The sequence below is a fragment of the Trifolium pratense genome, linkage group LG1 (genome assembly GCF_020283565.1).
Source record: "Trifolium pratense cultivar HEN17-A07 linkage group LG1, ARS_RC_1.1, whole genome shotgun sequence".
Classification (NCBI taxonomy): domain Eukaryota; kingdom Viridiplantae; phylum Streptophyta; class Magnoliopsida; order Fabales; family Fabaceae; genus Trifolium; species Trifolium pratense.
In genome coordinates, this window is record NC_060059.1 from 41,269,092 (window position 1) to 41,330,039 (window position 60,948).

At 34.2% G+C, this 60,948-nt stretch overlaps 7 protein-coding genes and 1 pseudogene across 14 annotated transcripts; 7 read left to right on the forward strand and 1 right to left on the reverse strand.

Moving 5' to 3' along the window:
- Positions 1 to 5,645: 5,645 nt before the first annotated feature.
- On the reverse strand, positions 5,646 to 8,622 carry LOC123885930. The gene is made up of 3 exons (XM_045935267.1): positions 8,369 to 8,622; positions 7,973 to 8,290; positions 5,646 to 6,583 (listed from the first exon to the last, which is right to left on the reverse strand). Exons 1-3 carry the CDS (start codon positions 8,471 to 8,473, stop codon positions 5,837 to 5,839), a joined length of 1,170 nt encoding a protein of 389 aa, XP_045791223.1. The 5' UTR covers positions 8,474 to 8,622; the 3' UTR covers positions 5,646 to 5,836.
- Positions 8,623 to 9,537: 915 nt separating this feature from the next.
- Positions 9,538 to 13,959, forward strand: LOC123885963 (B3 domain-containing protein Os03g0619600-like). Of its 4 annotated transcripts, none has more exons than XM_045935309.1 (7): positions 9,538 to 9,631; positions 9,745 to 9,977; positions 10,748 to 11,249; positions 11,428 to 11,546; positions 12,239 to 12,752; positions 13,081 to 13,250; positions 13,347 to 13,959. In XM_045935309.1, exons 2-7 carry the CDS (start codon positions 9,891 to 9,893, stop codon positions 13,638 to 13,640), a joined length of 1,686 nt encoding a protein of 561 aa, XP_045791265.1. In that variant the 5' UTR covers positions 9,538 to 9,631; positions 9,745 to 9,890; the 3' UTR covers positions 13,641 to 13,959. The 4 variants fall into 4 exon arrangements, with proteins under 4 accessions (XP_045791265.1, XP_045791271.1, XP_045791259.1 ...); XM_045935315.1 differs by having other exon boundaries at positions 9,555 to 9,631; positions 13,081 to 13,254; XM_045935303.1 differs by having other exon boundaries at positions 9,607 to 9,977.
- A 1,098-nt stretch (positions 13,960 to 15,057) lies between these two features.
- On the forward strand, positions 15,058 to 26,376 carry LOC123894208. Its single transcript, XM_045944143.1, has 9 exons — positions 15,058 to 15,304; positions 16,207 to 16,879; positions 19,351 to 19,529; positions 20,233 to 20,741; positions 21,231 to 21,441; positions 21,968 to 22,153; positions 22,920 to 23,601; positions 25,391 to 25,569; positions 25,702 to 26,376. The coding sequence occupies exons 1-9, from the start codon at positions 15,179 to 15,181 to the stop codon at positions 25,987 to 25,989; spliced, it is 3,033 nt and encodes a 1,010-aa protein (XP_045800099.1). The 5' UTR covers positions 15,058 to 15,178; the 3' UTR covers positions 25,990 to 26,376.
- Positions 26,010 to 28,774, forward strand: LOC123894218 (annotated as a pseudogene).
- Positions 28,775 to 30,630: 1,856 nt separating this feature from the next.
- Positions 30,631 to 37,745, forward strand: LOC123894226 (B3 domain-containing protein Os01g0723500-like). Its single transcript, XM_045944167.1, is given in 6 exon segments — positions 30,631 to 30,639; positions 31,596 to 32,168; positions 36,252 to 36,414; positions 36,867 to 37,045; positions 37,405 to 37,437; positions 37,440 to 37,745. Coding segments are annotated over 6 exon segments (1,263 nt in total).
- An 897-nt stretch (positions 37,746 to 38,642) lies between these two features.
- Positions 38,643 to 43,135, forward strand: LOC123885939 (B3 domain-containing protein Os11g0197600-like). Of its 4 annotated transcripts, none has more exons than XM_045935282.1 (6): positions 38,649 to 38,987; positions 39,564 to 40,365; positions 41,423 to 41,592; positions 41,714 to 42,233; positions 42,426 to 42,595; positions 42,689 to 43,135. In XM_045935282.1, the coding sequence occupies exons 1-6, from the start codon at positions 38,868 to 38,870 to the stop codon at positions 42,935 to 42,937; spliced, it is 2,031 nt and encodes a 676-aa protein (XP_045791238.1). In that variant the 5' UTR covers positions 38,649 to 38,867; the 3' UTR covers positions 42,938 to 43,135. The 4 variants fall into 4 exon arrangements, with proteins under 4 accessions (XP_045791251.1, XP_045791238.1, XP_045791233.1 ...); XM_045935277.1 differs by having other exon boundaries at positions 38,651 to 38,987; positions 41,417 to 41,592; XM_045935288.1 differs by lacking the exon at positions 38,649 to 38,987 and adding an exon at positions 38,994 to 39,410 and having other exon boundaries at positions 41,417 to 41,592.
- Positions 43,136 to 46,014: 2,879 nt separating this feature from the next.
- On the forward strand, positions 46,015 to 49,420 carry LOC123885982 (B3 domain-containing protein REM16-like). 2 transcript variants are annotated; one of them, XM_045935324.1, is made up of 4 exons: positions 46,015 to 46,178; positions 46,587 to 47,223; positions 47,965 to 48,092; positions 48,866 to 49,420. In XM_045935324.1, the coding sequence occupies exons 1-4, from the start codon at positions 46,053 to 46,055 to the stop codon at positions 49,157 to 49,159; spliced, it is 1,185 nt and encodes a 394-aa protein (XP_045791280.1). In that variant the 5' UTR covers positions 46,015 to 46,052; the 3' UTR covers positions 49,160 to 49,420. The 2 variants fall into 2 exon arrangements, with proteins under 2 accessions (XP_045791280.1, XP_045791282.1); XM_045935326.1 differs by having other exon boundaries at positions 47,968 to 48,092.
- A 2,708-nt stretch (positions 49,421 to 52,128) lies between these two features.
- Positions 52,129 to 60,672, forward strand: LOC123885991 (B3 domain-containing protein Os11g0197600-like). The gene is made up of 7 exons (XM_045935335.1): positions 52,129 to 52,358; positions 52,981 to 53,341; positions 56,978 to 57,075; positions 57,943 to 58,642; positions 59,545 to 59,744; positions 59,908 to 60,259; positions 60,365 to 60,672. Exons 1-7 carry the CDS (start codon positions 52,236 to 52,238, stop codon positions 60,436 to 60,438), a joined length of 1,908 nt encoding a protein of 635 aa, XP_045791291.1. The 5' UTR covers positions 52,129 to 52,235; the 3' UTR covers positions 60,439 to 60,672.
- Positions 60,673 to 60,948: the final 276 nt, after the last annotated feature.

Consider the following 60,948-nt stretch of genomic DNA (forward strand, 5'->3'; position numbering starts at 1 on the left):
ATCTATATGATATAATCTTTCAATCCAATGGTCGATTTTGTAAAATTCGTATTCATTATAATGTTATTCGAAACTTGTGCACATGCACCACATGAGTTGCTTGTGCATGTTAGAAAAAGCCACCGAATAAGTCCAAGAGTCATTAGCGTGAGCAACTACCACCAAATAATAATTAACTTTATTAATATGATCGTTCGATTAATAATTAACTGTTGAAGTTAAAAACTGTATAAAATTGTTTATTTATTTACCGAACAAAACTGTCATTAGTACACCCTACTGTTAACTTTACTTTTTCAAAAGTTTTTATCTTAAAGTTTTGAAAATAAGTTTAGTAAAAAAACAAAAACACCGTACCAATCAATTCGAGCATTATCTGATGTTTACTTTCAATTCTCCCTCAAAACGACACTTGAGTGTTTCTCTTATCTTCTTCTCTCACTTGTACATCCAAACAGGATATTAACCCCACACACTAACCCCACAAAAAACAAAGAAAATAAAATAGTACTTTGAGCTTATTGATTGATAATAATAAATAAAGAAGTACTATGCACATAAATCATAATCATCATGCAGTAGGTACTATTAGATATTATTAATCAGTTGAAAATTGCATTAATGTACTTTTATTTTTCTGCTATTTCAGCTTTAAATCAAATCTTACTCTATTTTTTTTTCTGATATAAAAAATAATCTTACTATTTTTTTCTTAACAAGAACAAGAATAAGTTGCCGACAAGCTGAGTATATGCTTGTGAAAAAAAAAAAAAGTATTAGTGAACGAAATTTTTTGGTTCCTAGTCAGTTTTTTTTTTGTTAAAAGAGTGCGGGGTTCATTAAGAAACTAACCGGACATTTATAAGCACACAAATTTCAGAAATAGTAGGAAAAGGAGCTCACGAAGCTTACTACGATGAGTATCCATTTTAGTACAAATTAAATAAAAGAATTCAAGAAAAGATTATTGTTAGCAAGCTAATAAACACAACGATTGTCATTCCTCCAAGTATGACAAAATTGGACACGCCAATCCAACGCTAAAATGTTTTGAATACGCTGAACCAAATGGGAGTTGCACCACTAAACTTGCAGTTATTCCTAACCATATTAATCAGAAATTTGGATTCACTTTCCATAATGAGCTGTGCAACGCTCCCTGCAAGCTATATCTAAGCTTAGGTACATGCCCCACAATTTAGCACGTCACACACACACACCAACCTTCTTACTATAGCCTCATTTGCAAGCATCATCATTCTTGAGTTTTATCCAACCTTCAGGGGGAGGTTTTCCAGTCTACGTAGATCATCTTGATGAAGCAATTAGGTTGAACACAAATCCACCCCTCTAGGGTTGTTTGGATGTTGAAAATCATCTTTAAAAATAGATTTGTTTCTCCATGTCAACCAACAAGTGGCCATGGAAGTTGTCTTCCAATCCCGATCTTGTTTATGTTATTGAAAATCCAATTCCTGCAATCAACAATAAAAAAACAAGTGGTTCCACGTCATTTTTTTTTCTTTCACCGTTAGTTTAATCTGGTTCGTGAGCCAGTTCTGGCATCAAATAGTTTCAGCCTCCTCCCGATTGCAGTTGCGAGGATCGAACCGCGGTTCTTCCTACCAAATTCAGCGTCAATCACCACTGAATCAACTAACGATTAGTCTTCCTCCTCACGTTTTAATTTGATTATTTTAATCTTACATATATTTTGAGTGGCTATATATGATTTCAAATTCTCGTTTTTAATTATATTTTATAAATTTTCTTCAATGTTTAGTTCTCATAATATTTTTCACGCGTAATTTTAGTCCTAATAAAAATAAAAGACAAACTGAAGTCGCATGAAAATGCTACCAAACTTTGTAAATGCAAGATATGTGTGCAGATAGAAGTTTCGAGTTTAAAATTTTATTTCTAAGTGTAAATTTTAATGTTTAAAAAAAATCATATTTATAATGTTTAAGTCTAGATTTCCATGATTAAAAAAAAAAAGAGTCTAGATTTCTATTGTTAACAAATTCTAAAATTTTGGGTAAGAACTTTATAATGTTTAGTCAAAAAAATATTATAATGTTCTCGTACATAGTAAGTCTATGAGATTCGAACACCAACTCCTACATATATAAATATTCTTATACTTACATGAATATTTGATATCTTGAAACTCGAATTTGTACTTCTCCATACTTTACACTTAGCCCCTAATGAAAAACCATTATTGATTATTTAACCATAATATAATGCAGTGAAACATGTAACTAAGGAAATGGGAAATAGTCGTACTGTACTACTAAGCCAGACGACGGTTAGGACACAACTGTAACTGTAAGATATAAAATCTGGCGCCAACACATGTAGGCACGTGACTTTGGAGTATAATACAGAAAAATCATGTGTACTGTATTTTATAAATATCTATTATAAATATTGATTAAAGAATCTTAATTACTAGTATGTGTAAATAGAAGATCTGGTTTGGTAAACAGAACTTTATTTTTACCCAAAAAATATATACATATTAATAACACCATCAATGCCTTATTACTTTAGTGGGCCAATACTTGCCATAATTTGCAGGGACTCTTTCGTTTATCATTAACTTCATTTTTTAAATTAAAGTATCTTTCGTGTATAGTTATATAGATTAATCTTTTAAAGTCACTTGAATTTATTTAAAGAGTAAGCTTCGTTCAATATATTTTATCATATGCATTAACCAATAATTAAATATTAAATCAAATAATTATGAGATTTAAATATTTATATCTTGTGTTATGAATTTAAACTTTCTACTGTCAGATTTTTTTACATTAGATAAAATTCTAGATTACTTTTTATAACATGCATAAATGTATTTACACATGCAATATTTTTTCTTTCTTGATCACCTTTTAGCTGAATGTAGAAGAATTTTAAAAACTCAAAATTTATGTTGTGTCATTCAGTATATATTATTGGTGTTTATTATTATTTTTTTGAAGGAGCCAAATAATGACATTAAAAAAGGTACAAAATATACTTATATACCTTAAGAGAAAATAAACAGTTTTAATCCAAACCGGATCACAATTTAAAAAAAAAAAAACCCCAGATATTAGCATCTATGAAGAATCTCTAATTGTACCACAAAACATCTTGTTGGTGTTTATCATTAATTTCTAGTATGAATGAATTCACAAACCATGAAATCAAGCAAACCCCACAAAGTCACCGTCCTATATAGATTGATGTCGATAGTCTCAAAAAGAATTTCAACTACTTAAATTGGAAATTTTCTCATTCCATCACTCACTTTAATTCTCGCCTACTCCCCTAGCGCGCAAAAATATTTGGAAAATACGTTTCGAACTATTTTTCTAGTGTAAAATTTACACTATAAAAAATTCGAAAAACGTTTTCCGAATTGCTAAAGGGTAGGAGAGAAAGTGAGTTGATGTGACGAGAAAATTTCCTTAAATTGCCAAACAATGTGACTCGGATGTTGGTCATAGCCATGAATGCATGGACCATAGTACATGTATACATGCTTCCTAAGAATCTTCATAGGAGTACTAATTAGGTTCTATACATATAGCAAAAGCAAATATATTTATCCTCTCATGTTACAAATAATTATTATACTTGATTCGAAATATTGAGTACAACTCATGGTAAAAGGCAAATGAGATATTTGATATCACGTGATAGTATTTTTTGTTATGTGTTTGAGGTTAACCTTAAGCTCTGAAGGAAAAAAATTGAGCTAATTGTCTAACACTCCATTCAGTCATAAATACATAAGAAATAAATTACTTTTTAAATTTATTGTATTTTTTTCTTATTTACACAACTAATGTACTTTTAAGTTTTAACTTATAACATATAAGACCAGATATATTAATTATTTTTTTGGTAAACCAAAGATATCCTCCGCGCGCAACTGCAGAGACTAATTCTCTCGAGGTTTTTTGGTAAATCAAAGATATCCTCCGCGCGCAACTGCGGAGACTAATTCCCTCGAGGTAACTGAGATCCATTTAAGAGGTTCACCAGATATATTAATTGTTCAATCAACCTAAAAATGACTTATTTCTTGCATGGAGTAACTAATAACACAAGATTTCAAACCATAACCAAGTCATAAGATCTTAATTATTTTTGTTAACTGATCTATCTTTTATTGAGAGCAACTTTATCAATTCCATATTTCTAAAAAGAATTATAAATGGCTTCAAAAATATACTTTCATACCACACAATTTTCCCCCGCTTTAAAGTGAAAAGAGTTGTCTCAGTTTTTGACAAAAGGCGATTCAATTGAGAAAAATTCTCTCCCCCTCCACCCTTTCAATTTTTACACTTGTAAAAAAAAACTCCGGAACGTGTTTTCCAAAGTTTTTAACTACAAAAAAAAAATTCGAAAAATACATTTCAAAGTTTTTTACACAAGGGCAAAAATGAAATATGAAATATGGGGGGCCGGGGAGAGATGGGAAGGGGAGAAGAGAGTCTTGGAGTGGGAAGAGATTTTTTCTTCAATTGACATACAAAGCCCAAAGGGCAGTATATCAAAGACCCAAGAACAATGATCAATGGTTAGAAACATAGTCAATTTTACAAAATTGACTTGTAATGCAATTGTCTTCGCTTATAAACATATCTCTAATAGAGAAATAATCATGACCAAATTGGACCAAATTGGCAATAATTAGTTGCAACTTCCAGTAGTACAGAACTAGGACCTTTTACATTTGGCCACTGTTTATTACAGTATGTACTTACTGTGCATATGTATATTGGATTTTATCAAGATTCACACAGCCAACACGGAAAACTAGTCTAGAATTCTTAAATACAAAATACAGAGAGCCCAAAACCAAGGTGGGAGTGATGAAATATCTTGAAGATCATTTCTCTCCCGACCTCCTCATTTCTTTTATACCCCCCAAAAATCCAATTTTGCCCCTTGCGATTTAAAACATTTTTGCCAAAAAACTTCGGTTTATATTCACCGAAGCCATATTAGACCATTTCGGTAACTGCGAACCGAACATTAGCGTTTTCGGTACACAGAAAACGAACGTCAGCTTGTTCGGTACTTGCGAACCGAAATGTCATAGATTTTGGTACGTTGGTCGCTGAAATTAGGCCATTTTTGGTAGCAGTTTACCGAAATAATTGTTTCGGTACCTACGAACCGAAATGTCCCAGATTTCGGTAAGTGGTTACCGAAATTTATCAACATGTCATATTATTTCGGTTCGTATAAACCGCAGTACCCCAAGGACAAAAACGGAAATTCAGGGGTAGAAAAGAATTGAGGGGGGTTGGGAGAGAAACCATCTATCTTGAAAGATAAATCTTCAATACACTGGGCTAACAAGTATCAATGCAAGTTTTCCTCAAAAGTTCAGTTACTTCAGCATCTCAACAATGTCATATTACATTAATGATGACTAATTAAGTTCTTGCAGGTTGCATTTTTCATAGTTGATCATGAAGTGCACATTCAATATCTCAGTCCACCGATATTTTTTTCTTTTTCATAAACACTCAACCATTTAGCTATGTAAAAAAAAAATACACATTATAAATTATCACACCAGCTCAGTTCAGACTACTTCATCAGAAGTGCCCTTTACTAAAAGAATTAAGCTCAACTTGAAGCAAGTAAAAAGCAAATTATCTTTCACTTCTTTCTTCTGTTTTGGTATTTACAAGACCAACCGTGAGTGTGCGAGTGGTATTTTACAAGATTTAGTGAATGCTTGTACATAACAAAAACAAATCTACAAACATAGCCTATAAAAGTGTCAAAAAAGGAAGTATCATAACTTACACAGGAGTATCTCCTACCATTTCACGTCAAGTGTAAGAGCCTCTGGAGGAAGAAGAACAGGTCGCAACTTTGTATAGGACATATTAGACATCAAATTAGCCCAGGAAACTGAATCAGATTCAATGAAAGGTTTAACTCTCTTGATTGAAAGAGGCTTGAGCCTGCTATCCTCAACTCGAGCCATTATTTCAAACCAGACCCTTTCGACACTTGGCCTTGTTCTCCAATCAGGCAATTTATTAAGGGTGGCATTATTTCCTATTTCTCTTTCCAATTCTAGAGGGAACTTTACAGCAACAGATGCTTTGATATTTGCTTTGATGAGGCCAGAAAATCTATCTTGAAGGATCTTGTGACCAAGAAGACTTCTCAAAATTTTCTCCAACAAACTTAATCTCAAATTTATGGAAGCAACAGGACATGCTCGCTTTCTAAACACACAGCCATGATAACATTTTTCTGGAAGCAGCTCAACAGTATCCTCAGAAATCAACGCAGTCCCTATTTGTGCATAGGGATTCCGAGCTCCATACGCAATCAATGATGCAGAACCTATTACGCGTATGGGAATTAGAGGCACACACGTAGATTGCAAAAACGGCCAGAACTCACTCTTCCCCTTTCTACACACAACACTTCCATTCATTTGCGGATCTAGATCCGAACGATAATAAAAAGATATTTCTTTTGCTCTTCTTACTTCAACCGTAATACCTTCACCAACAATGATGTGTTTCAAACCAGAATATGTAACATTCATCTGAAAACAGAACTCAGATTAATGAATATCAAAACTGCTACCTGGACATGTTATAGATTGCCATCGATATCATAGAAAAATAATCTTATCAATAAATGGGCAAAAATTTCAACTTTTTCAAACTATTGAGCAGCAGAACAAAACAAAATGACAGTAAAAACTTTTTTTTTTTTGCAAAGGCACAAATGGCAGGGATTTTTTGTTTTTGCAAAGGCGCCAATGGCAGTAAAATATCTTTGACTTTGGCGACATCATTTGTTACTAAAAGAAGATGTCAATGCTAATAGCAGCAATATACTGAGAGCCAATATGGATAAACTTCTCAGCAAATTCAGAAGCCTTTATGGGGGACAAAATATCAAAGGAGTCGTATAAAGTTATAACAACAATGAACAGGATTACTTCCCATGGTACATGTGAGAAACCAAAAAAATCTAAGTAGTTTAAACAACAGCTTCTAGTATAATTTGAATATAGCATCAACATTTAAACTTTTTTGGAAGCTTTCTCACTTAACATCTCCATAAACATGTTTAAACTTATAAAGAATTTTCATAATTAGAAAAACCATAAACCCATTTTAACTTAAAAGCTCTTATAAATCATAAACTAATCCAAACAAAGCCTACAGTATCTAAGGCTATATCCTACAGGAACAATAGTAAATACATAAGAGATAACAACACATCATGAACAACAACAATCTATGACGCACAAACACAGACATAACATGGGCACCGGCATAATAATTTGAGTGAGAAATAGTATCTGCATTTTAATTTAATTTTTTTTTGGAAGCTCTCTAATTTAAACATCTCAACATATTTAGGGCCTATTTGGATTGACTTATTTAGCTTATCTAATGACATAAACACTTGTGAGATTGTCTGAGAGAGCTTATGGAGACAGGTTATTGTATGTCCATAAGTTGTTTCCAGCTTATTTTCACAAGGTCACTGGGAAAGCTTATAAAAACAACTTAAATGAAAAAAAAACCTCCACTTTACTTTATGTTTTGTTATAGAAATAGCTCATCATAAGCACTCAGTTTATCAAAACATGGCCTAAGCTTATAAGGACTTTCTGTAAATAGAAAATCATAAACTTGTTTTAATGGAGAAGCTCTTATAAACCAGAAGCTAATCCAAACTAAACTTACAATCTCTAAGGCTATATCCTATAGTAGCAACTAGCAACAAATAAACAACCATAACAATTTAACAATTGATCCCTTGAATTTCCGGATTCAAATTCAAATCTGGACATAAAAAAGTGAGCAATTATTTACTGCAAAATTCAAATGACCCTAATCCATTATCCAACCCAATAAAATAAATAAAATAAATTGAAATCAATTTGTAGAAAGTAGAGATCTGAATTATGGCTTACAGGCAAATTGAGCGAAAGGTGGTGAAATTGATCAACCCTTAATTGAAAGGGACCTTCCAATTTGATATCATGAAGGAAAATAATGGAACTGAGTTGATTAAGAAGAGAAGCTAAATCGGGTTTAGGTGTTGTAAGCTTGTTATTATTCCAAGAAGAAACTTGATCGGAGAATTTAACAGTAAAGTTATTCTTACCAGACCCAATTCGAAATTGATAGGTTTGAGAAGTTCCAAACCTAATTTTACCAACATCGAAGTTGAATACTGTTACATCGTTTAAATCCCACTTTTGTTTGGCTGATATTGCTTTCAAAATATCCTGATTTAGATAAAAAGATAAATTTTTGAGAGAAATGTTTATGAATAAGGAAAAGGAATAGTAATAATAATGAGATACCTGGAAAATGTGGGTGAGATTGGAGTGAGTGGAAGAAGAAGAAGAAGAAGCGTTTGTTGTGAAAGCAGTGAATTGAAGGAGAAAGATGAGGAATGGAGTTATCATCGTCCTAATTAAGGTAAGGTGGTGAGATGAATCAATGGAGTACTTCTACATACATTACATACTTGTCTGTCTGATACTACACCGGTCGGTTATTATACAATAGAGACAAGACAGTCAAATCTAGAAAATAAAAAATGTTAAGAGTGCCATAAATTTATTAAGAGACAAATAAATCAAAGAAATTGCTTATAATTTTACTAGACTGCCCAAATCTTTAACTAAATTTTCATATATTTTCTTCACTTTTAAAAAAATAAATAAATTATGTAACCAAAAAAAAAAAAATTACACATTCCCCTCATCTTAGCCAATTGGTAGGATATAATATATATATCATGTGGAAGTTGAAGTTGGAACTCCAAACACCCCACTTATATGAAATTTTTAACAACTAAACAAAAAAAAATACACAAATTTTTATTTTTTTTTAATTAATGCTCTAGAAACATTACTAACATTTTTCATATTTTGGTGTCGATTTTTTTTTCTTCATATTTTATTTTCCGTGCCCAAATTATTCAGATTTGTTTGTTATAGCTTATTTTAGAAAAAAATCATTTTTTTTTATAAAAATAATCACTTGTTTTGCATCTGTTTGTTATAGATTTTTAAAATAATCAGAAAACAGCTAAAAATAAGAAGCTACTAAGAGTAGCTTATAAAATAATAGATTTTTTTTAGAGAAGAGAGAAAAAAATTGTTAAAATAAGAAAGTTATTTGTAATTAAAAAAATCACTTTTATAAGTTGTATTCAAACAAATTAAAGATTATTTTATTTAAAAAATGTGATTTTTATTGTAATAAACAAACAAAAAGTAAATTCAATTTTTCTAAAAATCTCTAAAAACTAATATCTAAATTATTTTACATTAAAATCATTATTTTTTTAATAAGTAACAAACGGACCCTTGGTGTCGACCGTGTTGTGCTTATGTAAATCTTTCTCCAAGATAGTGTAGCTCAAATAATAGCTACCAGAAATATTATTGGAGTGGTCGGGGTTCGAACTCCAAATTCCACGATTCTTCGCATTTAAATGTGTGAGACTACCATTACCATGTGCAAAAAAAAAAAAAAAAAAAAAAGAAATCGCCATCACTAACAAAACGACACACTCTTGCTGCGCATCCCTCTTCCAAACTACTCTAATTTCAAAGGTCTCTCTCTCTCTCTCTCTCTCTCTCTTGCTCGCTCGCTCTCCGTCACCCTCTCTCTCTCTCCTTTTTTATTTTTTTGTAATTTTTCATCAATTATTCTCGTTTTATATTAGGTGTTGTGATGAGGCAAAGGATCAAGATGCAGCAGTAACTAATTTGGGGAAAACAATTTTCATATTCTTCTGTGTTCTGTGTTGTTGATTCTTGATTTTGATGTTAACAAGTTAGAACGAACACATTGGTTGAATTTGATTGATTTATGGCTTGTGAGTGTAAGGGAAAGCTAAATGTGAGAAAACCTCAGTTCTATCAGGTCTTTTCCCCTTCTTCTACCTCTCAATCTCTGGTAATTTCTCTACTTTTTCTTCTCCACTGTTTTCTTCTTCTTTACCTAATTACCATGTTTTAATACATATAGCTTCCATAATTAAATTAAACGAATAATTATTATAATGATGATCTTTATGAATGACTGATATAATGTGTATGATATGAATAACTTATTTATAGAATTAACCAAGACATATTTAACTCAAGTGGTTAATAAGCTCCTCTAGGATGAATCGTTCGGGAGAACCAGGTTCCATTCCTAGCGGAAATAATTATTGGTTAGACTTTACTTACCTCGCGACCCGAACTCTGGATTATCGGCGCAGTTCCCCTGAGATTTGCTCCCATGGTTGGAAGCAAATGGGAAAAAAAGGCCTTGTTTTTACAAAAAGGTGTTTATTGTTTGACTGATCGAAAAATAAAACAAACCAGTTGGTTCATTTGTATGCAACAATAACAAGATGAAATGTGTTTTTATTGCAAAAGTATATTCTTTTAAGCAAGATGAAGGATTATCCTCAGTTTTCCTATACTTGCTTCCTAACTTCCGATCATACCCTAAAGTCCTACCTTCCCAAAACGTATTGATTTGGTTGGTATCAACTATCAAGTGTCCCTTAAAAATGCATAACTGAAACCATTATCTAGTTTGCAGTCTTAAAGTAAGATTGTCCTCCTCAAATTCCAGTCTCATGCATCTTAACGAATACATGATGTTAGTTGTTATTTTGGACATCATAAAATGCTTTTGGAGTTTCTGATTGAAATTATATTCTTTTAACGCAGAGAATTCCAGATGGCTTTGTCCATCAAATGGAGGGCACCACTTGCGGATTAGTTTCATTAACTGGTCCTAGTGGAAATAATTGGCAAGTTCGATTAGTTGAGCAGGACAATTATCTATTCTTCCATCATGGATGGTCAACATTTGTGGGAGATCATCATTTAGAATATGGCGACCTTTTGGTTTTCCGATACGAGGGTCACCTACATTTCACTGTGCAAGTATTTGGTGAGAATGCATGTGAGAAAGAAGCAGCATTTCATACTGAATGCAATCTAAATTCAATCAACTTCGATAATATTGAAGGACAGAAAAGTGACGCTAAGGAGACTTCTTCTTTGGATGTTGTTAGTGATCAGCAGGGTATTGCCGGTAGAGATCTATCTAAGTATGAGGTAGTTAAGCCAATTAGTATGATCAGAGAAAGAGAAGAAACCTACAAAGAATGTTCAACTAGTGCTGTTCCTGTTCCTTTTCACACAGTGAACAGTAATGAAGATCAAGGTATAACAAATTTGATTTCATTCCGGGTCTCAAACAAATATGTATTAAAAATAATCTAATCTTCCCTAGCAAACTGATACTTATCTAGGAAAGAGTATTTCGCATTCAAATCTTTATATTTATGTCAGAGCATATCCTTTTATTAAAACTCATTATTGATTTGTTCAATTTCACACAGCTTCGCTGTCAATGCTATCAGCACATGATGAGAAAAAGATAGCCCAGTCATTTACCTCCTCTTTTCCATATTTTGTTAAAATAATGAAAACCTTCAATGTCAGTGGTTCATATACTCTGGTGAGTTGTTTCCTTTTGTGATTCTTAATTTATCTACTGAATAATGTTGTATCTCTCCGCTCTTATCTTTTAAGTAACTTGTGTAGTCATCTGCTTGAGAAACTGATCTGGTTGGAGTATATTAATTTTTACCGTAACAGTATTTCTCCTTTTATGTATGGAGGATGGTAAACATGGATTAAAGCATTTCAGATGTATAGATTATAAGTATAAGATGATATCAATGAAAATTCTATCGTAATTAATGAGTCAATTTTGGTAGATTGGAACTATTTTCTTGTACTTGCACTTCATTGCATGTTGGAGTGATATTTCAATACTTAGTAAAGATGCTGCTTGACAAACTTCACAACTTCTGCCTAAGCAAGCTTCGACAACACACTAAGTTTGAGAAATTGTCTACTGCTAGTGCTATGACATTTACAAATTAACTTCTGTGCATTACAATGTTGTATTTCTCCAAGAAGTACCAATTGTTATATTATTATCATAGTTTTGTACCCTTAAAGTTTGCAATTAGTTTTCCTTCTCAAATATTTCCTACTTTAAGTTTATTGGTCGTGTTATTTGTTGCGTAAATTTTTCTTCCTATTCACCATGCTTGGCATTAACACTGAAGCTCTTGCTAACACTGGTTTATAATGATAATTGATACTGATCAAAAGAAATAATTGATAATTGATATAATGCAGAATATACCATATCAATTTTCGACATCACATCTTCCAAACTGCAAGATAAAGATTATTCTTCATAATTTGAAGGGAGAACACTGGACTGTTAATTCTGTTCCAACAACTAGAGTGCACACAAGTCACACTCTATGTGGAGGATGGATGGCTTTTGTTCGTGGCAATAGCATAAAGGTTGGAGATGTCTGTATTTTCGAACTTATACATGAGTATGAATTACGTGTTCGCATCGCTGAGGTTGGAAAAGATGGGCTAGACTCCCAGGTTGGAAAACTAGCTTATAGTATGCTTACTGCAAGACATGATGTCGCTTGCCACAAGACTTCTAGATATATGTCAAAGAGTCCTAAAGTCAGCTCAAAGTGCAGAAGCAAAGTTGATCAATCAGATAAGTTGTCAAAGATTGGTCAAGACGCTGTTTTATCCATTGACTTAAAGAAGTCCGGTAGAGCTTCAAATACTTCAAAGAAAATGGGGCTTAGCCCCAAGTCGAAAGCTGTCCATAAAAAGCTGGGTAAGATTTTTCCTCTATTGCTACTAGATGGCCCACTCAAATTATTTGCAATGTAGATCTATATCTTAAGTTTTTGAAACAAATTTCTATTAAGTATTTTATTTTCACAAATAAAAATAGAAGAATATAATTCAATTCCTTGACAATTGCAACAATTGTGTTACTTTTTTTTTTTTGGTATTCAACGGAGCCTAAACCCAATACAATTGTGTTACTTTGCTAGTGAAAGAAAGAACAAAAAGGATTGATATTGAATACTTTCATTTTATAAACGTTTCTACCTTCCAAATTATGACTTCTGTCACATTTGAACTGTAAACAAAGACAGCTGTACCGAGGAAACATCGTGTTGAAGATGAACTAAGCTCCCAGGCTAAAGCTGGTTTGAGAATGTTGTTCGCACTCGACGAGCAAAGAGTAGCTGAAGCTTTTAGTTCCCCATTTCCTAATTTTGTGAAAATCATGAAGAAGTTCAATGTCAGTGGATCATACACTTTGGTGGGTAATACACATTTCACAACTAATTAGTGTTAGCATGTGTGTTGTTTAGAATTAATATCTTCGCTAAACTATTGAATACTTGTTATACTGTAGAAAATCCCATATCAGTTCTCTGCTGCACATCTCCCCGCCTACAAAACAGAAGTTACACTTCGCAATTCAAGAGGCGAATGTTGGACTGTGAACTCTGTCCCAGACGCTAAAGGGAGAACAATTCACACCTTTTGTGGGGGATGGATGGCCTTTGTTCGTGATAATGACATCAATTTTGGCGACACATGCATTTTTGAGATGGTTTCTCATTATGTGATGCATGTTTATATATCCGGGGTTGGAAAGGAAGGTCTTGACAATCAAAATGGGCATGTGAAAGTTATAGCTAACTAGTGTTCCATCTACATGCTAACGTTATTGTTTGTGAGACAGATAAATCAATCTTCAATGAAGATTTTTTGTGGTAGGAGTTGCGAAAGACTTATGCATTTTATGCATGTTAGCAAATTCATGCTGTCTCGTATATGTTTTACATGACTCCATGTATCATCAGTAATCAAGATCATAGAATGTATTAATCATCTATTTAGCCACTGCTTTTTAGGTCGTACTATATGATATATCACTGTGAATTTGTGATTTTCTATACATTCAGTAGGCTCGTAAAATGTTCGTCTGGTAGAGGTAAAACTACACTTTGATTTTTGGTTCATATGATTTGTTTTTCTGCTTCTTTTAAGTAATGTTGCTTAATTTTTTGTTTTCCCTCTGGTTCAATAGTAGACTTAGATTTGACCTTCATTATCGACCATTCACATGATTGCAAAATCTTGGTTATGTTCCTTCATCGCCATGCTCATAGTCTAGTATAACACAATTGCTAGAAACAAAATGAAAGAGGTAAACTTCAAGACTGTAATGTGTGTGGTGTTCAGTATCCTACACTAGAAGAGTGAAGAGAAAACTCATGAACAAAAGGCATGAAATGATTCAATGAAATTGTACCACAAATGTCAATGTGTCATACAAAACGACACTGTTATTTGTCATGAGAGTGTGCGTCGTGAAAACTCAAGAAATTATAAAGAGTGGAAAATAGAGTTAATAACAAAGAGTGGAAAATAGAGTTAATAACAAAGATGTAAAATCCATTTGCATATTTATAAAAAGTCATGTTAACCCTTAAATATGTCACATATTATCATTATGATTTTTTAATGTAACTACCAACATTACGTTTCTTAAAGATCTACCAACATTACTTAAACATCTCTAAATATGCATCTTTTACTACTACGTCTACCGGTTATTTTTTGTTAATAATTTTAATTTTTTACCAATTCTTAATTGTCTTTTGTTAATACTACGTTTTATCCCACCAATCGTTAGTTGATTCAGTGGTGATTGACACTGAACTTAGTAGGGAGGACCACGGTTCAATCCCTACAACTGCGATTGGGAGGAGGCTGAAACCACTTGATGCAATAACTGATCACCGAATCAGATTAAACTGATGATGAATAAAAAAACTATATTTTATCCCAAAAATTGCTAACCCTAAAAGTAGAAGATAATTTTGTAATTTAACACACATTCAAATTCTTTTTTTTTACGCACGCACATTCAAATGGTAAGATGACAAGGACATGTACTAAAATGAACATTTCTTCACATTTTCTTACCTTACTTAAAATAGTTTACCGTTGTAAAAACTAAAAAAAAAACTATTGTTCTTTTTTACAAATACTTATTTTTCATGTTCCTAGTTCCTCGTGAACTGTTGATGTTTTAAAGCTTGTACTTTTTTTTTGAAGAGGTTAAAGCTTGTACTTTACTTTCATATATTCTTCCAAACCGCTTTAACTTTTATCTTCAATAAAGCAAAAAACTTGAACTTGTTTGAACCAGTTCATTCTCTCACTGTGTTTGAAATGGTTGGAGTTGGAGGAACACAAATCTTTGGTGGAAGCAAATCATGGCAGGAAGATATTTACTGGACCCATTTCCAATTCATCCATTTCACTCAATTTCTCAGAACTGACTTTGAACAACATCTTGTTAGTAACCTCTTCATTCTTTTCTCCTTTTCATCTTTTTATTTCCTTTCATGTTCAAAAAATGGAAGAAAAATTGAATCTTTATGAAGTTTTCATATCTGGGTCTTGACTGTTTCTTGAGTATATGCACTTAATTTCATGTTCATATTTTTTTTCATTATTTTAACTTGCCCATTTTTAAAATTTTGTATTTTTTCACAGTTCCTTCATCTGCAGTTAATTTTTTTGAAGGAAGTTTTTAGCTTTTGATTATTGAAGTTTTTTTTTTTGCCATGGTTATTATATTTTATTAGGTATAGATATGCTGTTTTTGACATTAGTTGCAGATCTATTTTTGTCCAACCCCTTTCTAGTGCTTTGCTAAGAATCATGTTTTTGTGGCTTAATTGAAAAGAAAAGGAAGTGAATAAGGAGATTGTAGTGTAGTTTTTTCTTGGTTTATTAGGGCTTGTTTGGATAAACAGCTTATTTGTAGCTTATAGCTCGAGGCTTATGTATAAGCTTACATAAGCTATTTTTAATAGCAAAAGATAAACCAATGATAAATTGTTTTTATATATACTACGAGCTATTTTCATAAGCTATATTGGAGAACATATGAAAATAAGTTGAAAAAAACTAATGAAAATTGTCGTAAGCTGTTTTCATAAGTTCTCCCAACCAATCTCACAATACTTATGTCAGTAGATAAACTCAAGAAAGCCAATCCAAATAGGCCCTAACGTTTCCGTTTTCTGCAAACATTATCTATGTAAATAATGTACTTTAGATGATTAATGGTTGTTTCTCAAGCAAATAATTAGGTTTAGCTCTTAGGTAGATATATAAATCTACTAAGATCTCTTAGATTCTTCAGCTCAGTGTTTCTTAATCTCAAATGGAAATTTATTCTTTTATTGCAGGCACTTCCGAAAACATTTTCAAACAATGTAAAGAAGAAGTTGCCTGAAAATGCGACCCTTAAAGGTCCTAGTGGAGTGGTGTGGAATATAGGGCTGAAAACTAAAGATGATACTGTTTACTTCACTAATGGTTGGCAACAATTCTTGAAAGATCACTCTTTGGAAGAGAATGATTTCCTTGTCTTTAAGTACAATGGTGAATCACACTTTGAAGTCTTAATCTTTGATGGAGAAAGCTTATGTGAGAAGGCATCTTCTTATTTTGTTGGAAAATGTGGACATCCTCAAACTGAACAAGGGGATAACAAGGCAAAGGAAACAAACAATTCTCTTGGAGAAATCAATACTGCTTCTAATGGTGGTGTTGAATGTGGTTCACCTGAGAAATTTCGGCGTGTTAACAGTATACGAACACCATTACCTGTACCTTTTGAAACTACCAATGGAGAGACTTTTAATGCTGGTGTTGAATCTGCTTCCCCTGAGAAATTGATGGCTGATGCACTCACTAAGACCACAACTATACAGTTTCCCTTCCAACCAACTGGCAAAAGGACCAAGAAGCCTGTTAATGAAGTTACGCCTACGCCTGTCCAGACTAAGAAGCGAGGGAGGAGACCATTCAAAGCAGCTCATTCTTGTGATTTGGTGGCTTGTAACAAGGAACACTCAGGTTAAAATATTTTGTTCTTTTCCATTAACTTTTACTATACTAATTCTAAATTATTTAGTAGCTATAACTTTCTGATGTCATGGTTTTTTTGTGGTGCACATGCTTTGCTATGACTTTCTAAAAGCTTAAGAAGATAACTCCATGTTCATTGTGCACATGCTTTGCTATGACTTTTTTATAATGGTCCTAAGCATGGTTTATTAGTATCTTACGATACATGCAAGTGTATCTCATTTCGATACTAAACTGCACTCAATCCATATGAATCTCTAGTGTGTATCTATTTTGAAATGAATCACATCTTGAATCCTGCTGATTCACTATGATAAATTTTGATTAATTCTAATTGTTAGAATATTATAAAATATCTTTTATATTAATCTAAGAGTATCATAGGATTGGATTTTATATTTATTATTTTGATTTGTTCTTGATTAGTATTGAGTCTTTGTATCCCTTTAAATAGGGATTTGTATTGAGTCTTTTCTATTGGATTTGTATCTAAGTCTTTTCTATTACACTACTATTTTTGATTGGGCCTTAACCTTAGGAAATGACATGGGGCTGAGTGACAAAGGGAATAAGCCCAAAGTATGGAGAGTTTATGTGAAGAGAAATAAGAAAAGAGAGAATGATGAGGTGGCGAGGAGGGATGTTGGGGATTCAGTTATATGAGGTGGGAGTTGTGGGGAGAGAAAGAGAATTCTGTGTTTTCTCTGTGTAGAGAATTTCTCTTTAGGTAATAGTGATTTATCATCAATAAACATTCATTCCATTTGCAATTCTCGGTTTATCTTTAATTTCTCGCTTCTGTTATTTATGGTTTCGAAAAAATTAGTTCAACCTTCCGGATTAGGGGAAAGGAATTGCAAAGGTTCAGACCTTTAAACTGTGACTCTGAGGGAGAGCACAAGGAGTTCCTATTATCTTGTTGGTGGATAGAGATGCAACCCACAACTTTATTTGTAAGAAACTTGTCACTGCAACAGGTGTGGGCTGTGCAAGAGACAGCACCACTGCAGATTGAATTCGCAAATGGGTATAAAACAAGATCAAAGGGGGAATGCAAGCAGGTTAAGGTGGAGGTAGGCAAGCTGAAAATGGAGATTGACGCTATTTTGTTCGATTTGGATGAAGTGGATATAGTGTTGGGTATGGCCTCACCAGATCATGCATTTCCAGTTTAACACTGAGCTGGTAGAGTTAAAAGGAGAAAACAGTAGTGAGATGGGGCAGATGGCTTTGAACTGCATGCTAGGGGGGGCAAAAAAGTGGGATAAGGGCTGGTTCCTAAGTTTCATAGGGATGCTTTTGCAGAAATCACAGGTAAACAAGAGCAGGAGTTGCAAAAAGAGTGCTTGATGAATTTCATAGAAAACAGTTTTTATATATTTCAAAGTTGTGAATAGGATACAAGAACTAATTTGTTTAAATAGACTCTTGTAAACCAAATGGGCCGGATTAATTGACTGAATACGATTACTAGAAATAATTACAAATATACATATATACAACACTCCCTTCAAGCTGGTGAATGAATAACTTATCATTCCCAGCTTGCAATTCATTCACCAGCTTGCAAGTAAGTTGTTAGAATCGTTTTTTTATTTGTTGGTAGGCCCTTTGTCAACACATTTGCTAATTGATGCCCAGAAAGAATGTAAGTTGTAGTTATCAAACCATTGTCCAAATTTTCTTTAATGACGTGCCGATCAACTTTTGTATGTTTTGCCTTTTCATGTTGATCACAATTATGAGTTATGTTGATAATTGATTTACTGTTACAAAATAACTTCATAGGTGCTTCACACCATATCTTCAAATCACTCAGTACCATCTTCATATATAGGAGCTTACCGATTCCTTGTACCATAGCTCTAAAATTAACCTCAACAGTTGATCGGGCCACTACAAGATACCCCACAGAATTGTATAGAGTGAGTATATTATTTACTAAAAGAAAGAAAATGATTACAAGATTTTCCTCTGATAGTCCACAGAGCAAAGCTCCTTCAGAGGATGAATACCTCAGCCCAGTAGAAACTGTAAAACAGTAAATCCGAACATATACCTCTCTCTCTCTATATATATTCCCCTCCCCCCCCCTCTCTAACTATCTTTCCAACTACACACTCTCCTCTCCAGTTTGGCCTTTCCCTTAGTAGATCCTATTAAACTGTCTCTCAGTCATGCAATCTCCGGCAACCGTAATAGTATCAACACAAACAAGAAGTATAGTTATTTTCCTCCATGTGAATGTTTCAAGAAAAAATTGTGATTTCCTTGACTTTGCTTATAGCTCAAGCACACCGTTGCCTTTGAGTTCATTATGGGTCTTAAAACTTATTTGATCTTCCCTAGCAAACTGATACTTCTCTAGGAAAGAGTATTTTGTATTCTAATCCTTATATTTATGCCAGAGCTTATCCTTTTATTTAAAACTCATGATTGAATTGTTCAATTTCACACAGAAACATCTAACCTGAATAGAAGTGGCAAGGAAGATGACCATTATATTCCTAGCGGCGGAGCTTCACTTTCAAGGTCATCAATATGTCATGAGAAAAAGATAGCTCAGTCATTTACCTCCACTTTTCCATATTTTGTTAAAATAATGAAATCATTCAATGTCGGCGGTTCACGTATTCTGGTGAGTTATTCCATTTTGTGATTCTTAATTTACTTCCTGAATAGTGTTATTTTATCTCTCCATCCTTATCTTTAAGTAACTTGTGCAGCGTTTCATTTTCTTGAGAAACTGATTTTGTTGGAGTATATTAATTTTTACCGAAACAATATTTCTCCTTTTACATATGGAGGATAAATTGTAAGACCCTAAATTTTAGTTACATAAATTGTCTTGGATCAAAATCCGGGACGTTACATAAATCATTTAAGAAGTATGCATTACCAGTAAAAGATTATCTCAATGAAAATTTCCCACAATTCCATAGTGATACACTGATACGAGTCCTAATTAATGAGTCAATCTTGGTAGATTAGAACTATTCTTGTACTTGCACTTCAATGCATGTTGGAGCGATATTTCACTACTTAGTGAAGACGCTGCTTGACAAACTTCTCAACTACTGCTATGACATTTACACTTTGAATTGTGTGCAATTATTATGTTGTATTTCTCTAAGAAGTTCCAATTGTAATTGTTAATTTTCTTTCCTTAAGAAGTTTGTATCGAACGATATTGCAATTTTTTAACTTTCCTTCTCAAATATTTCCTATTTTAAGTTTTATTGGTCGCATTATTTATGATGTAAAGTTTTGTCCCTATTCACTGTGCTTGGCATTAACACTGAAGCTCTTGCTGGTACTGATTTATAATTGATATATTTCAGAATGTACCGTCAAAATTTTCGAAAGTACATCTTCCAAACACCAAGATACAGATTATTCTTCATAATTTGAAGGGAGGACAGTGGATTGTTAATGCTGTTCCAACAACTAAATTGCATACAAGTCACACTATGTGTGGAGGATGGTTGGATTTTGTTCGTGGCAACGACATAAAGCTTGGAGATGTCTGCATTTTCGAACTGATAGGTAAGTGTGAGTTACGTGTTCGTATCGCTGAGGTCGGAAAAGATGGGCTAGAAGACTCCCAGATTGGAAAACAAGCTTCTAGTACGCTTGGTGCAAGACATGATGTCGTTCGCAATAAGACTTCGAGTTCGAGATATAAGCCAAAGAGTTCTAAATTCAGCTCAAAGTACAGAAAGAAAGTTGTTGCATCAGATAAAAAGTTGTCAAAGATTGGTCAAGAAGCTGTTTTGTCCATTGAGTTGAAAAAATCTGATGTTGGAAAGGAAGGTCTTGACAATCAAAATGGGCATATGAATGAGCCTTAGTACCTAGCTACTGTTCCATCCACCTGCTAACTTTCTTGTTTGTGAGACAGATAAATCAATTTGCAATTAGTTGTATTGTATCATCAGTAATCTTAGATCATAGAATGTATTAAGTATCAAGATCATGGAATGTTTTCCATGTCACCATTCACATCCCAATTAGTTGTATCATCACTAACCAAGATCATAGAATGTAGTAATTATCTATTATGACACTGCTTTTTAGTTCATATCATTGTGAATTTGTGATTGCTATAACATTCAGTAGGCTTGTGATGTTGTTGGTCTCTAATTTTTGTGATAAAATGAATTTTATTTACTAAAGTACTCTTATTTTTTTTGTTTTACGATGGAGCTGATGATCGAACCTACGACCTCTAGCATACTACCCAAATCCCTCACCATTATTAGACCACTAAAGTACTCTTATAAATAGTAGTAGTTAAATATTTAGACGAGTTAAAATACAATAAATAATAATATATTAGTTGGCAAAGGAAACAGACAATTCTGTTGAAGAAATCAATACTGCTTCTAATGGCGGTGTTGAATGTGGTTCGCCTGAGAAATATCGGCGTTAGTATACGAACACCATTAGTTGTATCTTTTGAAACTACCAATGAGACGACTTTTAATACTGGTGTTGAATCTGCGTCGCCAAAGCATTTCATGGCTGATGCAGTTGCTAAGACCACACCTGTAGTGGTTCCCTCTCAAACAACAGGCTAAATAATAATATCAAACTCGGTGTTGTTTCTAGACTTCTTATTTATTGCTCGTACCAATAAGTGTGAATCTTATAAATTAAAAATAAAATTATTTTAATATGGGATAAAATTTACGAATTTAGGATTTAAATTTACGCTTTGATTTCACTTAGCCAAAACGAGTCGAGATAAATTGACACCTTAGTTTCAAGAAAAAATTGTGAGTTCCTTGACTTTCCTTATAGCTCAATCACACACCGCTGCCTTTGATTTCCTTGTGATTTCGTAATGCTGAGGTTGGAAAACAAGCTTCCAGAGTATGCTTGGTGCAAGACATGATGTCGCTCCATTCTTGTTTTACATGACACTGTTTTTTAGTTCATTTGTGATTGCCTATAACATTCACTTTAATTGCACATTTAACCTCCTAAACTTTTTCAATAGTGCAGTTATGGCCCCCACAAATTCATTTTAGCAATTTCAACCCCTCAATTTTTCTCCTTTTATCTTCCTCGTGAACTGTTCAAGGCTTAAAGCTTCCACTGTTTTTTTTTTTACTAGAGCTTAAACCTCAACCATTTCAATCTCAGACTGTGTTCCAAATGGGAGGAGGAAGCAAATCTTGGCAGGAAGACATTTACTGGACCCATTTCCAGTTCATCCATTTCACACAATTTCTCACCACAGATTTTGAACAACAACTTGTTAGTATTCCTTTCATTCCTTTTCATGTTCTAAATTAAAGAAAAATGAAATCTTTCTAAAGTTTTCTTATCTGGGTGGTTGAGCACTTGCACTTCATTTCTTGTTCATACCTTTTAAATTTTCTATTTTTTTCACAATTCCTTTAATTGAAGTTAGTTCTTTTCAAGAAAGTTTAGAGCTTTTGATTATTGGATAAGCAGTTAAAGTTTCCTTTTTTATGCATATAGATATGCTTGTTTTTAAATAATGGCGCCTTAGTATTTTTGACATTAGTTGTTTGTAGATCTGTTTTTGTTCTTTTTCCTTTCTAGTGTTTTTGCTAGGAACCATACTTTTGTGGCTTAATTCTAAAGAAAAGGAAGTGAATAAGGAGATTGTAGTTTAGTTTTTTCTTGGTTTATTATTCTTTTTCCTTTTTCTGCAAAAATTATTGTATGTAGTAAATAATGGCTTACTTGAGATGATTAATGGCTGTTTCTCAAGCAAATAATTATGTTTAGCTCTTAGGTAGATATATTCTAGCAACATCTTTCTAGTGTTTGCTTTTCAGACACTTTGTTCATGCACTTATTACCCTGATAAAATCTTGCTTTGTGGCTTAAAGGAAAATAAAAGGAACTGAATAAGGAGATTGTAGTTGAGATGATTTATAGTTGTTTCTCAAGCAAATAATTAGTTTTAGCTCCTAAGTAGATTCATTTTAGTGTTTGATTTTTCAGTTCGATGTTTCTTAATTTCAAATGGAAATTTATACTTTTATTGCAGGCACTTCCTAAAACATTTTCAGCCAATGTAAAGAATAAATTGCAAGAAAATGTGACCCTTAAAGGTCCTAGTGGAGTTCTGTGGAATGTAGGGCTGACAACTAGAGACGACACCTTGTACTTCGCGAACGGTTGGCAAGAATTCATGAAAGACCACTCTTTGAAAGAGAATGATTTCCTTGTCTTTAAGTACAATGGTGAATCACACTTTGAGGTTTTAATCTTTGATGGAGAAAGTTTATGTGAGAAAGCAGCTTCTTATTTTGTCGGAAAATGTAGTAATGTTAAAGCTGAACAAGGGGGTAGCAAGGCAAAGGGCACAAACACTGCTACTGAAGAAGTCATTAATACTGCTTCTAACGGTGGTGTTGAATGTGGTTCACCTGTGAAATTTCAGCGTCTTAATAGTATAGGAACACCATTGGATGTACCTTTTGTAACTACCAACGAGACTGGTGTTGAATCTGCGTCCCCAGAGGAGTTCATAGCTGATTTCGTCACTAAGACCACACCTGTAGTGATTCCCTCCCAAAAAACCGGCAAAAGGACCAAGAGGCCTGTTAATGAAGTTATTCCTGAGCAGACTAAGAAGCGAGGAACAACACCGAAAGCAGCTAAGAAGCGAGGAACAACACCGAAAGCAGCTAATTCTAGTGAGAGAGTACTTGAGAAGGAACACTCAGGTTAAAATATTTCTTTCTTTTCCATTACTGTTTACTATATTAATTCTAAATTATTTAGTAACTATAAATTTCTGATGTAATGTTTTTTTTTTCTTTTCGTTCTGCTACACATGCTTTGCCATGAAGTTTCAAAAAGCTAAAGAAGATAAATCCTTGATCATTGTGCAAACTACTTTTTTCCCCTTTCCTATAGAGGTCATATCTCGATTTAATACTGAACTGAACCCTATCAATATGAATCTCTAGTGCTTATCTATTTGGACATGAATCTCATCTTGAATTCACTTGTTATTTCTAATGAATCAGTACCTTTTTTGTCAAATTTGTATAACCGACCGCTTTGCTTTTGTCAATTTTCTATTGAATCATTTTGAAATTATAATTTTGTTATGTTACTCGTTTTTACTTAAAAAGGACATACTTTTTGACAGTCTTGTCAAATATCGGCCATGGAGGCACCATACATGTTGGCCGGTATGGCGGGTTTTTGGCTCTCTGCCATAGTCTTCCATCCTCCATGGACATCACATCACTGCTTTCTGATAGGGCCTTAACTTTAGCAGATGACATGGGCCGGAATGACAAAGGGAATAAGCCGAAAGTATGGAGAATTTATGTGAGGAGAAACAAAAAAAGAGAGAATGATGAGGTTTCAAGGAGGGAAAGTGAGAATTAGTGTGTTAGTTGGGGACTCGATTACAGGGCCGGCCCAGGCCCAGTACAGTCAGTGCTGCAGAGCCGGGCTCTTATATTTGGGGGTCTCAAAGTTTATTATATTGTAGTGACCCAGTCCAGTTTTACTCTATTTATGTGCAAAATAAATGGAAAGGCCCAAACCATTACACTATCTGTTAAAAAAAAAATGGTCCAAGCAAAAAGTGGAAAAAAGTCCATCACGTGTGACCAGTCATACGCATGAACAGTGTTTCTACTTTTAGAAATTATAGAAATATAATATAGAATACAAAATTTGTTCTTCTTCTATACGATGATACCCATGAACAGTGAAAAGATATTTTATAATAGTTATAATGATGACTATTTTTTGTATTATTGAAGTTTTTTTTTTTGACAAATTTGTATTAATGAAGTTATTTACAATTTAAATGAGTTTTTTTTTTTATTAAATTTTTACATTTTTCTAATTAAGGGTCTATTTTTATTATTTAAGCCGGGCCTCCAAATAGTCAGGACCAACACTGCTCGATTATATGAGGAGGGAGTTGTGGAGAGAGAGGGTAACATGGAAGAATCATTTTTTTTGTTCGGCTAGAGAATTATGTGTTTTCTGTGTAGGGAATCACTCTTTTGGTAGTAGGGATTTATTATCAATAAACACTCACATTCCATTTGTAATTCTCGGTTTCTCTTAAATTTCTTGCTTCTGTTATTTCTGGTTGGCAACAAATTAGTCCAACCAACCAGCTGGATTAGTGGAAAGGAATTGCAAGGTTCAGACCTTTAAATTGAGAGGGATAGTGGGTTACCCTCAACAAGCAACAATTAAGGTTTCCACACGAGAAAACACAATATCCTGAAGTAGATCTTCTATCACTCATTGAACCAACATAATTAGCATGAGTATTAGCATGAGTATATATAGAGAGAGAGGTAGTGTCATAGGGAGGTCATGATAAGTGCTTTTAGCACAAGCACACCATTGCCTTTGATTTCATTCTGAGTCTAAAAAATATGTAGGAAAGAGTATTTTGCATTCCAATCCTTATTTTTATGCCAGAGCTTATATTTTTTTTTAAAACTCATGATTGAATTGTTCAATTGCACACAGAGGCAACCATTCCGTGTAGAAGTGGGAAGGAAGATGACCGTTATACTGTCCGCGGAGTTAAACTGTCAACGTTATCAACAGAACCTAACGAGAAAGAGATAGCCCAATCATATACCTCCTCTTTTCCATATTTTGTTAAAATAATGAAATCGTTCAATGTTGGTGGTTCATGTTTGCTGGTGAGTTGTTCCCTTTTGTGATTCTTAATATAGCTCCCAAATAATGTCATGTAAAGTTTTGTTCTTATTCACTGTGCTTGGCATTAAGACTGGAGCTCTTGCTAATACTGGTTTATAATGTATATAATGCAGAATATACCATCTCAATTTTCGAAAGCACATTTTCCAAACAAAGTAATAAAGATTATCCTACATAATTCGAAGGGAGAACAGTGGACTGTTAATTGTGTTAATAAATCTAGTGTGCATTATACACATCACATTTTCTGTGGAGGATGGATAGATTTTGTTCGTGGCAATGGCATAAAGGTTGGAGATGTCTGCATTTTCGAACTTATACGTGAGTATGAATTACGTGTTCGTATTGCTGAGGTTGGAAAAGATGGACTAGACTTCAAGGATGAAAAACTAGATTCTTAGCGTGCCTAGTGCAAGATAAGATGTCGCTTGTCTTAAACAAAGGCGACGGGTAGGATAAAAGTCATCAAAGATTGGTCAAGAAGCTGTTCCATCCTGCTAACGTTCTTGTTTGTGAGACAGATAAATCAATTTCCAATTAGTTGTATTGTATCATCAGTAATCTAGATCATAGAATGTTTTACATTTCACCATTCAAATCCCAATTAGTTGTATCATCATTAATCAAGATCATAAAATGTAGTAATTATCTATTATGACACTGTTTTTTTAGTTCATATCATTGTGAATTTGTGATTGCTATAACATTCAGTAGGCTTGTGATGTTGATCTCTAATTTTTTATGATAAAATGAATTTTATTTACTAAAGTACTATTATTATTTAATAATTGGAGTTTGTTGAATACTTATGAGTCAAACTACAATAAATATTTATCTATTAGCTGAAAAAAAATTGATGTTTCTTTGTGGAAAGGATTCTCTAATGCTGTTTTAGATTTCAAAATTTTGGACTAAATAAAGACCTCGAAAAATTTAATAAATATTTCTCTAGTTGAGTTTCTAAGGCAAAGCCAATTATTTTCTTTGATTTGTGTTCTATCCTTAGAGTGGGTAATGAATGTGTTGATTGGCTTCCTCTGATTATACTTTGAAGATTTGGAATAATATTATCCTCTCTAACTCAGTCTTGTGTTGTAGGCGTTGCTCGTCCACAAACTTAGTTTTTTCTTCTTCTTTCTGTTGTTACAAAAATTCCAAATTTCATTCTTTCTCCTGCATTTCTGAGCAAAAGTGGAGAGGAAAAAAAAAGGCATAAGACCTACCATTTTTTTTTTTTGAAAACTTGGTATCCGGCCGACTAATCCAAGGAGACCAATCTCACCTACCAATTATTCTTCTCTCTTCTCAATTTCTCTCGTTGTCAAACAACTCTTTTTTTTTCTCTCTTTTTTTTAGGTATGTTGTGTAATGGCTTTTCAGCTGAATGTGTCTAATCTCAAATGGAAATTTTATATTTTAATTGCAGGCACTTCCCAAAACATTTTCGAACAATGTAAAGAAGAAGTTTGCAGAAAATGTGACCCTTAGAGGTCCTAGTGGAGTTGTGTGGAAGGTAGGGCTGACTACTAGAGATGATACCTTGTACTTCACGTAACGGTTGGCAACAATTCGTGAAAGACCACTCTTTGAAAGAGAATGATTTCCTTGTCTTTAAATACAAGGGTGGATCACACTTTGAGGTCTTAATCTTTGATGGAGAAAGTTTATGTGAGAAAACAGCTTCTTATTTTGTCGGAAAATGTGGACATGCTCAAACTGAACAAGGGGGTAGCAAGGCAAAGGATACAAACACTTGTGCTGAAGAAGCCATTAATACTGCTTCGAATGGTAAGACTTGTAATGCTGGTGTTGAATTTGCTTCCCCCGAGAAATTAACGGCTGATGCACTCACTAAGACCACAACTATACAGTTTCCATTCCAACCAACCGGCAAAAGGGCCGAGAAACCTGTTAATGAAGTTACGCCTGTCCAGACTAAGAAACGAGGTAGACCACCAAAAGCAGGTAATTCTTATGAGAGAGCACATGATTTGGTGGCTTGTAACAAGGAACACTCAGGTATGGCGGGTTTTTAGCAGATGACATGGGATTAAGCCCAACGCATGGAGAGTTTAGAAACAATAAAACAGAGAATGATGAGGTGGCAAGGAGCGAAAGTCCTCTCTTAAACAAAAGTCCTCTCCTTGGAGTAGATTTGAGATAATGCAAAATACGGTCTATAGTCTGCAAATGTCTCACCCACAGACCATGCATTAACTGACTCACCACTAACTGTATAAGCCGAATCCGCCCTAGTGTAAATAAATCAATTTTCCCACTATTCTTTGATATTGGAACCTGTCAACTTTGGCACATTTCTTCCCAAAGCTTATCTTATGATTTTGCTCAATGGGAAAACTCGTATGTTTGCATCCAAGCTTGTCTGTTTCCAGCAAAAGATCATGGTAATTGCTTATAGCACAAGCACATCATTGCCTTTGATTTCATTTTGGGTCTCAAAAATATGTATTAAAACTCATATGATCTTTCCTAGCAGATTGATACTTGTCTAGGAAAGATTATTTTCATTTTGTTCCTATTCACTGTGCTTGGCATTAACACCGAAGCTCTTGCTAATTCTGGTTTATAATTGATATAATGCAGAATATACCATCTCAATTTTCGAAAGCACATTTTCCAAACCGCATAATAAAGATTATTCTACATAATTTGAAGGGAGAACAGTGGACTGTTAATTGTGTTAATAGAAATTTTAATGTGTTTACATTCCACTTGTTAAGATTTCCATGGTTTGGAGAAAATGGAGAAAACTTTAGAAAGTCTTCAAGATAGTAAAAATCATAAGGATTCATATTTGATAAAAGATGGTGAAAATGATACAATGGTGGCTCTTATATAGAGCAATTTAGGGGTTAACTAACTAACCACCTAATAACAAACTCTAACAAACTAATATAAACTCTAACTAACTAATGGAAGATACTAGCTAATCACCATTATTCTTAACACCACTCTATATGTGGAGGGTGGATGGATTTTGTTCGTGGCAATGGCATAAAGATTGGAAATGTCTGCATTTTCGAACTTATACGTGAGAATGAATTACGTGTTCGTATCGCTGACGTTGGAAAAGATGGGCTAGACTTCCAGGATGAAAAACTAGATTTTAGTGTGCCTGGTGCAGCAAGACAAGATGTTCGTAAACGAAGGCAGTGGCGAGGATAAAAAGTCGTCAAAGATTAGTCAAGAAGCTGTTTCATCTACTTGCTAACGTTCTTGTTTGTGAGTCAGATAAATCAATCTTCAGTGAAGATTTTTTGTGGTAAGAGATGCAAAAGACTTGATATATTTTGTGCATGTCAGTAAATTCATGCTGTGTCTTGTGTATAATCACTTATGTCATTTTGTGCATGGTATTAAGCAAGTATAAATTAGCTTCAATTTTCAGCTTATGTCAATAAATTTATTTTGAGCTCATACTTTTTATGAAATATTCGGCTTATAATTTTTATGAAAAATATTTAGCCACATTTCTGCTTGATCATAAAAAGTACTGTACACACAAAATTTATAAAGTATAATTGTTGACATGTCTCGAAAGTACATAAGCTTTTTGAATGAAATTCACAAAATATATTCCTACAAGGGTTAATTTTTGTTTGAGGTCGATAGAATAACTAGGGCATGCTTCCACAAGACCAACTTGATTTGATTTCAAAAGTAGATATTTTTCTTGACAACAAAAGTACTCTATGAATTAAGTGCCTAGTGCAAGATTGGTCAAGAAACTGTTTCATCTATCTGCTAACGTTTTTGTTTGTGAGACAGATAAATCAGTTTCCAGTTAGCTGTATTGTACTAATCATCAGGAATCTAAGATCATAGAATGTAGTAATTATTATGACCTGCTTTTTAGTGTCATTGTGAATTTATGATTGCTATAGCATTCAGTAGGCTTGTGATGTTGTTGGTCTCTAATTTTTTATGATAAAATGAATTTTATTTACTAAAGTACTAGTATTATTATTTAATAGTTGTAGTTTGTTGAATATTTAGATGAGTCAAAATACAATAAATATTTATCTTTAGCTGAAAAATAAATAATTGATGTTTCTTTGTGGAAAGGATTCTCTACTGTTAGAGTTTTAGATTTCAAAATGTTGGACTAAATAAAGACCTCAAAAATTTTAATAAATATTTCTCTAGTTGAGTTTGTAAGGCAAAGCCATATATTTTCTTTGATTTGTGTTCTATCCTTAGTCTCGGCAAAACTTATTTATTTATTTTTATAAAGCCATATGTCATTAATATTTATAGAGTTAGTTTTCGCGTCCCAAAAACGCCTCACACGCCTCTTGAAATTATCAAATTAACCCCCTCGCTTTTTAGGATACAAGCACTTTTTGCACTCTAAGTAGTGAGTGGAAATATTTTGAACTCAAATCCAATGTTTGCGTCCCATAGATGAAAAAAATTATGAAAAAAAGAGTTTGCATTCTAGAATGCTAATTGAGTTCGTAGTTTGAATCATAGAAAGCGAACTTAGTTTGTAGTTTACATTTTAACATTATAAAAAGATCGGAGATAGTATAAGAGAAAGAAGAGAGATATATGCGAGAGAGAAATTTGTTTAATATTTAAAAAGACAATAATATCCTTGCATTTTTATTTATTATTTTAATGTAATTTAATTATTTTGATGAAAAACTTTTTCATTAATAAATATAGGATAATTACATAAATGAAAGACAAACAAGCAACTAGCTGCGCTGCTAACCCTTTTTGATGTAGTATATGATATAATCACTATGTGCGTTAATCTTTTCAACATACTCTTAGAAAAGGGTAATAAATGTACCGATTGGCTTGCGAAGACTGGAGCTGATCTCTTCAACTTAGTCTTGTGTTGTTGGCTGATGTTGTGGGTGTTGCTCGTATCCTCAAACTTGATTGAAAGCCAATGCATTTTCCGACCAAAAGAAAGGGGGTCTTGAAAAAAAAGGCCTACCCCTTCCTTGGCTTGGCAGGAGATGTTGAAGTAGCGCATGAAGTAGTCTCTATCTCCCGGTCGGAGATAAGAGATGGATGTCGTTAGGCTAGGTCAACTCTATCATTGGTTTCATTATCCCTATAACGATCACTAGAAAAAGATATGTGCTACTATTATTATGGATTCTATTATCTTGTATATTTTGAAAATAAGGTTAAACTGTGTTTATTTCCATCTTATATATATATATATATATATAAAAAAAAATCACTTTGCATTAATGACTTTTTGTTACAAAAATTCCAATTTTCATTCTTTCTCCTGCAAAAGTGGGAAGAAAAAAAAGTATAAGACTTATTCTTCTCTCTTCTCAATTTCTCTTCTCTGATGGTGAATGCAAAACCCTGGTACAAATTTTTTAACTAAAATTAATAATTGAATAAAATTTTAATTTACTCACCATCTCTCTCCAATTTAGCTCTAAACCATAGAAATATAATAAATGGTCCTTAAATTTGAGGGGCTGAATAAATTGATGATTTATTCATTAATAATTATTCTCAATTGTTACTAATAAAAGTCAGGGGGTGTGCATAGCACTCTCTCATGCATATGTAGCACCGCCCCTGCTCTTCTCTTGCAGTGCGATGCGGTTGCGGATGCTACCGCATCAGCAATACTGCGACCGCAATTGCGGATGCAGACCGCAATTTAAAACCTTGTTTTGTATTTTAAATTTTAAATTTTTTTTCTACCTTTTAAATTGTATGTTTTTTACAATTCCTTTAACTCAAGTTAGTTCTTTTCAAGAAAGCTTGGAGCTTTTGGTTATGGATACTCTGTTAAAGTTTTCATTGTTTTCCCATGTTTTTTAGATTTTTTTCTTTTTTTGGAAAGAGAAATCGTGACATATTTAAATGCATTTATGTGTGTTGTAAAGACCAAAATACCCTAAAATATTGCTTAAATGTGTGTTTAACTTTTAGGTATGTTGTGTAATGGCTTTTCAGCTGAATGTGTCTAATCTCAAATGGAAAATTTATATTTTAATTGCAGGCACTTCCCAAAACATTTTCAAACAATGTAAAGAAGAAGTTGCCAGAAAATGTGACTCTTAGAGGTCCTAGTCGAGTTGTGTGGAAGGTAGGGCTGACTACTAGAGACGATACCTTGTACTTCACGAACGGTTGGCAACAATTCGTGAAAGATCACTCTTTGAAAGAGAATGATTTCCTTGTCTTTAAATACAAGGGTGAATCACACTTTGAGGATTTAATCTTTGATGGAGAAAGTTTATGTGAGAAAACAGCTTATTTTGTCGGAAAATGTAGACCTGCTCAAACTGAACAAGGGGGTAGCAAGGCAAAGGATACTGCTTCGAATGGTGGTGTAGAAACGCCATTAGTTGTACCTATTGGAACTAACAATGGAAAGACTTGTAATGCTGGTGTTGAATCTGCTTCCCCTGAGAAATTAACGGTTGATGCACTCACTAAGACCACAACTATACAGTTTCCGTTCCAACCAACCGGCAAAAGGGCCGAGAAACCTGTTAATGAAGTTACGCCTGTCCAGACTAAGAAGCGAGGAAGACCACCAACAGCAGGTAATTCTTGTGAGAGAGCACATGTGTTGTGAATTCTTTAAAAATCACACCAATAATCTTGATGTGTGGAGCAAATCGAATAAGCAATCAAAACGTGGAAATAGCAATAATAATCACGAACAAAAGATAAGTAATAAAACTGTAAAGAACACGAAGCAATTGTTTACCCAGTTCAGTCAAAACCGACCTACTCTGGGGGAGAGAGCCACCCTCCGTTTCACTATCAATGAAAAGCTTGATTACAACGAGATTCAATACAAAAGAGTTGCAAGAATTAGACTTCAACCCTAATTCTACCCTTTTCCCAAATCTCTTCCCGTGACCAAGAGATTTCAATGATAAGTGATTACAAGATGAAAGAATCAACACCCAAAACCTAGAGATGAACCAAGAGTAACCCTCTTAACCCTAGCCGCCGTTTTGGTGAAAGAAACCCTCTTAAACTTCCTCTCAAAAAACAGAAAACGTGACCCTTTAAATACCCTGCAGTGATTTCCGCCCGAGGCGCAGCTTTTTCCGCCTGGGGCGGAAATTTCCGCCTGAAACACCAAGATTTCCGCCTGGGGCGGCAAAACAGAGAGCCCCCCTTATTCTGCTTCAAATTTCCGCCTGGAACACAGGTTTTTCCGCCCGGGGCGGAAAACAGCAAACTAGTGTTGTTTTTTCACGTTTTCAAGGCAAATTTGCAACAATCTCCACCTTGCCTTTAAAACGATGGTGATGCCAACTTCCCATCAACCACCGTGCTGCTCTCTCCACTTGTTTACACCATACCCTCTTCGGCCCCCGGAGTCTACCTCTCCGTACTCCCGAAAAATGCTTGCCTCCAATTGCCCTTGGATTTTTAGGACAATACACAAGGTAAACCATACCCTCTTCAAACCCCGGATTGTAGCTTTCCGTACTCTTGAAGATATGCTTGCCTCCAACCAACCTTGGAATTTTTAGGTGGTTTCACAAGCTGCAACCTCAAACTCTCCTTGTGTCCAACTACCTCCAGCAGTCTAACAAGTTACCAAGCTTGATCACCGTTGCTTCCACACAAGGTCTTCATAGCCATACCACTTTGGTGTACCTCCACCTCAAACCGAGATTCCTCCACCAAAGCCTTAAACCGGTATATCCACCATGTCTTCCACCTTGTAACGTAAAACTTTTCAACTACTCCGAAACACACATCAAGTCATTGTTAGTCTCCAACACTTCCCGGTTTAGTTCCACCACCTAGTAAACTTCATTTCACTAGTACAACTAAAACCAACCAATGTCACTAACAACCAACCGAAGTTTCACAACTTATCCACACCATGAGAATCACAACTAGTAACAAAGCTCAAGAACAATACCTCGCATTGTGTGAAAGAAATTCAACCATACCTTGAACCTTATAAGCTTTCCCGTCGCCAAGATGAACAAACTCCACCTTCAACTAGCTCTAGGGCTTCAAAGTACTCCTTCCTCAAAACACATGTGATCGGAGCATCCAAAGTCCATGACTTCAACTCCATTGATTCCCAACTTCACCACACTAGCACATCCGCATTCTCACAGTAATAAAGTTGTTGTTTCGAACGTAATCCTGAGTATTATTACCACCGCCTCTCCAGGCTGATGTTGAGTATTATTACCACCGCCTCTCCAGGCTGATGTTGAGTATTATTCCACCGCCTCTCCAGGCTGATGTTGAGTATTATTCCACCGCCTCTCCAGGCTGATGTTGAGTATTATTACCACCGCCTCTCCAGGCTGATGTTGAGTATTATTCCACCGCCTCTCCAGGCTGATGTTGAGTATTATTCCACCGCCTCTCCAGGCTGATCAGCAAGCTATGAGTGTCAACTGGTGACTATGAGTGCTCCCGCACTCTCATAGCCTTCCTCCTCATCAACGGCAACATGAGCTGACGAACTACCGCTGCCCCTTCTCTGAGGACAGTCCTTCTTGAAGTGACCCGGATCCTGACAATAGAAGCATCTGAACCTGCCACCATTATCACCTTTTGGCCTAGACTTTGACCCATATTTCTTCCCCTTTCCTCTACCGTCGTTCTCACTTCTATCCCTCATCACATTTAACCCTTCCGCACTATCATCAACCCTCAAGTCTCTCAACTTTGTCAACTCCTTGGTCCTCAAAGCTGATTGAACTTCATCCAATGTGATAGTACCTTCTTTGCCATAAAGCAACGCATCCTTGAGATTTTCAAGTGATTTGGGCAAAGCACACAACAAATGAAAGGCCTTGTCCTCGTCTTCCAAATTCACGTCAATGTTCGCCAAGTCGTCAATGATCTTGTTGAACTCTGAAAGTTGCTCCACCACAGGCTTGTTCTCCACCATTCGAAAGAAAAACAACCGTTCTTTCAAACACTGCTTATGTGCCAAAGACTTCGTCATATACAACGCATCCAGCTTGGTCCACATAGCCGCCGCAGTTTTTTCTTTAGCTACTTCCCTCAACACATTATCCGCGAGGCACAAGATAATGACACTCAAAGCCTTATCATTCATCTCGCTCTTTTCTGCGTTCGAGAGAGTATTTGGCATATTCGATATGCCCAACAATGCTTCAACACACTTTTGTTGTGTTAATATTGCCCGTACCTTCACCTTCCACAAACCGAAGTCATTTTTACCGGTGAACTTCTCAATCTCCCACTTAGAACCCATGATACTTAATTCGTTTGATCCTTGGCCCCACGGTGGGCGCCAATTGTTGTGAATTCTTTAAAAATCACACCAATAATCTTGATGTGTGGAGCAAATCGAATAAGCAATCAAAACGTGGAAATAGCAATAATAATCACGAACAAAAGATAAGTAATAAAACTATAAAGAACACGAAGCAATTGTTTACCCAGTTCAGTCAAAACCGACCTACTCTGGGGAGAGAGTCACCCTCCGTTTCACTATCAATGAAAAGCTTGATTACAACGAGATTCAATACAAAAGAGTTGCAAGAATTAGACTTCAACCCTAATTCTACCCTTTTCCCAAATCTCTTCCCGTGACCAAGAGATTTCAATGATAAGTGATTACAAGATGAAAGAATCAACACCCAAAACCTAGAGATGAACCAAGAGTAACCCTCTTAACCCTAGCCGCCGTTTTGGTGAAAGAAACCCTCTTAAACTTCCTCTCAAAAAACAGAAAACGTGACCCTTTAAATACCCTGCAGTGATTTCCGCCCGAGGCGCAGCTTTTTCCGCCTGGGGCGGAAATTTCCGCCTGAAACACCAAGATTTCCGCCTGGGGCGGCAAAACAGAGAGCCCCCCTTATTCTGCTTCAAATTTCCGCCTGGAACACAGGTTTTTCCGCCCGGGGCGGAAAACAGCAAACTAGTGTTGTTTTTTCACGTTTTCAAGACAAATTTGCAACAACATGGTTTGGTGGCTTGTAACAAGGAACACTCAGGTAAAAATATGTTGCTCTTTTCCATTAACTTTTACTATTTTAAGTCTAAATTATTTTTTTAGTAACTATAACTTTCTGATGTAATTTTTTGTTGTTGCTGCACATGCTTTGCTATGACGTTTCTAAAAGTTTAAGAAAATAAATCCATGTTCATTGTTTACTCATTGTTTGCAAACTACTTTTTTTCCCCTTTTTATAAAGGTCCTACTCATGGTTTATCAGTATCTTACAATACATGTGAGTGGTATCTCAATTCGATACTGAACTGATCCCAGTCAATACGAATTTCTAGTGCGTATCTATTTGGACATGTATCATGAATTTGTTAGGTAACTCGTAGAACGTAGGTCTAATATATAGCCTTGCTCTCCCTCTTGCTTCACCACACTAAGCGATGTGGCATTTCTCCAACAGCTAATTGTTTTAACCTCCTTTATTTAAAAGATTGGGCGATGTGGGACTTGACAATCAACCCCAACAGAATTGACAATGTTATTTCTAATGGATCTCAGTACCTAAACTTAGAGTACCCAATCAGTTTTTTTGTCAAACTTGTATTACCTTCCACTTTTCTTTTGTCATTTAATTTATGACTTCAGTCATGAATCATTTTGAAGTTCATATGTAATGTATCAGCTTATAATTTTGTTACGTCACTTGTTTTTTCTTAACAATGACATACTTTCTAGCAGTCTTGTCAAATATCGATCACGGCGGTGCCATACTTGGATATGACGGTGCCAGCTGTCGACCAGTATGGCGGGTTTTTAGCAGATGACATGGGATTAAGCCCAAAGTATGGAGAGTTTAGAAACAATAAAAGAGAGAATGATGAGGTGGCAAGGAGCGAAAGTCGTCTCCTTGGAGTGGATTTGAGATAATGCAAACTACGGTCTATAGTCTGCAAATGTCTCACCCTCTGACAATGCATGAATTGACTCACCACACTAACTGTAGAAGCCGAATCCGGCCTAGTGTAAATAAATCGATTTTCCAACTATTCTTTGATATTGGAACCTGTCAACTTTGGCACATTCCTCCCCAAAGCTTATCTTATGATTTTGCTCAATGGGAACACTCGCATGTTTGCATCCAAGCTTGTCTGTTTCCAGCAAAAGGTCATGGTAATTGCTTATAGCACAAGCACATCATTGCCTTTGATTTCCTTTTGGGTCTCAAAAATATGATCTTCCCTAGCAGATTGATACTTGTCTAGGAAAGATTATTTTACATTCAAATCCTTATTTTTATGCCAGAGCTTATCCTTTTATTTAAAACTCATGATTGAATTGTTCATTTTCACACAGAGGTATCTATCTTGAATAGAAGTGGCAAGGATGATGACCATTATATTCCTAGCAGCGGAGCTTCACTTTCAAGGTCATCAATATGTCATGAGAAAAAGATAGCCCAGTCATATACCTCCACTTTTCCATATTTTGTTAAAATAATCCAAAAGTTCAATGTTGGAGGTTCATGTTTGCTGGTGAGTTGTTCCCTTTTGTGATACTAGTTCTAATTAATGAGTCAATCTTGGTAAATTTGAACTATTCTTGTACTTGCACTTCTCAACTACTGCTATGACATTTACAAATTGAAATTTGTGCAATCACTATGTTGTATACTGTATTTCTCCAAGAAGTACCAATTGTTATTGTTAGTTTTCTTTTCTTAAAAGTTTGAATTGAACGATATTGCAATTTTAACTTTCCTTCACTTCAAATATTTCCTATTTTAAGTTTAGTGGTCGTATTATTTGTTATGTGAAGTTTTCTTCCTATTCACTGTGCTTGGAATTAACACTGAAGCTCTTGCTAATACTGGTTTATATTTGATATAATGCAGAATATACCATCTCAATTTTCGAAAGCACACATTTTCCAAACCGCATAATAAAGATTATTCTACATAATTTGAAGGGAGAACAGTGGACTGTTAATGCTGTTAATATAGATTCTAATGTGTATAGATATCACTCTATACGTGGAGGGTGGATCGATTTCGTTCGTGGCAATGGCATAAAGGTTGGAAATGTCTGCATTTTCGAACTTATGTGTGAGAATGAATTAAGTGTTCGTATCGCTGAGGTTGGAAAAGATGGGCTAGACATCCAGGATGAAAAACTAGATTTTAGTGTGCCTAGTGCAAGACAAGATGTTCGTAAACGAAGGCAGTGGCAAGGATAAAAATTCGTCAAAGATTAGTCAAGAAGCTGTTTCATCTACCTGTTTCATCCCAATTAGCTGTATAATCACTGATCAACATCATAGAATGTAATTAAGTATCTACTATGTCACTGATTTTTAGTTTATATTTTTGTGAATCGGTGAACACTCCGATATCCTGAAGTTTGATTGGGTATGTTCCCGCTATAACATTTAGTAGGCTCATGAAATGTTGGTTTCAGGTTAGTTAAGCACACATCTTAGTAAAATTGTTACGAGTATTAATTTTTACGAGTTTAATGGACACACCCGGCGATGTAGTAAAACATTTTACATTGTCATCCAATTATAAACCATCAATTTTATTGAGCATGTTTGTTTAGGATTATTTAATGAAAGACAATTTTCTTAAAAATATTAGCCTTTTTTTTAATCTTCTGTTTAAGTTTGTTAGGAAAACCAAAATCTACAAAATTTTCATTATAATGAAAAAAATTATAGTAGCTTCTGAGAAGTAATGAGTTTTGTTGCAAATAAACATACATTTTCTTTTACTTTATCATTTAAGTCTCGAAAATATCGTCTAAAAAAAAACTCTAAAAAAATACACCCATTAATTAGTTTTTTTTATTTTTCAGATTGTAGACAAAGTGGAAAACGGCATTGAAATTTACACACACAACCGGAAAGTCTCTAGTCCGAGTTCAGCCGAAAGTGTTTAATCTAGTAATATTCACATTGCCATTTAAGCCGGACAAATTTTAGTTTATATAAAAATCTTTAAAAAGCAATTATTGATAATAGTAAGCAAGTATAAATTGGCTTTGATTTTCAGCTCATGTCAATAACAAACATACTCTTATGAAAATTAACTTTGAAACCGGTTAAAAGTTTAAAAATCAACAAATTCATCTTAATTGACCTTAATTACTCTCCACCTTACTAATCGATAAGTTTGTAACTCTCAAATCTATTATGTACTTCTCTCATTTGATAAAATAGATTTTGCTCTTAAAAAAAAAAGATTTTTCTCTAACATTTTAACATTTGGTACCATTTTATTCTTCTTCCTAGTGAAAGTGAACTATTCAAGGCTTAAAAGCTTGCATCTCTGAACCATTTCATTCTCCAACACTGTTCGAAATGGAAACAAGAAGACAAAACAGTGGCGGTAGCAAATCTTGGCAGGAAGACATTTACTGGACCCATTTCCAGTTCATCCATTTCACACAATTTCTCACCACAGATTTTGAACAACAACTTGTTAGTATTTCTTTCATTCCCTTTTCCTTCTTCTCTTTAATTCTTTCCTTTTATGTTCTAAATTGAAGAAAAATGAAATCTTCCTAAAGTTTTCTTATCTGGGTGGTTGAGCACATGCACTTCATTTCATGTTCATACTGTTTTTCAACTTGCCCACCTTTTAAATTTTGTATTTTTTCATAATTCCTTTAATTGAAGTTAGTTTTTTCAAGAAAGTTTTGAGATTTTGATTATTGGATAAGCAGTTAAAGTTTCCTTTTTTATGCATATAGATATGCTTGTTTTTAAATAATGGCGCCTTAGTATTTTTGACATTAGTTGTTTGTAGATCTGTTTTTGTTCTTTTTCTTTCTAGTGTTTTCTAGGAACCATGCTTTTGTGGCTTAATTGAAAAGAAAAAGGAAGTGAATAAGGAGATTGTAGGTTAGTTTTTTCTTTGTTTATTATTCTTTTCCTTTTTCTGCAAACATTGTCTATGTAGTAAATTATGGCTTACTTGAGATGATTAATTGCTGTTTCTCAAGCAAATAATTATGTTTAGCAACATTTTTTAGGAAATTTTATGTTTTGTTTCAGGCACTTCCTAAAATGTTTTCAGACAATTTAAAAAAGTTGCCTGAATATGTGACCCTTAAAGGTCCTAGCGGAGTTATGTGGAATGTAGGGCTGACAACTAGAGATGATACCTTGTACTTCACGAACGGTTGGCAAGAATTCATGAAAGACCACTCTTTGAAAGAGAATGATTTCCTTGTCTTTAAGTACAATGGTGAATCACTTTTTGAGGTTTTCATCTTTGATGGAGAAAGTAATTGTGAGAAGGCAGCTTCTTATTTTGTTGGAAAATGTGGAGATGCTCAAACTGAACAAGGGGGTAACGAGGCAAAGGACACAAAAAACTCTGTTGAAGAATTTAATACTGCTTCGGATGGTGGTGTTGAATGTGGTTCACCTGAGAAATTTCAGCATCTTAATAGTGGGAATGTTCATACCGAACAAGGGGGTTGCGAGGGAAAGGACACAAACAATTGTGTTGAAGAAGTCGACGCTGCTTCTAATGGTGGTGTCGAATGTTGTACACCTCTGAAATTTCGGTCTGTTAACAGTATAAGAACGCCATTAGTTGCACCTTCTAAAACTAGCAATGAGAAGACTCTTAATGCTGGTGTTGAATCTGCTTCCCCTGAACAGTTCATGGCTGATGCAGTAACTAAGACCGCACCTGTAGTGTTTCACTTCCATCGAACCGGAAAAAGGACCAAGAGGCCTTTTAATGAAGTTATGTCTACCCCGAGTAAGAGGAGAAAAGGATCACCAAAAGCAGCTAATTCTTGGCAGAGAGGACTAGATTGGCTGGCTTGTAACAAGGAACACTCAGGTTAAAAGATTTCCTTCTTTTCCATTAACTTTTACTATATTAATTCTAAATTATTTGGTAACTATAGCTTTTCTGATGTAATTTTTTTTGGTGCTGCACATGCTTTGCTATGAAGTTTCTAAAAACGTACAATGACAATTCCATGTTCAAGGTGCAAACTAGTTTCCCCCCCTTTTTATAATGGTCCTAACTCCTAAGCATGGCTTATCAATATCTTAAGATATATGTGAGTTATATCTCAATTCGATACTAAACCCGTGTTGTTAATCCTAGATAGCATCGCATAGCCACAACAACCACTATTGCTGATGGCGGCTCACAGGCCAAAAGTTTCTTGCTGAACCCTACCACCACCACTACGCTATTCCGCTATAGCGGGCTATTGACAACGTAGTACTAAACTGAACCTAGTTGATACGAATCTTTAGTGTGTATCTAATTAACATGAATCTCATCTTGAATCCTAATTCACTATGATAAATTGTGATAAATTCTATTTCTAATGAATCAATACCTAAACTTAGAGCAGCCAACCACTTTTGTCAAATAACCAACCATGTTTCTTTTGTCATTTGATTTATGACTTCAGTCATGGATCATTTTGAAGTTCATATATAATGTATCGGCTTATAATTCTTTTATGTCACTTGTTTTTACTTAAAAAGGATATACTTTCTGATAGGGCCTTAACTTTAGCATATGACATGTCCCTGAGAGACAGAGAGTAAGACCAAAGTATGGAGATTGGAGAGTGTATGTGAGGAGAAATAAGACGAGAGAATAATGAAGCGGCAGGAGGGAGGGAGGGTATCGGCCTTAGTTTTCTTCCTTATAAATGTTTAAAGAAAAGATTGTGATTTCCTTGACTTTGCACACCATTGCCTTTGATTTCACTCTCAGTCTCAAAAATATGTACTAAAACTCATCTGATCTTCCCTAGAAAACTGATACTTGTCTAGGAAAGTGTATTTTGCATTCAAATCCTTATTTTTATGCCAGAGCTTATCCTTTTTTAAAAAAATTCATAATTGAACTCTTCAATTCCACGCAGAAGCAGACATCCTGTATAGAAATGGGAAGGAAGATGACCATTATATTCTCAGTGGAGCTTCACTCTCAACGCTATCGGCACGTGAGGAGAAAAAGATAGCCCAATCATTTACCTCCTCTTTTCCATATTTTGTCAAAATAATCAAAACGTTCAATGTCAGTGGGTCACAAATTCTGGTGAGTCGTTCCCTTTTGTAATTCTTAATTTACCTCCTAAACATTGTTATTTTATCTCTCCGCCCTTATCTTTTATGTAACAAATCCTTGCTAATATTGGTTTATAAATGATATAATGCAGAATATACCTTATGAATTTTCGATGGCACATCTTCCAAACTGCAACATAAAGATTATTCTTCATAATTTGAAGGGAGAACATTGGACTGTTAATTCTGTTACTAGAACTAGAGTACATACAAATCACACTCTATGTGGAGGATGGTTGGATTTTGTTCGGGATAATGGCATAAAGGTTGGAGATGTCTGCATTTTCGAACTTATACGTGAGTGTGAATTACGTGTTCATATCGCTGAGGTTGGAAAAGATGGGCTCTCCCAGATTGAAAAACTAGCTTCTAGCATGCTTAGTGCTAGATGTGACGTCGCTTGCCGTAAGACTTCCAGATATATGCCAAAGAATCCTAAAACCAACTCAATGTGCAGAAACAAAGTTGATAAAGTTGATCTATCAAATAAAAAGTTGTCAAAGATTGGTCAAGGAGCTGCTTTATCCATCTTAAAGAAATACGGTAGAGCTTCAAATACTTCGAAGAAGATGGGGATTTGCCCCAAGTCGAAAGCAGTTCATAAAAAGTTGGGTAAGTTTTTTCCTCTCTTTCCCTACTAGATGCATAGAAATTTGTATAGAATTATGTAGCAAATTTCTATGAAGTATTTTATTTTCACAAATAAAAAGAGAAGAATCTAATTCAATTCCTTGACAATTGCAATTAAAGTTTCTACCTTGCAAATTATGACTTCAATCACATTTGAACTGTAAACAAAGACAGCTTTACGGAGGAAACATCGTGTTGAAAAAGATCAAAGCTCGCAGGCTAATGCTGGTGTGAGAAAGTTGTGTGCACTCAACGAACAAAGGGTAGCTGAAGCTTTTGGTTCTCCATTTCCTAATTTTGTGAAAGTCATGAAGAACTTCAATATCAGTGGATCATACACTTTGGTGGGTAACACACATTATGCAACTAATTAGTGTTAGCATGTGTGATTATAATTAATATCAATGCTAAATTATTGAATACTTGTTACATTGTAGAAAATACCAAATTGGTTCTCTGTTGCACATCTTCCTGGCTGCAAAACAGAAGTTACGCTCCGCAATTCAAGAGGCGAATGTTGGACTGTGAACTCTGTCCCAGATGCTAAATTGAGAAAAAATTACACCCTTTGTGGGGGTTGGAACACTTTTGTTCGTGATAATGACATAAATATTGGCGACACGTGCATATTTGAGCTCGTTTCTCATTATGTGATGCAGGTTCATAAATGGGAATGTGAAACTTAATAGCTAGCTACTGTTCTATCTACCTGTTAACATTCATGTTTGTGAGACAGATAAATCAATCTTCAATGAAGATTTTTTGTGGTAATAGTTGCAAAGGACTTTATGTCATTAAATTCATGTTGTCTCTTCGTATATGTTTTACACATCCCCATTCAAGATCATAAAATGTATTAATTATCTATTATGCTTTTTAGTTCATATCATTGTGAATTTGTGATTTTCTATAGCATTCACTATGAACTAGTCATGTTAACGGGTGTTCTAAGGGCACCGGTAAAGAAGCCTAATATAGAAGTTTTGTATTGCAAATATCAAGAGTGAATAGGTTACTTCGTCCTTGAATTTGTAACCATCGGTCAATCATCAAGTCTATCAAGTCTCAATCGTCAATCAAATGAGCCCGTCTATCAAGTCTTGACGTTGACACACGCTCATGTGTCCGTTCACATCATCTCCCATGTATGTAGAGACCATTTTGATAGCAAAATCATGAAAGTATAAATTTCTTCAAACCCAGAAAGACATCAATATTCACTTTTGCAGATTTTCCGATCTGCTTTCTTTGACTCAGTAACCATTATTATCATGTCTTAACATTAAATAAGCACTTTGAATGAAATTGGCAAATACGCTCCTACAATGAATGGGAAGCTATTAATAATTGTTATCAACATTTTTTTTTTTTTTTGGTGATAATTGTTATCAACATCTGCTCATAAATAAAATTAATTTTGCTCACAATTTATGCTTGTTTTTTTGGTTATAAGGGAGCTGAGAATCGAACCCAAAATCTTTAACATACTACCCAAACCATTATTTTATGGGTATGCTCCCCCTCGAACGGAAGTTTTTTCATCCAATTGTACAACCGTTGCTTGGTCTCAACGGGACACGCCGCCTGAACACCTTGTTGTTAGGAAGAATTTCGACACAAGGAGTCAGATCAACAACCATCGGCTCTGATACCACTGTTGGGTCACGAGGGGCAGCCGGATGGATCATCCACATTGGACTTAAGAACAACTGTACAAATGAGTTGTACATCACACTTTAACCAAAAACCTTAGGTGTTAGATTTATGGGTCCTCTCACTTATAAAGTGTTCAACTTCCATTTTTCTAAGCAATGTGATACTTAACTCACACTTGTCACATTTTTGTTCTATGAATTTTTTTTCAATAGAAAGTCAGTTTTGCTATATTGGTTTCTACTACTATTTGCTGATGTACTTTGAATTGATGTAACTTAGAGGTTTTTTGCTACTTTAAGCAATTACTTTCATTTGCAATAACAAGATCAAGCAAATTAAGAATAATGCAACACCTGTTCAACTTAGTTAGTAGCAATTGTATTTTCACTTTTTTTCTTTTTCTTTTTCATCTCAGTGGCCATACTTGTATTTTCACATCTTTAGCTCATCTTCTGCATTTGTGGGATGATTCTTTAGCCAATTAACAAGATATGAGGGCTTCACGCTGTTCATGTTGATCTCTCTTTTTTGCGCCAATATATCATCAATTATTTTGTTGGACTTTTCATAAACTTTGGACAAAAATGTGTATATTTCATGATCTCCCGAAGATTTGTTGATCAAGTTAATCATTTGAGAACATAATTCATTGCATCACTTCACGAAATGGACTTTTAGACCTAATTCAACATGTTTCTTTGCCAATCTTGATTACTTGTCAACCTTGCATCTCTTGTCAATCTCTTTAGTATACAGTATTCCGGAATTAACTTAGAATATTCACGACTTTTAAAACTTTCAGAGCATGACTGAATAAGATTCCATGAGTGACCATCACAATAATTTGTAACAACAAACCTTCTTTCAACTCTTTTATGCAAATGTCTTGATATTCCTCTTGGAATTCCTCAAATTTTTTTGGAGTGTAAACATTTCCAACTTGTAGGAACATATACAAGCCTTCTTCATTTTTAATCTAGGCATTTGACTCATATTCCGTTTCTGACTCATTATTCCGTTTACCATTGACAACACTTTTAAAGTGTGTAAAAAATTGTATCAAATTTAAATCTAACTTCAAATAGTTTTTCAAATCAGCATTAAAACTTTCAATTAACTAAGTAGACCTCATACCTCAATAAATGTTTTGAGAAATAGCATTAGCCATTGCGGCATCTTGATAGAATTGTTTTAGGCTTTTCTCCACCCATTGTTTTAAGAATAGTTTCAAATAACCGTTGAAAAGAAGAAATTGTTTATATAACAATGTTGCCTAAAAAAAATGATTGTTTGCTTGTGATTATTAAGTCCTATAGATACTCCCAACAATAATCCTTATTTGTTTTGTATGTGGTATCAAAAATGATGACACCACCAAAATATTCATGTTTGTGCATCCGTCCAAAATATATTTGTTATTTGATCTATAACATGCATTTGAAAGTCATAAAAGAATGAGGGGTTTAAAACAACAATTTAAAACAACCTGAGCGTTTTAACACTTGAGTGGAGTTAAAGCTGGTAATACCATGACATTTTTTTTTTAATTATCTGGTTAGAGGAATTAAGTATAGATTAATAGTTTATTTTAAGTATTATTTTTAAAATATAATTTTTTGAAAAAAATTGCGATTTTAACTATTTTGATCTTTAATAATGTATATTTATGTTATATGATGTCAAAATTCGTGTTTCAATTTAGAAAAAGTAAATATAAAATAACTTGTAATATTTTGAAAAATGGTTTTATAAAATCTATTTTAAAAAATACAAAGAAAAAAAATCCATTTTTTATCTATCGTTAGTTGGGTCAATGGTGATTGACGCTAAAATTAATATGGGGTGTCACGGTTCCATCCACCGCAACTGCGATCGGGAGCAGACTGAAACCACTTGATGCAAGAACTGATCTCAAAACAGATTAAACCGGTAATGAGGAAAAAAAAAATCTATTTTTTTTTTTTAAACTTAACATACTCATAGTTACATTATTAAAAAAATATAGTATTTAATTTCTAGTTTTTACAAATATTAACAAATAAAATTTCAGTCATTTAAATGTTGGAGTTGTACCACCTCTCTTTACCTTTTTCTTGCTAAAACAAAAAGCTTGCACCTTTCAACTTCACTGCTTCATTGCTTCAAATGGTAGGGGTTCGAGGACAACCGACCTATGGTGGAAGCAAATCATGGGAGGAAGACATTTACTGGACCCATTTCCAGTTCATCCATTTCACACAATTTCTCCGCAATGATTTTCATCAACAACTTGTTAGTATTCTTCGTCATTCTTTTTCTTTTCTTTCACGTTCAAAAATGGAAGAAAAATTCAACCTTTATAAACTTATCATATTTGGGTGTTCAGTACATTTTCATGTTCATACTGTTTTTCAGTTCTTTTCAAGAAAGTTTTGAGCTTTTGGTTATGAATACTCTGTTAAAGTTTTCCTTTTTTTGCCATGCTTTTTAGATTATTTTTTAAAATTCATTTTATATAGCTTAGGAACTGTGACATTAGCTATTAATCATATAAATCATGTACTTGAGATGATTAATGGTTGTTTCTCAAGAAAATAATTATGTTTAGTTTTTAGGTATATGTATGTTGTGTGAACATTTCTTTGGCTTTTCAGCTGAATGTGTATAATCACAAATAGAAAATTTATATTTTAATTTCAGGCACTTCCCAAAGCATTTTCAAACAATGTAAAGAAGAAGTTGCCAGAAAATGTAACCCTTAGAGGTCCTAGTGGAGTTGTGTGGAATGTAGGGCTGACTACTAGAGACGATACCTTGTACTTCACGAACGGTTGGCAACAATTCGTGAAAGATCACTCTTTGAAAGAGAATGATTTCCTTGTCTTTAAATACAAGGGTGAATCACATTTTGAGGTTTTAATCTTTGATGGAGAAAGCTTATGTGAGAAAACAGCTTCTTATTTTGTCGGAAAATGTGGACATGCTCAAACTGAACAAGGGGGTAGCAAGGCAAAGGACACAAACACATGTGCTGAAGAAGTCATTAATACTGCTTCGAATGGTGGTGTAGAAACGTTATCAGGTGTACTTTTTGGAACTACCAATGGAAAGACTGGTAATGCTGGTGTCGAACCTGTTTCCCCTGAGAAATTAACGGCTGATGCACTCACTAAGACCACACCTATACAGGTTCCATTCCAACCAACTGGTAAAAGGACTGAGAAGCCTGTTAATGAAGTTATGCCTGTCCAGACTAAGAAGCGAGGAAGACCACCAAAAGCGGGTAATTCTTTTGAGAGAGCACATGATTTGGTGGCTTGTAACAAGCAACACTCAGGTAAAAATATGTTGCTCTTTTCCATTAACTTTTACTATATTAATTCTACATTATTTTGGAACTAAAACTTTCTGCTGTCATATTTTTTTTTTGTGCTGCACATGCTTTGTTATGACGTTAAAAGCTTAAGAATATAACTCCATGTCCGTTGTGCAAACTAGTTTTTCCCCCGTTTATAATGGTCCTAACCATGATTATCAGCAGGTTACAATACATGTGAGTCGTATCTTCATTCGAAATGAAACTGAACGCAATTGTTATGGATCTCTAGTGTGTATCTATTTGGACATGAATCCCGTCTTGAATTCTGATTAACTATGATTGATTATGTTTAATTCTAATGAATCAGTAGCTAAACTTAGGGTAGCCCACCACTTTTTCGTTAAATTTGTTTAACCAACCCCTTTTCTTTTGTCATTCGATTTATGACAGCTTATACTTTTGTTATGTCACTTGTTTTTACTTAAAAATGACATACTTTATGACAGTGTTGTCAAATATCGGCCATGGCAACGCCATTGTGGGTTTATGGCTTTCCGCCATGCCCAATTTTGTGAAGAAAAGATTGTGATTTCCATTACTTTGCTTATAGCTCAAGCACACCGTTGCCTTTGATTTCCCTAGTAAACTGATGATTGTCTTGGAAAGAGCATTTTGCATTCAAATTCTTATATTTATGCCACAGCCCACAGCTTATCCTTTTATATAAAACTCATGATTGAATTGTTCAATTCCTCACAGCAGCAGCTATCCTGAATAGAAGTGGGAATGAAGACGAGGAGGAAAAGATAGCCCAACCATTTACCTCCTCTTTTCCATATCTTGTTAAAATAATCAGAACGTGCAATGTCATTAGTTCACGTACTCTGGTGAGTTGTTCCCTTTTATGATTCTTAATTTACCTCCTAAATAATGTTGCTTTCTCTCTGCCCTTATCTTTTAAGTAACTTGTGTAGTGTTTCATCTGCTTGAGAACATGATCTAGTTGGAGTATATTAATTTTAACCCTATAACAGTATTTCTCCTTTTATGTATGGAGGATGGTAAACATTTCTGATGTATACATTACAAGTATAAGATGATCTCAATGAAAATTCCATCCATATTCTTGTTCTTGCACTTCAATGCATGTTGGAGTCATATTTCAATACTAAGGGTCTCTTTGGATAAACCACTTATTTGTTTGCTACTTATAGCACTAGCGCTTCTTATGATAAGCCCTTGCTTATAAGCTTACATAAATTATTTTCATAGCAAAAGATAGAATAAAGATAAATTATTTTTATATCTGCTATGAGCTATTTTCATAAGCTATATTGGAAAACTTATGAAAATGAGCTGAAATTTTTTTATGAAAACCATCAAAAGTTCTCTTGAACAGTTCCACAAAACTTATGCTAGTAGATAAGCTTAAATAAGCCAATCCAAACATGCCCTTAGTAAAGATGCTGCTTGAAAAACTTCTCAACTATTGCTATTACATTTACAAATTGACTTTGTGCAATTACTATGCTGTATTTTTTCTAGAAGTACCAATTATTATTGTTATCATAGTTTCCTTCCCTTAAAATTTTGTATTGAACAATATTGCAATTTTAACTTCTCAATGCTAAACTATTGAGCATTTGTTGTTACACTGTAGAGAATCCCATATCAGTTCGGTGCTGAACATTTCCCTGCCAGGAGAACAGAAGTTAAGCTTCGCAATTCAAGAGGCGAATGTTGGACTGTGAACTCCATCCCAGATGGTAAAGGAAGAGGAGCTCACACCTTTTGTGGGGGATGGATGGCCTTTGTTCGTGATAATGACTTAAAAGTTGGCGACGCGTGCATTTTTGAGCTAGTTTCTAATTATGTGATGCAGGTTTATATATCTGGTGTTGGAAAGGAAGGTTTTGATCATCAAAATGGGCATGCTAAACTTAATAGCGTATAGCTAGCGACACTTTAACCTAACTGCTAACGTTCTTGTTTGTTAGACAGATAAATCAATCTTCGATGAAGCTTTTTTGTGGTAAGAGTTAGAAAAGACTATGCATTTGCGCATGTCAGTAAATTGATGCTGTCTCGTCAGCAAATATATGTCACCATTCATATCCGGATTAGTTTTATCATCACTAATCAAGATCATAGGATGTAGGCACTGCTTTTTGTGGATTTGTGATTGTCTATAACATTCAATATGCTCGTGAAATTGAAGAGGTAAAACTACATTTTGATTTTTGTCTGTTGTTTAAGTGTACTCCATCCACAAGTGGTAGATATTATAATCCCTTAACAAAACTACATTTCTTCCCGTTGTCGGGTGTATGTGGCGCGCCATGCTTCGCTAGTTTTTCTCCATCTCACGGTGTTTTCTGTTTCCTTCATCAACATGTGCGCTATCGCTTCAGATCATGCCTCAGTAAAAATTGTGTTAGTATGAAACACAATGTGCTAAATTGTCAAGTTTCGCGTGTCTTGACTCATTGACACTTACACAATCTTGGTGGACCTTAGTGGACTTGGAAAAAATTCACTAGCTTGAATTTAACTATTTTTATTTGATCAACCTTCATTCAGCTACTTAGGACTCAATTAAACCTAATTGACTGTTTTTCGTGTTCTACCCGAATATTTTTACGTGTAAATAAATTTTAATGAGTGTTGAGCGTGAAAGAAAATGTTAAAAAAGTGTTTATATGATTAAAGTAACCAAAAAAAATAAATAGCTTTTTAGTTTATATAAAAGTCTCTAAAATATTGTCTAAAAATATAAAATTCTCTAAAAACGTTTCACCTTTTTTTTTTTAAACATTACATGGAATTTATTCTTTAAAAAGTGATTATTTATGAGAAACTTGTGTGAAACAAGAGTAAGGAAGCGACAAAATTCACAGATAATTTGAAAATGAGGAAGAGTGTGAGGATGCGAAATCTATTCACATTTTGCACTCAAATAAGAAAACACAAGTAGCACATCATTATCCAGAAAATAATCATTTTTTTTTCATTATTCATAGGTTACCCACAGAAAATTGGGAAAATAATCCTTTAGCTTTATTCACGGTTTACCCACCAAAAGTTGGGAAAATAATGACAAGCGAGTAGCACCCTGTCATTATGCATTGGAAATTGCAAAAATAACCCATTTGCTTTATTCACGAGTTAAATCCTTGAATATAGTACTCAATAGGCCACTATCATTATCCACTGTAAATTAGAAAAAATCCTTTTACATTTGTTAATGAATTGAATTCTCTAATACAATGCACTAAATATATGAAACAACGGTAAGAGAAGCGATAAAATTGACAGATAATTTGAAAATGATAGGAAGAGTGTGAGGATGCGAAATCCATTCACATTTTGCATCAAATGAGAAAAAAAGAGCACGTCATCATCCGAAAAATAGTCTTTTTTTTTTTCATTATTCACGGGTTAACCACGGAAAATTGGGAAAATCCTTTCGCTTTATTCACGGGTTACCCACCGAAAGTTTGTAAAATAACGACAAACAAGTGGCACCCTATCATTACCCATTGGAAATTGCAAAAATGACCCTTTTGCTTATTCACGACAAGCGAGTAGCACCCTGTCATTATCCATTGGAAATTGCAAAAATAACCCTTTTGCTTTATTCACGAGTTAAATCCTTGAATGTAGTGCTCAATAGGCCACTATCATTATCCACTGTAAATTAGAAAAAATCCTTTTACATTTGTTAATGAATTGAATTCTCTAATACAATGCACTAAATATATGAAACAATGGTAAGAGAAGCGACAAAATTGACAGATAATTTGAAAATGAGGAAGAGTGTGAGGATGCGAAATCCATTCACATTTTGCATCAAATGAGAAAAAAAGAGCACATCATCCGAAAAAGAGTCTTTTTTTTTTTTTTTTCATTATTCACGGGTTAACCACAGAAAATTGGGAAAATCCTTTCGCTTTATTCACGGGTTACCCACCGAAAGTTTGTAAAATAACGACAAGCAAGTGACATCCTATCATTACCCATTGGAAATTGCAAAAATAACCCTTTTGCTTTATTCACGACAAGCGAGTAGCACCCCATCCTTGAATGTAGTGCTCAAGATGATACAGAAAACGAGTAAGAGATCACGATAAAATTGACAGGGGGTTTAAAAATAATGAAAAGTGTGAAGTATGCCATAAAGAATAGGTAATTCATTCTTCAGGTTTTGCGCTTAAGAAACAACAAGCGAGTAACACGCTATCATTACTCGGCAGAAATTAAAAAAAACAACACTTTTGCGTTATTCACCGATTAAATCGAGTTAGGATCCTCTCCATTTCCAATTATTTCCATTTCCTCCATTATTATATAGTTTTGGAAATATAAATGTAAAAGTGTGACATTAAGTGGGTCCAAATATCATTTATACACCCAAAAACATTTAAAAACTTTGGTAATGGAAGAAATGGAAACAATAGAAAATGGAGAGGATCCCAACTCGATTAAATCCTCAGTACTCTATTTGCAGTAAAAAAAAAAAACAAGAGTAAAAGAAATAGCTTTTTCCAAAAAAAAGAAAAGAAAGAATAAGAGAAGTAACAAAATTGAGAGATAAACTAAAAATGAGAGGAGAGTGAAAAATAGACAATAAATATGCATAAACAAAAAAGTAAAAAGACAATAAATATGCAAAATCTATTTTTTATATTTTGAGTAATAAATTATTTTGATCCTTAAATATATACTAACACATTATCAACACATTTAAATGTATCAAAATTATACTTAATTATCTCTAATGCATATTTTACTACTCGGTGGCTTTTGTTAACCCTAAACAAACATTGAAATATACTAAATTTATTTTTCCTTTTTCACAAAGTATTAACAAAAAAAATAGTAAATTAGAATTTGAGTTGAACATTTCTTCCCATTGAAGCTTAAACCCTTTCTTTTACTTTTCTTTATTCTCTATAAAAACCAAACAAAGCTTCAACCTTTGAACAATTTCAATTCATTCTCTGAACTCTGAACTCTGCTTGAAAATTGAAATGGGAGGAAGAGGACAAACCAGTGGTAGCAGCAGCAAATCATGGCAGGAAGAAATCTACTGGACCCATTTCCAGTTCATCCATTTCATTCTTTTTCTCCGCAATGATTTTCAGCAACAACTTGTGAGTACCCTTTTCATTCTTCTTTTTCTTTCTTTTCATGTTCTAAAATGAAATAAAAATGTAATCTTTATAAATTTTTCATATTTGGGTGTTGAAGTTTCTTTTTTTCATTATTTTGTTATCTTTGTATAATTTCTTTAACTTCTTTTGAAGAAAGTTTTGAGCTTTTGATTATTGGATACACTGTTAAAGTTTTCGGATTTTTTTTACAATTCCTTTAACTGCAGTTAGTTCTTTTGAAGAAATTTTGAGCTTTTGATTATTGTATAGATATGCTTGTTTTTGAATAATGGCTTAGGAACTGTGTCATTAGCTATGGATCTCTGTGTTTTTTTTTTGTTTTTTTGTTTCTATTTTAGGTTTGAGACAATTTGTTCATGTATTAACCTGATAAAATCATGCTTTTGTGGCTTAAAGGAAAAGAAAAGGAACTGATTGTTGTATTTTATACATGTATAGATATGCTTTTGTGTATTTTTTCTTGCTTCATTATCGATGTTCGATGTAAATCATGTACTTGAGATGATTAATGGCTGTTTTTCAAGTAAATAATTATGTTTAGCTCTTAGGTAGATATGTTAAATTCTTAATCTCAAATGGAAGTTTTATGTTATGATTGCAGGCACTTCCGAAAACATTTTCTAACAATGTAAAGAAGAAGTTGCCAGAAAATGTGACCCTTAAGGGTCCAAGTGGAGTGCTGTGGAATATAGGGCTTTCTATTAGAGATGATACTGTTTACTTTGAGGACGGTTGGCAACGATTCGTGAAAGATCATTCTTTGAAAGAGAATGATTTTCTTCTCTTCAAGTATAATGGAGAATCACTGTTTGAGGTTTTCATTTTTGAGGGAGAAAGTAATTGTGAGAAGGCAGCTGCATATTTTGTTGGAAAATGTGATAATGTTAAAGCTGATCAAGGAGGTAGCAAGGCGAAGGATACAAACACTTCTGCTGAAGAAGTAATTACTGCTTCTGATGGTGGTTCTTCTGAGAAATTTCGGCGTCTTAACAGTACTGGAACACCATTAGCTGTACCTTTTGAAACTACCAATGAAAAGACTTCAAATGCTGGTGCTAAATCTGATTCCCCTGAGCAGTTCATGGCTGATGCAGTCACTAAGACCGCTCCTGCAGCGCTTCCCGTGCAACGAACCAGCAAAAGGGGGGCTAAGAAGCCTGTTGTTGAAGCTGTGTCTGTCCCGGCTAAGAAGCGAGGCAGACCTGCCAAAGCAGCCAGTTCTTCTCCTGAGCCAGTACTTGATCTGGTGCCACTTAATTTGGTGGTTTGTAGTAAGGACAAGGAACACTCAGGTTAAAAAATTTCTTCTCCATGCTTTAATTTGGTGGCTTGTACTATATTAATTCTAAATTATATAGGAATTATAATTTTCTGCTGTCATGCTTTATTTTGGTGATGCACATATGCTTTGCTATTAATTTTGTAAACGCTTAAGAAGATAACTCCATGTTCATTGTCCAAACTATCCCCCCCTCCCCACTCTTTTATAAGGGTTATTTTATCTTAATCTTACTATACTTGTGATTCGTATCATGACTCGATGCTAAACTAGTGTTGTCTATGTCCACTTGAATGTCATATTAAATATTATTAATATTGAATCCTGATTCACTATGATAAATTTTGATTTGTTCTAATGAGTTTTTCCACAATAAAATTTTGCATCCTCAACAACCTGCTCCCAATCAAAAACTTTTTGAGAAAATATCATAGCATACCAGACATTAGAATACCAGATCACAGCCAATTTCTCTCTGGTCTTCCTATTACCAGACGAGACTTTTAAATTGGATAAGGTGATCAGGACCCCTGAGCTAGAAAGGTGGTTGAAACCCCAAGCCACTTCAAAGATTCAATCCACACCACTGAAAAAATTGTATAAATAAAAAATAGATGAGCTGCACTTTCCAACTCACCGCACCGATGCCTTTTTGACCGCTTCTGCATGTCCTGTTTACCATAATAATTAATAAATACTTGCATTCCGTTTGCATTTCTCAGTTTCTCTTTGATTTCTTGCTTCTGTTATTTTTCTGGTTTACAACACTTTTATTGGTAATGTATCTTATGATATATAATAAGATTCAATTCGCGGTTTGGAACATTATAGGTCTTCCGATTCATGATATGAATCTCGATTTATAACCATGTTCATAAATTGAACTCAGGTTTGAGGTCACGTGTTTACTGTAGCTTTTGATCGAGAATACTAAGATGATACAAACCCTATTTCCAAATTTTTGTTACCTACCAATCTGTTGATTGATGGCCCTTATCAAGGTATGAAACAAATTGGACAAATCAAGTCATAAGAAGTATCTTAGACTAAATAACACATTCTAGAACGAGCCACACATGCGTAGCTTTACCTTATGTTTCGAGCAATGCCTTATCTTACATTGAATAGGGAAAACAGTTTATGGTTTTAAAAAAGGAAACTGCAAATCATTATGCTTTACTCACCATTTTTTTCCTTTCAATTTTCATGATTTCAGGGAGCAAAGGCAAAGAAGATGTGGATGATCATGAAATTGAGGATGGAAGCTGATTTCGTTTCGGTTATGTTGATATAAAATAGTTTTTTACCATCTTGTCTGATATGATGGTAACAAGAAGACTCTATAGCCCTTTAGTGAGTCTATATTGTTGCAAATATTTATAGCTCAAGGTGGCTATTTTATAAGTAGTAGGTCTCAAAATTTCAAATAGCTTATGTGATATGCATGCATATCTTTTGAGAACAATATATTGCCTAGTTTAATAGTTGATCATGAAATGTGTTGTTATTATCTTTGTTTCTAGTTTCTGTCATGTGAACATTCTTTGATAGGATATACTTGCATTACTTGTAGCTAATGTGATATGCATGTCTTTATTTTCTGTTAAAAGGTAAGTGAAACATCACAATGTTGCTATGGCGAAAAAATATGCTCTTGGCTATCATAGCATATTTACTTATAGTGGAAGTTAATAGTTATAATCTGAAACTGAAAGTACTTCATTGTACTTCATGTTAAGTTGTCAAGAGTTGTTGTTATTTCAGTTTTGAATTTTCTTACATTGTACTTTATGCTTTTAAATAAAGTACAATGTAAAAAAATATATATTTGTATAAAAAACTGAAGAAAATGCAAAAATAAAATAAAATAAAAGAACTCGTCAAAAAATAATATTGGTATAAAAAGCGGAGAAAATAAAATTAAAAATAATTTTATTTTCTCCACAAATAAAGTGGTAAACACCCATGAAACTCACATATAAATATAATCATTTTGCTTTATTTATGAATTAAATCCTCGAAAGTAGTGTTCAAGAAGATACAAAAAACGAGTAAGAGATCACAACATAATTGACAAGAGTTTAAAAATAATGAAAGTGTGATGTGAAGTATACTTTCATTATAATTGACAAGGATGTGAAATCTATTCTTCACATTTTGCACTCACGAATTGAATCCTCTGATGCTCTAGAGATACAAAATATGAGTAAGAGAAGTGACAAAATTGAAAGATAATTTGAAAATGAGGAAGAGTGTGAAGTAGATTATTAAAGATGTGAAATCCATTCACATTTTACACTCAAATAACAAAAAGCAAGTAGCACACCGACATTATCCATTGGAAATTGAGAAAATAATCCTTTGCATTATTCACGAATTATCCATGGAATTGGAAAAATAACGACAAGCGAGTAGCACCCTATCATTACCCATTGGAAATTGCAAAAATTATCCTTTTGCTTTATTCACGAATCAAATCCTTAATGCAGTGCTTAAGACGATACGAAAAACGAGTAAGAGATCACGATAAAATTGACAAGGGGTTTAAAAATAATGAAAGTGTGAAGTACACTATAGAAGATGCGAAATCCATCCTTCATGTTTTGCGCTCAAGAAACGACAAGCGAGTAGCACGCCATCGTTACCTAACTTTTGCGTTATTCACTGTTTAAAACCTTGAATTCAATGCTCCATTTGCGTTAGGAAAAACAAAGTAAGATAAAACAACTTTTCCAAAAATAAAAAGAAAAGAAAGAATAAAAAATGAGAAAAGCAACCAAATTAAGGATTAAATTGAAAACGAGAGAAGAGTGAAAAAGATACTATAAATATGCACGAACAAAAGTAAAAAAATAAAATAGGCAAAATCTATTTTTTATATTTAGAGTAAAAAATTATTTTGATCCTTATATAAGACATTATTAATACATTATAAGACTTCTATCTTAACAATATCAACACCTATCATTTGAGATAGGAAAGTGAAATTTTAATATGAGATTATACATTTTATAAAAAAAGAAAAAATTGGTAATAGAATCCTAAATTCCTAATAATGAAATGTTACAAAAAAAAAAAAGTGATTATTCTGATTCAGCCACTGTAACTCGTGAAGTGGTGAAAGCCCTCGAAAGTACAACTTTTTTGGATTTTTATGTTCTCTATAATAACTTTACCAAAACAAATACATTATTTTTTAGTTGATTTAGGGTTTTGTGTTCTTCATTACTCTATTTTTCACTGTCCTTCATTTTCAATTTCACTCTCAAAACTGTTAAAAGTTTCAATCTTTTCACCACTTCCATATCAGAAATGGTAGGAGGTGGGTGCAGATCTTGGGAGGAAGACATTTACTGGACCCATTTTCAATTCATCCATTTCACTCAATTTCTTCGCAATGATTTTGATCAACAACTTGTGAGTATTTCTTTTTTTTTTTTTTTTCCTTCCCCTTTTTCCTTTTTTTCTTTCCTTACATGATGTAAATAAAAAAAGAATTTTTTTTATTTTTTTTAAGTATTTTTTTTTTTAAAGAAAACCCTTTTGAAGGGATGAAATTTGGGGGTTGAATGCATGCACTACATATTTTTTTTTAACTTGCCCTGATTTTTTTTATAATTTATTTAACTGAAGTCAAATTATTTTTTATGAAAGTTTTGAGCTTTGGAAAAACTGTTAAAATATTTACTTTTTAACCTTTGATTATAATACTGATATGTTTGATTTTTTAGCTTTGTGTTTGTTTTTGTGACACTTTGTTTTTAGCTTGCATTGTTATAGATGAAACATGCATTTACAATGTAGGTTCCTGTCCATACATGCATCTTGATAGGATCTTGCTTGTGAGGCTTCAAAGGTGAAAGTGAATGTGTAAGCAGATTTGGAGATTGTAATGTGGTTGATCTTGGGCTGTTTTTCAATTAGATAGTAGTACCTAATTGAAATTATTACCGGTGTGTCTGGCGTCCGACACGTATCAGTGTTTGACACCAACACAACACCTCCACATGTGATTGCATTCAATTAATTTTAAAATTATTACCGGTGTGTCTGGCGTCCGACACGTATCAGTGTTTGACACCAACACAACACCTCCACATGTGATTGCATTCAATTAATTTTAAAATTATTACCGGTGTCGACGTGTCAATGTTTGTGTTGTGTCTGTGTTAGTGTTTCATAGGTTATGATTGACTTTTAGGCATATAGTCTACCAACATGTCTCTCTGCAGCTCAAGCTCATGTTGTTATATTCTGAAATAGGAATTTACATTTTGTTTGCAGGCACTTCCCAAAACGTTTTCAAACAATGTCAAAAAGAAGTTGCCAGAAAATGCGGTCCTAAAAGGTCCTAGTGGAGTTGTGTGGGATATTGAGCTGACAACTAGAGACGGTATTGTGTATTTCATGAACGGTTGGCAACAATTTGTGAAAGATCATTCTTTGAAAGAGAATGATTTCCTTGTGTTTAAGTACAATGGAGAGTCATTGTTTGAGGTTTTAATCTTTGACGGGGAGAGTTTCTGTGAGAAGGCAGCTTCTTATTTTGTTCGAAAATGTGGGCGTGCTGCTGCCAATACCGAACAAGAGACTGCCAATACCGAACAAGGGGTTGGATGTTCTAGCAAGAAAAAGGACACAGATAATTCTGTTGAAGAAGTCAATACTCCTTCGAATGGTGTTGATGAAGGTGTTTCACCTGAAAAATCTTCACATCTAAACAGTATAAGAGTGCCATTTGCTGTACCTGTTGAAACTACCAACGGAAAGACTTCTAATGGTGGTGTTGAATCTGCCTCCCCTGAGCAATTCATAGCCGATGCGATCACCGAGACCGAGCCTGCAGATGCTGCCACTCAGAAAACTAGTAAACGGACAAGGAGGCCTGTTTATACGTCTGCCCCGAGTAAGAAGAGAGGAAGACCACCAGGAAGACCTCCAAAAACATCTAATCCTGATGAGAGAGCTCTTAATTGGGTCACCGGTAACATTTTTACTTATGAACGTCGTCGACAACAGAAAGAAACATGAAACAGTTGTGGTGAAAGTGGTGCCCTGATCACATTGTTTTAACCATTGCATAAGGAATTATTTATACCAGCCAATGAATGCAATAGTAAAGACTATCTGCGTATCTGTGGACCACTATAAACCACAAATGTCACCAAGAAATATATCTGACTACTGGTTTATCAACATTTCTTTATCTTCAAAACACTTGAATGAGTGAAATTTCTTACTGAATATTTTGAAAAACTGACATTTTCAAAGGGGCCATACTCCAATTTCATGTAAATATTGATGATAGGAAAAAGTGTGAGAGAATGTGTGCATGAATGAGTGGATATTCCAACATTACATTTGGTGTCCTCAAATTAATTTTAGACCACAATAAGCATAGTAAACTTGTTGATACAAATACCACTAACAATAATCATAATAAGCACACCAAATTTCTGTAAGGAGAGTTTTTTGGGTAGAGACAGAGTGTTTTTTTTTCCCCTTAGAAGTTTGTTATGTGCACTGCCTGGCAGGACATTCATTTGGTAATAGTTGGACATTGTTGTTTACTGTGTTCTTGTTTTAGTAACGTTGTGGCACTTAACCGGTGTTTTTGTGGAGTCAATTAAAGAAATAAAAGCACTTTCCTTCTATGTAGCACCGACACATTTGATTGAAGATGTGTCCAATGTCCTACTCTGACACACGTTACTACATTCAATTAATTCATTTTCTCAAATTATTACTCATGTCGACGTGTCAGTCAGTATCGAGTCCAGTGTCCATGTTTGTCTTAGTGTTTCATAGCTTTTCTTGAGTATTTCTGTTTAAATCGATACGTGGACTGGTTGTTGACGTGGTAACTTATTTTGATCATATTTTTAGATGCTGAGATTTCTCCTAAGGGTTCTCCCAAGGGTTCTCCAAAGGGTAGATCTGCGACACAGGAACTATATACCTCAAATAGAAGGCCTGTCACAAAAACTGAGATTGAAAATACTCTTCAGTTGGCCCAGGCAGCATGTACTGACGAATCCTTGCTTGTAACTATGCGACCTTCACATGTATACAAGAGATTCTTCTTGGTAAACTACTTCCTCCCTTTCTTTACTTTTTTAAACTCGGTTTTAATCTTAATATATTATGCTAAATAAACGGTTATTGTTATTTTTTTTAACTTCCTGCATTTTAAACTTCATTATACATACATTGTTACTTACTAATTGTATTAACTTTTTTGGTGACTAGTCATTCCCAAATAAGTGGATACTAAACCATCTTTCTCCATCATCTCAAGACGTGATATTGCGCATGGGTAAGAATGAATGGCTTGGGAGATACTTGTATCATAATATTCGTAACAATGGAGGACTTACTGGTGGGTGGAAATATTTTGCCCTCGACAATAACCTTGAAGAGTTCGATGTGTGCTTGTTTAAACCAGCTGGTCATATGCATGACTTATTGATCTTAGAAATGAGCATTTTTAGAGTCGTTGAGGAGATTACTCCTCTTTCTGCGGTGCATTCTCCAGGAAAGAAGAGGGGAGTTAAGAGAACCCCGCCTGGTGCTACCCAAAAGGAACATGAGTCCATTGAAGGTGCGTAACCATGTCGTCCGCGGAAGTTACGTTAATGGAATTATGCAATGTGTTAACAGTTGTGTTAGGGCTGTAGACTAAGTTTAACAGTTGTGAATTCAACAGGAAAGAAGAGGGGAGTGAAGAGAACACTGACCAATGGTGTCCAAACAGAACTCGAGTCCATTGAAGGCGCGTAACTGTGTCGTCCGAGGAAGTTACATTAATGGAATTGTGCAATATATGTTAACAGTTATGTTAGGGCTGCAGACTAAGTTATGTACTATCGTTTATGTTTGTACTTTTTATGTTGTGTCGCATTGTTTAACTTAATCTTCGACTTCTACCTAGGTAATTCACTGTATGTAAACTTTCTATTGCAGTAGCTAAACCTTTTAAGGTTCAAGTTTGAATAGACTATCTACCTTCATGAATTGCTAATATAGTTCCTGATACTGATGAGTACCTTCGCTCCACGACACGTAGAGGTTTTGGAGTGAAAGTTAGTTTCGTAGTCTACTAAAAAACCGTTAGTTTCGAAGTCTGGTAATATAGTTCTTGATACTGTTGAATTGCTAATATAGTTCCATTGAATTTTATCATGTTTCTCCCATACCAGATTGCATCACTAGCCTTTCCTCTCCCTCCTTCCCCCCACCCACCATAGTCATCGATTGTCACAAAATGCAAACAGCATGAAGTGTATATAC

What these genes read in the sequence shown, in the direction of transcription:
- LOC123885963 (XM_045935309.1), top strand. Translation starts at nt 9,891, where the DNA reads ATGGCTTGTGAGTGTAAGGGAAAGCTAAATGTGAGAAAACCTCAGTTC. An exon ending in TCAGTGGTTCATATACTCTG is followed by an intron (nt 11,547 to 12,238) that starts GTGAGTTGTTTC and finishes GATATAATGCAG; the next exon opens with AATATACCATATCAATTTTC. An exon ending in AGCTGTCCATAAAAAGCTGG is followed by an intron (nt 12,753 to 13,080) that starts GTAAGATTTTTC and finishes AAACAAAGACAG; the next exon opens with CTGTACCGAGGAAACATCGT.
- LOC123894208 (XM_045944143.1), top strand. Translation starts at nt 15,179, where the DNA reads ATGGTTGGAGTTGGAGGAACACAAATCTTTGGTGGAAGCAAATCATGG. An exon ending in CAGTTGCTAAGACCACACCT is followed by an intron (nt 21,442 to 21,967) that starts GTAGTGGTTCCC and finishes TCTTCCTCGTGA; the next exon opens with ACTGTTCAAGGCTTAAAGCT. An exon ending in TTGGTGGTTCATGTTTGCTG is followed by an intron (nt 25,570 to 25,701) that starts GTGAGTTGTTCC and finishes TATATAATGCAG; the next exon opens with AATATACCATCTCAATTTTC.
- LOC123885939 (XM_045935277.1), top strand. Translation starts at nt 38,868, where the DNA reads ATGGAAACAAGAAGACAAAACAGTGGCGGTAGCAAATCTTGGCAGGAA. An exon ending in TTGTAACAAGGAACACTCAG is followed by an intron (nt 40,366 to 41,416) that starts GTTAAAAGATTT and finishes AATTCCACGCAG; the next exon opens with AAGCAGACATCCTGTATAGA. An exon ending in TCAGTGGGTCACAAATTCTG is followed by an intron (nt 41,593 to 41,713) that starts GTGAGTCGTTCC and finishes GATATAATGCAG; the next exon opens with AATATACCTTATGAATTTTC.
- LOC123885930 (XM_045935267.1), bottom strand. Translation starts at nt 8,473, where the DNA reads ATGATAACTCCATTCCTCATCTTTCTCCTTCAATTCACTGCTTTCACA. An exon ending in ATCTCACCCACATTTTCCAG is followed by an intron (nt 8,291 to 8,368) that starts GTATCTCATTAT and finishes TATCTAAATCAG; the next exon opens with GATATTTTGAAAGCAATATC. An exon ending in ACCTTTCGCTCAATTTGCCT is followed by an intron (nt 6,584 to 7,972) that starts GTAAGCCATAAT and finishes TTCTGTTTTCAG; the next exon opens with ATGAATGTTACATATTCTGG.
- LOC123885991 (XM_045935335.1), top strand. Translation starts at nt 52,236, where the DNA reads ATGGGAGGAAGAGGACAAACCAGTGGTAGCAGCAGCAAATCATGGCAG. An exon ending in ATGATTTTCAGCAACAACTT is followed by an intron (nt 52,359 to 52,980) that starts GTGAGTACCCTT and finishes TTATGATTGCAG; the next exon opens with GCACTTCCGAAAACATTTTC. An exon ending in TATACAAGAGATTCTTCTTG is followed by an intron (nt 59,745 to 59,907) that starts GTAAACTACTTC and finishes TTTGGTGACTAG; the next exon opens with TCATTCCCAAATAAGTGGAT.
- LOC123885982 (XM_045935324.1), top strand. Translation starts at nt 46,053, where the DNA reads ATGGTAGGGGTTCGAGGACAACCGACCTATGGTGGAAGCAAATCATGG. An exon ending in ATGATTTTCATCAACAACTT is followed by an intron (nt 46,179 to 46,586) that starts GTTAGTATTCTT and finishes TTTTAATTTCAG; the next exon opens with GCACTTCCCAAAGCATTTTC. An exon ending in TTGTAACAAGCAACACTCAG is followed by an intron (nt 47,224 to 47,964) that starts GTAAAAATATGT and finishes AATTCCTCACAG; the next exon opens with CAGCAGCTATCCTGAATAGA.